At 42.0% G+C, this 72,089-nt stretch overlaps 1 pseudogene across 1 annotated transcript; it reads right to left on the reverse strand.

The window, feature by feature from the left end:
- Positions 1–10,793: 10,793 nt before the first annotated feature.
- LOC309415133 (growth hormone receptor-like) lies at positions 10,794–58,291 on the reverse strand (annotated as a pseudogene). Its single transcript has 4 exons — positions 58,268–58,291; positions 55,888–56,021; positions 12,010–12,079; positions 10,794–11,748 (listed from the first exon to the last, which is right to left on the reverse strand). The product of its transcript is annotated as a growth hormone receptor-like (transcript).
- Between the last annotated feature and the right edge of the window lie 13,798 nt (positions 58,292–72,089).

The raw sequence follows: 72,089 nt of genomic DNA on the forward strand, positions 1-72,089 counted from the left end.
TGGGGATTGGTTGGGTGGTGTCGACTTTGGATTTTGCATTACGGACTTTATGTAAAACCATTATACGAAGCTTTAAAGGAATCCAAGGATCGATATTTGACTTGGACGCCTGAATGTCAGAAATCATTCAAAGAACTGAAAAAGGCATTAATGATGGCTCCTGCTCTGGGACTGCCTGATGTGACCAAACCTTTCAAGCTGTTTGCACATGAGAGACAACATCTGGCCCTTGGAGTGCTGACGCAGCGTTTGGGACCCTGGAAACGACCAGTGGGGTACTTCTCCAAACAACTTGACAACGTGAGTAAGGGACGGCCAGGATGTTTACGTGCTGTAGCGGCAACAGTATTGCTGATCCAAGAAGCTCTAAAATTGACCATGGGCCAAAAGATGGTGGTATACGTACCGCATATGGTAATAACTGTTCTAGAGCAAAAGGGGGGTCACTGGTTATCCCCTAGCAGAATGCTGAAATATCAGGTTGTTTTACTAGAACAAGATGATGTGGAATTAAAAACCACACCAATTGTTAGTCCAGCAATGTTTTTATCAACAGAAAATTCAACAGAAAATTTAGAGCGTGACTGTTTGTTAACCATTGAACAAGTTTATTCCAGCAGACCAGACTTGAGAGATGAACCCCTGGAAAACCCTGATCTAGAGCTATATACAGATGGAAGCAGTTTCGTACGAGAAGGAAAACGAATGGCTGGGTATGCTGTTGTCACCACCTCTGAAGTAGTAGAATCAAGGACACTACCTGTAAGTACCTCAGCACAGAAAGCAGAATTAGTGGCATTAAGACGGGCTCTACAAATAGCTGAAGGAAGAAGGGTGAATATTTGGACTGATTCTAAATATGCATTTGGTGTGATCCATGCTCATGGAGCCATCTGGAAAGAAAGAGGACTGCTGTCAGCCCAAGGAACATCAATCAAATATAAGGAGGAAATTCTCCAACTCCTGGAAGATGTGCAGAAACCAAAAGAAGTGGCGGTAATGCATTGTAAAGCTCATCAGTTTGGTCAGACGGCTGTAAATGTAGGTAATCGATTGGCAGACAAAGCTGCAAAAGAGGCCGCAGAATGAGGTATCCTTGCATTAGTACCAGTAAAACAAATAAAATTTTCAGATTCAAAGCCAAAATATAATAAATTGGATGAACAGTTAGCAGAACAATTAAAAGCATCCCAAAATGCAGAAGGATGGTGGGTGACATCAGAAAAACAGGTGATAGTAACCCCGCAAGTTATGACAGAACTCGCAAAAGAAAAGCATGAACAAACACACTGGGGAGTAGATGCTATGGTAGCAAGTTTAAAAACATTTGTAGTATGTGTAGGAATGACAGGAATAGTTAAATCAATAATAGCTAAATGTCCAATCTGCCTTAAAAATAACCCCATGAACCAAAAGAGGCCAACCCTAGGTATGATAAAACAAGGAAATTCTCCAGGAGATTATTGGCAAATTGATTTTTCTGAATTACCCAGACAAAATGGATACAGGTATTTATTAGTACAAATTGATACATTTTCTGGATGGCCGGAAGCTTTCCCTTGCCGCACCAACAAAGCTAGGGAGGTAGTTAAAGTGTTGCTGAAAGAAATAATACCAAGATTTGGAGTGTCAATAGGAATATCCTCTGATAGAGGACCACATTTTGTGGCAGAGATAGTTCAACAAATTAGTAAAATTTTGGGTATAAAATGGGACTTACATACCCCTGAGAGGCCACAATCGAGTGGAAAAATTGAGAGAATGAATCAAACATTAAAAAGACAAATAAGTAAGATTTGCCAGGAAACATCTTTAAAATGGCCACAGGCTTTACCGTTAGCTCTCTTGAGAATCAGGATCCAACCAAGATCAAGAGACAGTATAAGTCCATATGAAGTCCTGTATGGTAAACCATACCAGACTCCTCTAATCCCAGGGGATATGAAGGTAGCTGGGGAAACTGATTTGAAAGTGTATCTAATTTCTTTAGGAAAAGTCCTTGGAGCACTTTGGAGATATATTGTGCTGACTAGGTCACTTGCCTTGGATATGCCTGTACATCAGTATCAGCCAGGTGATCTTGTATATATCAAGACTTGGAACTCTGAACCACTGCAAGAAAAGTGGAAGGGACCATTCCAGGTACTGTTGACAACTTATACTGCAATCAAGGTAGGAGGAGTGGAACCGTGGATACACTACACCCAAGTGAAGAAAGCCCCGTCATGGAAGGTCATTAACAGGGATTCAGAGACTGCAAAGCTGACTTTAAAACGTGTTTAAGAAATTATCATTGTAAATATGGAAAAACAGGTTTTGATTTGGAAATTGATGATGTTAGGAGCATTTTTTGGGGTAATAATAGACCAATTGGAAGGGAAAGTTGAAGACGTAGGACAACTAATACACGTCCCAAAAAGAACCCGAGGAGAACTTAATGATAGGATTGATAAAGGAATTTGCTAATCTGCAAAATGTGACCCAAATAACCGCATGTCTTCCAATTCCAACAGCAGTAGGTGAATCAATTCCATGGGGAATCTTAACAACAAATTTGAGTGCAGTAAGCACAAGGGATGAACAATTATGCAAAGAAATATGTAGAGGCCTCCCCGTATATGATCCTGAGGAAGCTGGACGTGTAGTTCGTAATTGTAAAAATCAAACCGAGCGAGAGACAAAGGTTACATGGGATTCAGTGTGGTCTATGGCTATTCTATCTCCATTTCAATATATGGCTAATACTTCATGGTGTTTTGCCTGGGACGGAACAGTCTTTACAGTTTTTCCATCAGTTAATGACAGGGGAACCACATCCAGGGAAAAGGTGGATATAGTACCCTGGTGGAATTGTAAAAAGATATATAATTGCAGCACAGTTGACAGAGCAGTTCAAGAAATCCCTCCCTTAGCAGCTGCATTGAAATATGGGTGTTGGTGTAGAGGACTCAAGAATGATTTAGATTTGACTGAAATATATAAAATTAGAAGGGAATCAATATTTAATTGTAGATGGTCTACAGTTCAGAGTCCAGGACATTTAGTTTGGGCAATGAGTGACGGAACTTGGACTACCCATTTACCGGTGGATGGAAAAATGAAACAAATTACTTTAGGAATGCCGACATTATGTCCAATCTGGAAGAAAGCTCCCTTTAGGGGAGATTCTGAAAATTTAAAGTTAATATGGACAAAAAGATCACGAATTGATGATGATGATTGGAATGAACCTTCGGCAGGAGTGAAACTTGGATGGGCCTTAGAATCCTTATTGACTCCTTTGTCAACCTATAGGAATAGAGCTTGGGTGAATAAGCTGACAGGACAGGTGGAGAAATTGGCTAATGTGACCAAAAAAGGGTTCAAACAGTTAAATTTACAACTACAAGCAACTTCAAAAATGGTTTTACAGAACAGAATGGCCTTGGATATGCTCCTAATAAAAGAACATGGAGTTTGCGGATACCTGAGGGATAGGATAGATCATTGTTGCATACATATCCCAAATGTTACCCAAGATGTTGAACATGACCTGGATCTATTGGAACAGATAGAAAAAGATACCCAGAGAATACAACAGGATATGCAGATAGATTGGTTTGATAAGATTTTCAGTGGATTAGGATGGAATTTGAGTACTTGGGTAAAGTCCTTGATTAGCACTATGTTATTGTTGCTATTAATATTCTTAGGAGTGTTATTCATTTATCATTGCTTAAAAAGAGAATTCTATAGAACAGCAATTGACCGTAAAATTATGCTTGCCATGACTACAGGGGGACACCAAAATTGAAATGGACTAACTGATAATGCTCCTACCATCAAACAATAAATTGATTGAATGTTAATAAGAAAATGGAAGTATTGAAAAGAGATTATTTCAAAACTTCCAAAGGGGGGAAATGTAACCAAGGTGATGGGGAAATCAAACGATAATTAGAAAATAGGATAGTAATAAAAATGTAACTATAGGAATAGGTTACGCATTAGTGTTATGCACCAGCAATGCTGCTCAAGAGCCCATTTAACCCTTCCCATCTTGATTTAATTATCAAGGAATCAAGGTGTAACATTGTGATCACAGTACTATTTTGTTTTAATAATGAGCAGATAGGAAGAAGGAACAACTTGGTCAGTTCTGCCTAGTTAATGGTTCGATGAAATGTAATTTTGCTGTACTTATATCCATCCATATTTTAAAGAAAGATACAACACTGAAGAAGCATCCAGAGTGTAGTGCGGCTGGTATGCAAGGAATCCAGTCCACGGGAGTTCCCTAGGCCTCTAACTTTAGATGTTGCCACACCAGGAGAGCTCGGTGTGCTGATTCTAGGAGAAACTGTACGGAGGGGGGGAGCGGAGTGGAGACACCGCGGCCAGGCTCTGTGAGATATAGAGAACTCGAAGGTACAATGGAGCCAATAAGCTGCATATTCACTACCCTGAGCCAACAGTCTGTCATGTTTTTGACAAAGCGCTATACTTGGAGTGAACTTTGTAGGAAAGGTAATTCCGGCAGGGGGAGATCGCGACCACCGACTCAGAGACCACCCACTCAAGAAACCCTCCGACTCAAAAGATTAAGGAAGAAAAATCCCAAGAAATTATAGTGAGCATGCATGGTCATTTACATGGTAAGCGAGGAATACTTAACCAATCATTGTATGGATACTTGATGAATATGTATTAATTTTGTAATCATATGCCTATAAATGTTTAACTTTTGAACTGATCGGGGAACACGATTTAGGAGGAGCTATCCCCCGTGTTCCCAGCGCCGTGAATAAAGAATGCCTGCCTTTTAACACTACATTGGTGTTACGAGGTTTATTCCCGATTTCGGTGACAAAGGCACGGACTCTGGCGGGGATTCAAGCCAAAGACCTTTATTGTTAGCAAAGCTTGCTTTTTATACAAATACAGCCCGTTCACACGCCTAAAAGTGCTACCCGGTTGGCTATTGCTTTAAGTCCACGCCACTCTCACAGAGGCAGGATTGGTTGCCTCTGTATGTCCACGCGCTCCTTTGCTTCCTCTTAGTTGTTTACCACAGCTCCTTCTCCTCAAGGTGATTGGTATAGTCAAGAGGCTCCCAACCACCAAACTCTTTGTTGAAAGGCCAAGGCTTGCCAGGCAACTGAATTCCTCAGGTTGCAGAGCAGCCCAGGAGTAAGGGGGCGGGGGGGGGGGCGGGGGGCACGGGAAATGCACCACCACACCTGGTCATTGCAGGGGGGTTGGACTAGGTGACCTTTAAAGGTCCCTTCCAACCCAAACTATTCTATGATTCTGTGATTAATCAGCTAAATTTCATATATTAGGATAAAGAAGCTCATATTCTGCAAAAGAAATACCAAAGCCTGTAGGGAAAAAAAATTAAGCCTGTCAAACATTTGTGCCAATTTACTAGGTACGTCGATTTTAATAGCTGCATCTGCTTTTCAGTACAACTACTGACTACAGTTGTTGTCATCCATACCACTACTACAGCGCCACCTACAGCTAATTACCGTGTACATTGCTGACTCGTGGCAGGTGCTCCACTGCGCCTGGTTCTTTAACACCACTGTTACTGTTTCTCTTCTCTTCCATCTGTTTCTGAATGTCGCCTGCTCTCTCTAATAGCCCTGATTAGAGAAGGTGAGGAAATGCTTGCTCAATATACTTATGCCAGAGTGTTTAAGTAATATGCAAATCATGGAAATGGATTTGGGCTACATCTTGCTTCTGTTTGACCTGAGGGCATGGTTTCTATGGCAGTTAAAGCACTGACTGTGTGTGCAAATAATGATGATTAGTCAGAAAACAGAATTTGTACTGTGAAATTAGATTTAAACAGAGGGAGTTCCAACAGAGAAATATATCCAGTGGTATCTCCCCAAAGTCAGTTGGCTATAAAAGCTGGTTAAGTGCTTACCAATTCCACCATCTTAGTGAACTAGGATATTCTGAATTAGAACTGAAAAATGTGTAATGAAAAAGTAATCTTCTGTAGTATTTACCTCTTCTCCCCCAAAACCAAGTTTGCATTTCTTCTTCAATAAAAACAACATGCTTTAAACTTTTTTTCACTTTTGCTCTCAAATCAGTCAATCTGGCACCCTGAGTCAGGCACTCCTTTTTACAGGGTGTATGGTAATGAACCCCTGAGATAGCACATCTCAGTGCAGGAAAAAAAGGTTGCCTGTGGCTACATTTCATATGGTTTTAAGTTTCTCTTTGAACCAGAGCATTACTCCCCTTTCTTACAACTGCGCTAATGCATATATAGTTGTATATATTAAGCTGTGAATGACAGTAGAGTGCTCCCAGTGTACATTGCCATCATAAACAGGGCAAGTCTGTAGAACACCTCCCACCACTTTTTTAATACTCTTACTATTTTGAAATACAAAACATTCCTTTGATAATGTTAATTTTCATTCAGAAAGAGTGAACAGCTCTCATAATCTGCTGATTTTACCTCCTGTATCATAAGTCAGGAAAAATATTTCAACTCAAGTAGTAAAGAATAGAAGTGTAAGTCATTATATTTCACAAAATTATTTCTTATCTCAGTGGAAACTGGTTTAGATGGTGCTGTTTCAGTCTCTTGTAACAGTAACTTGAAGCCTTGGAAATGCACATTGTCCTTGATGGAGAAAAGAGGCTCAAAATCACACTCCCACACTGAGATGTGCTTCTTGATGACACCAAAAGGCAGCCAGTACAGCAACTTGAATTGTCCTTGCTTTTGAGAATGAACATGGTTTCAGAATACAGATATTCATATAGACTAGACTCTGCCAGGAAATATATGAGTAAAATGTCATTCCAAGAATGACTGTTCTTTTCACCCTGAACATTTTAGCCATTGATTAAACTTAGAAAGTACAATTTTAGTAGGCATTTCTAAAAGAATGAATTCTGTCGCTTTTACATTAACTCGTATGTCCAGCATTGGGACAATATGTAGCACTATTTCTCAATATGAGTAAGAGATAAGATTAAAAACTGATGGTCCAGAGGCTCTTTCTGTAAAGCACAGATATCTTTTCCCCCCACTTCAAAGAAAAGGTGAAAGTAAATAAACAGGTTGCTTTGCAACAGTGTAATATAAGCTTTTCTGTATCTGGCAAGTGCATCATATCTTGAAATAATAGGTTGCTGTGTTCTGTAGGAAAACAGCGGATTGCCAGTATAAAATGTAAAGTTCAGAGACAACCACAAGGCTGACACTTGGGTTTCTCTTCTAAACACCCACATGTGAACTGTACACATGGACTGCAGTCATTAGGCATGTTTCACAGTCCCTTTAAGCTGATCTAGGTGATAGGTACCACCAAGAGGTCATTATACTATCTCCCTGCAAACATACACCTACCTTGAGCTGTGTATTCATCCTGTCTCTTGCCTGCATGCGTGAGCTGCATGAGGGAGCTGTTTTGGCCAAAAAGGTGTTCCTGGGAAGATCGCTCTAGCTCCTCCCTCCTTTGCTCTTGGCCATGTGGCCCTGCCTTTCTTCCCTGGTGCTCATCTGGGACTTTGCTCAATCAGTTTAACTCATTGATCAACAGAAGGTAACTTCTGATATTTTGCATCCATTATTTTCTCAAGTTTAGAAAGTTGGATCAGCTCATGGAAGAGCACTGGCAGAGAGCACTGGAACTAGCACAGGTGAGAGTAGTGGGAGCTGGAGTTCCCCATATGGCAGTGGTGAACCACTGTCTTCATTGCCATTTCGTACTTTAAGTCCAGCTGTGAATCCTGACTCCCACTGGAGCTCAAGGTATTTTTAGAGCCTTATAAAAGGCATAAGCCTTCTGAAGCTTAATTCTTCAAGCAGGAGGTATAAGCAAGCATATTTATTTATCATGATAGTTCATTTGCACTGAGTTCTACAGACAAAGTTGTTTTTATAGAGGGCATAAACCATAAGAGAGCACCAATGCCCCTCTCTGGCTTAGATTGTCCAAGGGTTCAGCTAAGGTGAAATTCAGCTCAACATTAAGACACCTTAATAAATACATTTTGGTGTCTGAACATGAGCAAGACATCCATGCTCCCATTCTAGTCTGAAGAGTGGAGAGCCCTAATCAGCTCACCTAAGGCATATACCTATACGTGGTCAGCTAAGTATCTCTTTAGAATATTAACTATAATGGTAACTTAGACCTAACTGAAACAAAACCATTTACATTCCCTGAGCTGTTTTCTTCCACTGGGGATCAATTCAACTGCCAAAATGTGGACATCTACCATCATTAAAGCTTTTAGATAAGACAGAATCTACACAAGACCTGTGCTGTTCTGGACCAGCACCTGGAAGCCTGATTACATACCTTAAATGGTACTGGACTTCTGTGTAGAGGAATTGAATCACACTCTGATTCCCTTGGGAGGAAAGGGTTTACCCTTGTCTAGTTGGATTCCTCCAACAGCTCCCTCTCTACCCCTAGAGAGAGAAGAGAGGCAGTAGTACATTACTAAGTTACACACCAGGAGACATTCAAAATATAGCATTTTTCATAGAGACAGACTATCTGACATTTCCGACATTTCAGAGTTCATATACTGCTAGGTTTTAACTATCACAACAAGTAACTATTGAGGTTTGTCAAAATATATGATTTGTGGATTCAACTGTAGATGTAAATCTTGAACTAGTGCAGCTTATTTATTTGCAACCACAGGCTGTTCCAGCCAAAGGTAAACTGGTCTGCTAAATTAGTAACACATGTCTTGGCCAGTTCTGGGTACAGCATGTCCTATCTCCATCTATAAATTTAAGTCTGTGCTTCTATTTTTAACTATATACATATCAATCAGTGAAAACACTGATCCCAGTAGGCATTGCTTCTATACTAAAGAAAGCTGCATTCTACTTTATTCAATGAGAAATACTTGATTTCTCCTGATAAAGTCTCTATTTTCCATAAAAATTTAATTATCTGCAATAAAACACATTGTGTGAGGACAGATCAAAGACAATACATTTATTAAACTTTGAGAAAAACAAAAAAACCACTGACATAAGGAAAGTTAAATAGAAACTGAAAGTCACATCTTCTGACTGGTGTATAATAGCTTGTGTGACCAGTAAAGTACCAAAATGATATTCTGAGTTTGACTGAGATATTTAACTATTTTTGGCACTAAGAACAGAGTAAGAAACTTCTTCCAAATGCACACATAGACATTACTTGCATTAGTGTCTATCATCTATGAAATCTCATATGAAACTAAATAATGTAGCTGTTGTTAGAAAAATATAGCAGAAAATTTAATACACATTTACCATAAAGTATGTGCTAAACTTAAAAATACCACCCAATTGTTGGGCCCAGTCCTGTAGCCCTTGGTCACAAAGAGAACATCAGTGAGTTCAGTGGGAGACATCATGAGCAAGACCTGCATTCACTGCACTTCATACATTTCTGTTCAGGTCAGAGAAAGGAAATAAATGTCCTTATTTGCTTTCTAAGAAGAACCCTGCTATGATGGAACTATGGCCTAGGAAGATAACTTCTGAAGCAATAACAGTTCATTGCAAAGCTCCATCAAGTTCTTAATATATGTAAGAACAAAGAGAGCTTTCCCACCAAGTTTCGGTTTTCTCTCCTTATGAAAGTTTGCCTAACATGGTCAGAGAAGATGCTGTTAGGCTGCAAAAATGATAAACACTTTTGAACAATACTGTATTCAGTTCCCTTGTTCCACTTAAGTCTTTTAATCCTGTTAGAGCTTTAAAAATGAACTGTTGGCCAAATCCTGAAGTCCTTATTTTATTTTTTAATCAAGACTTTATGTAGCGCAAATAACTGTAGCAATACCTTTGGCTGTAGGAGGACTTCAGAAGTTGATCAAATGTGAAAAGATAATGCTGCTAAGCTACCAGAGCTTATTCATGTGTTTTCAAAATTTTTCAATGAAAGTGTAGTTGCACACTGTTTAATACTGTGGTCAACAAAATCTTGCTTATAAAATAGTATATTATTAGCATTAAAGAATCTGATGAAAAACAGAATAATTTGCCCAAATATTTTTTATATTTTAAATTTTTCTACAAAACTTTAAATTTAATGTATATGTCTATATTAGTTACCATAAGAAAGTAATAATTACTGTAAGTTTCTACAATATTTGAAAATTTCTCTACAGGTTTCTTTGGAGGTATAAAATGACTCTGTAAAAAATCTATTTTCTTTTTGCTGCAAACAAAACTTTTATAAACCAGAAAACTTCTTTTTAAGATTGCAGCAATTACATTCCTTAGATCGGTCATCATAATTAACCTACAGTGTGTAGTGTAATAGAAAACATTTATGTTTTTATTACTAAAATATTAAAACATATTTTATTAACTTGTATAAATCAAAATATATGAGTGAGTTTGTTATTCAAACTACCTTTGTTTTTTCACCTATATGTTCAGTTCCCAATTATTGATATAGAGATCTCTGCCAACAGCATGATTTTTACTAAATTCTTAGACTTTAAACTACCTGATTTTTAGCTTTATCAAAAAGCGTGATTTACTGTACATTAAACATAGTAATTTCAATGTTTACTATCACAAAAATCAACACCCACAAGAACAAGACAGTCACTGCTAGTAAAACAATCTCAAGACAAATTCAGAGATAATATCTACAGAACACAATAGGAATATTTTGATGAATACTTTATGTTTCAACATTTCAGGTAAAATTATAAGAACCATGAGAAACTTTTAGACTTCATTTTGGTTTCAGCATAGAAGTCCGAGCTGACTCTCTGCTGTGAAATACTGCACACACCTAGTCAAAGAAGAGCTACGGCATGATTTTGTTCAGCTGGTCTGTGCTCACATAGGCACAAGACATGTTAAATTCCTTGTCTGGCACAGGCAGTGCAGTTGCATTGAGCACAAGGCCTTGTGGAGAGTGAACTATATGAATAGACGTATAGTCTGGGACAGGCATCTCTGAACTTGGGGTTTCTGCTGTTGAATCTCCAAGATTGACACCAGTAGTGGTAAGGCTCTCTATGGTGAAGTAAGCATCCTCGTTACAGCTTCACTCCTGAATATGCGGCTCATCCTCTTTGTGGGAAGTCACAGCAATACATTTTTTCACATCTGCCTCACAGAAGTAGGCATTGTCCATGGTGAAGTTTTGTTCTGTGCAGCCTTCACACTGTGCTCTCCCCACCTTAGATTTCTGCCCTGGTGAAAATACAACACTGCCTGCTGGAGTAATATCATTCACTTGCATGTAAAAGTCAGTATTTGTCAATGAATTCTGGTTACTTAGCTGGGTATGGATTGATGGTCTAAACTGAGTCAATGCTGTCTGTGGAAGGTGGCCATAGCTGGCTACTTTTGGACTGAGTATTAGTATGCGGCTTTTGGGTGTCTCAGCAAGACTTGGAAGTGACTCATCATTATCTTTCCTATCAAGGCCCAAGAGATCCTCTTCTTTTTCAGTTACCTTTTTGAACTGATCAATATCAGAGATGGTATCACATGTGTCGCTTGCACTGAAGTCTGTCTCTGTAATATCTGGTTCACAACAACTGGCCCGTCCAGAGTCATCATCCTTTGCTCCCAAGCAACTGTGTGATTTCAGATGGTCTTCACTCAGGAGCCTGTCGGTATCTGAGACTCTGTTCTTTGAGGTCTTCTATGTCCAACTCCATAAACTCAACCCACAAGTCGTCACTATATAGATGTGTCTTGTAGCTGTCATGGCTGGCTAAGATGGAGTTCACTTCATCTAGCTTTCCTTTCTATAAAGCAAGAAAAAAATAATGTTATAAAGGAAAGAATTAAAATTCTTGTGCTTTTTGTGATGTTAACTTAGGGAAAGGTAACTGTAGCCCACATAATAAGTGCAAAGTGGGGTTTTTTTTGTATTTTATGAAAAATAATTCTGTGGCAACTCCCCCATGTCATAATTTTTTCCTACAAAATTGTTCTGCCTGGGACAACAATTGTCACCTGCTACTACTACAATGATTCCCACTGTAGATTTTAGAGTACAATATTACCTTTAAGAGAACTGGGTCAACCCCTTTAATCTTTGGAACTGGCACAGGAGGAAAAATCAGCATTTTTAACCTGGAAAAAATAAATGATGGCTTTTAATTGACAGTGGTCCTTTATGAGGAGTTTAGAAAGAAGAGCGCTTTACATTGCATTTATACCTATTTACTTCAAAACTGAAATGTTTGCAGATTCAATTTCAGATAGTGCTAAGGAAAATAATGATTGTTTTCTCTCATTCCAAATAAAAACCAAGTTTTCTGCAGCCTTCCTTGTTGAAAACACATACATTTATGTGTGAATCCATTTTGGACTCCAGTCGTTGATAATTTAATGCTCTATAGAAAGACAGTAAATTCCTAGAGCACTGTCAATAGTTTCCCTTTTTACAGAATTTTCAAAGGAACCTGATATAATTTTTTTTTTAAGGGACAAAGTAGTCTTGCATAAGCCAAATAAATTTAAATAGGGGAACAGAAAAAAAGGAGTTGGTGAAAAGAGTGAAGTACTTTAGAACTAATAAATAAAACAGAAACACAACTTCAAAAATTTAGGCTAGTATTTTGCCATCTCTATGACACTTCTGTTTTCTGAATTATTAATGTAACAAGTAATATATAATAATAACAGGGTTTTTCCCTTGTAGAGAAAGAACTAGTAACTTGCCTATGCATGTACATACTGTGGAAATAGATATTATTCTAGTTCTTCATAAAGTGAATTTCTAATTCTTTGAGAAAAAAACCCACAACCAAATAACAAGAAAGAAAATCCAAATAGAAAGGTGATTTTTCCATTAATAATAATCCAACAATAGTGAGTCATGCTGATCTCCTACATTTTACCTCCTTGCTTCTTTTGCAAACAGATAAACTGTAGTTCCCAAAAGGAAAATTCAGCATTCACTTTATACTGGGTTACTTGCCTATTTTAGAAAGTAAGCTGTGGGAATGGTAGATCCAAAACCAAATATTAGTTTTGCTGCATTGTTAGTGACCTTGGTGAGGTCCAGGGAGGATCAGAGGGGTCTTAAGAAGTGCTAGAGAGAAATCTAGGCAACTTCTGCTTAACTATGGCAGGCCCAAATTCCCCAGCCAGAAAGAGATTACAGAAATCCAGAAAGCCAGAAATCCAGTAATTTTCCACCTAATCCCTGGAGGGGCTGTGTTAGCTGTGCACTGTCTGGGCTCTCAGAGTACTACTTTAAGATTTGCACTTACAGTTGAATCCACAAAACAGCTATTCTGACAGGATTGGGCACTGCTTCTAACAAAACAAAGGATCTTACCGCTCACTGCCTGGAGAAATCATTCAGGAGGGAGAACTACGCTCTGCTCCTTTCTTAGCCTTGCATAATTCAAGCCTACATCTCTCAAATCTAAAAGAGTATGGCCTAACCCTATGGCATTGCCATCACATAAACATGGTGGGATAACTCACAGGACTGGAGTGCTGCAAAATCACTCCTTTGCAGAGGGCTCTGGACAGGCTGGATCGATGGGCCGAGGTCAATTGCATGAGGTTTAATAAGGCCAAGTGCCAGGTCCTGCACTTGGGTCTTAACAACCCCATGCAACGCTACAGGCTTGGGGAGGAGAGGCTGGAGACCTGCCTGGTGGAAAAGGACCTGGGGGTCCTAGTTGATAGCTGGCTGAACATGAGCCAGCAGTGTGCCCAGGTGGCCAAGGCGGCCAACAGCGTCCTGGCCTGTATCAGGAATAGTGTGGCCAGCAGGAGTAGGGAAGTGATCGTGCCCTGGTGAGGCCGCACCTCGAGTACTGTGTTCACTTTTGGGCCCCTCACTACAAGAAGGACACTGAGTTGCTGGAGGGTGTCCAGAGAAGGGCAATGAAGCTGGTGAGGGGGCTGGAGTACAAGTCTTATGAGGAGCAGCTGAGGGAAGTGGGACTGTTCAGTCTGGAGAAGAGGAGGCTGAGGGGAGACCTTATCGCTCTCTACAACTACCTGAAAGGGGGTTGTAGTGAGGTGGATGTTGGTCTCTTCTCCCCAGTAAGTAGCGATAGGACGAGAGGAAATGGCCGCAAGTTGCGCCAGGGGAGGTTTAGATTGGATATTAGGAAAAAATTCTTTACTGAGAGAGTGTTCAAGCATTGGAACAGGCTGCCCAGGGAGGTGGTGGAGTCACCATCACTGGAGGTGTTAAATAAACATGTAGACGTGGCACTTGGGGACATGGTTTAGGGGACACGGTGGCACTGGATTAATGGTTGGACTTGATGATCTTGAAGGTCCTTTCCAACCTTAGTGATTCTGTGATTCTGTGAAATAGGACTTTAAATACTCATGCCTGAAAATATGCTCAGTCAAAATGTAAGCTGAGAGCAGAGGGCTAAAACTGATGCCTGATTTTTTTTTTTTGTCCAAAAGGCTGTATATTATGTTCATGTATAGAATTCTAAAGCTTCCTGCCCAGTATTTCTTAACCCAAAAACTGAGTGAAGTTTGTATGGAAAACTTAAAATTAGGAACAAATGAGAAGAATGTAAGGCTACAGCCAGAATAAATTTCTCTATACTTTGTATTCTACAGTGTCAGCTTAAGTATGATGGAATTGCCAGTATTTAAAAGATAAAACATTTCATTTATCAGCATTGTTATTCATTCCTACCAAATCACATTTCTCAAATTTCTCTCTTTGTAGCAACCTGCAAGGTAAATAAAAGGAAGAATTATTTTTTCTTTTTCTTTCTTTCTTTTTGCAGTCAGCAGTTCACAACATAATTAATGTTCTGCCTTTAGAAAGAGTAGTATTATGCTTTTTGACACCACCATATTTTACTTTCTGTGAGAGATGACTAGTTTGTCTATGATTTAGCATGCTATTAATAATGTTCTCTCAGCTTGGGATAACAAGCAGTAACATGGTCTGCAGCATTACATGCCGTCAGGACTACTGGTAGCATGTTCCAAGCAGGCAGAATGTTACTCATGGCTTGTTTTGCTACATATATTGTCTGTACTAAGATCTTGTTTATATTAAAAACTCAGTCTGTCTTTGCAAGGAGTCTCAGTGGACTCACAAATGCAATATAGAAACTGTTGAGTCCAAAAGGGTATTTTTATTTCTGCTTAACACAGAACTTTCACGTTTAAGTAACCAAGATTTCTCCTATCAGTTTTTTTATGACTTTGGAGTCCTCAGGCAGCAGAAGAGAAGGTTGAAATTAAAGATGGAACAGAGATGCAGATTCCTGCTAACATGTTTTTGTTCTGTTGTTTCAGAAATTGAGTTTCTGTGGTTCTTAGTTGTTATCTTTGGAGCATGTGGGATGGCTGTAACAGTGATCTTAATCCTGTTGTCCAAACAACCAAGGTAGAGAGTTTTTATTTGTCAAATTTTATGTACTTGTAGCTTAAAAAATAGAGTGCTTCAATTTTTTTTCAAATCTGGGGGACTAGAAACTATTTTGAGAATTCTTGTCCATCCTCTTAAGCTACATAGATGCTGGCATATGTATGTACTGGGCCTTCAGCAGTAAGAATCTGATTATGTTGACAGCACCTGTTCCTTTTATATTGCAGAACATTTTATACTGCAGTATTTACTCAGCTAATTTACTTAGGCTTTGAAGGGGATTGCTTTTTAGTGCATTCAAATTTTGTAAATACTACTTTCACCCACTTACTGTTCAAAAGTTTCACACAAACATATGTCTATATATTTGTTTCTATTCTTAGACTATTCCACTAATCTCTGACTATTTCTTCATCAAGCCAAGGGAAAGAGCTTGAGTCATAGGGTAGTATTTGGTCTCTGTGGATAGACTGCAGCTCCTATAAGTAACAGAAATAAAATAAAACAAAGCTCAGGACTGTGTCATTTATAAAAATGACACAATGACACATAGATAAAAATGACAAAATGGTCTCAAAGTGAATTCATCCCCTAAAATGTGTGTTCAGGGATGGGTTTTGACAGAATAATACAGCTTGGATGTCATACCAGTACTGTCCTAGACTATGGAACAACACCGTGGTCAAGTCCCAGTGAGCACACGCATGTTGTCAGTGGTCTTGTATATACACTTCCAAAATGAACACTGAGGTGTTTTGCACATACCAGCATAAGGACAAGTCACTGAAATGAAAACAAGATGGTACGGTTGGAGCAGCTCTAAAAAAATAATTTAGGCAAGCAGCACTATGCTTTGGCAGTGCTTAATCTAAGGAAGCCACTCCCCACAATAGCATCCCAATCCCAGAGTTAAGAGTTAAGAGCAAGGCTCCTGATACAATGCATGACAAAAGCTAGATGTGTCAGAGTGGGGAAAGAACAACTCGCACGTGGGACCAGGTGCTCACTAAGTTCAGCACACAGAGCAAGGAGCGGCTTGGTCACAGAAGATCCTGAAGCCTGAAGTTAGAATATTACATTTGAATTGAAATACTTAACTTTTAACATAGAAAATGTCAATTTTAATTCTGTGTTCCTAAGGGTAAAATACAAAGCAAGAATAAATTTTGTCAGACCATCTTATGGTTTCTTAATTTTCCTTTGCGAATTTCCAACTTATGTCCCAATTCAGCAATGCAGTACACGGTGGAGAACTGATCCATCAAATCAGATCACTGCTGCTGTGTGAGATGTATAGATATGGATCAACTTGCAGAATCTGGGTTGTAGTGACTGAAGAAAACTGTGCTCATATGATGGCCTTAGATTTTCATAGTATTTTAATTTTGTTCATATAAAACCTTGACAACTTAATGCAGTTCATAAGAAAACCTTGACAAAATAATGCCATGTGGACAGAACATTAGCTGTTCGTATAAATTAGGAATGAAAACTAGTAATACAAAGAGTTTAAAAGGCCAATCTAGAAAGATTTTGAAAGATAAGAGTTATGGGTGGTTTTATTTAACACCTCCACTACTACTCTGGAAAATTAAGTGAAGCAGCTTGTTAAAATAACTTGCTGAAGAGCTCATATTTTGAAGAGTTAATTTAGTAGCTCAGACCTGAGAATGCTTTAGGAAAAGGCACTGTCTCATTCTTTTAATAGAAAGAAATGTGGTGCTCAATGGCTGTTTCTTCTTCTGTCTTTAATAGCACTTTAAAAACAAGTACAAGACAGAAGCAAGAATCAGAAAAACGCTGTCCTTGATAGTATCAGACAGATCAGAAAAGCACATCATTTTGGTAACAAACTTAGCGGTATAACACTTTAATAGAAGTGACAATTCTCTTCACTACTGGAGTGCTCAGTTTACACAAAGTATGAGTTTTAACTGTATTTTAGACTCTATAGGATATGCAACAGCAGTTATTATTTCTGATTCTTAAAGCTATCTGTATTTTTGCTCTCTGATGAGCTGGGAAAGTCTTGCTGAGTTTACTTCTGAACTTGTATATGGTATTTGTACATTCTCAATCTCACCAATCTCACCATCTCAGTAGTAGGCTGAATTATCAATCCATTCAAGCATACAACATCAAAGGTAAGGAGACTCCCCCCCAAACCCAACACTCAGAAGACAAAAAGACAGCAATAGTTGTAAAAACACTTTGCTGCACTTTGCTTATTTACCTTCAGCACAATAAACAAATTCAACGCCTGTTTTTTGAAAAAGATACATAAAGGTTTTCACTGAACTACCCAAATTTTTCAGAGGTACATTGTCTTGATCGGACTCGTATCTCATAATCTCTTCCCATCTTCAGAGTACAGTGGAACCATTGTTGAGAGCCTGGGCTCTAACTGTAAAGACAGAAGGACTGTGGTTTATTTGAGTTGTACTGGCAATTTTACACTGCTTCTTGATTTCATAAATAAACAAACATTTCTATGATTCTATGATTCTATGATTCTATGATTCTATGATTTGAAGGCCTTTTTACTACTTGGAACTGTAAGGATACCATGAGAAGAGTTCAGAGAAAATTCACACCATTTACTTTTGACGTACTAGCCATCAGGCTTTGCTGTGATTCAGGGGACCAAAAGCGGAGAATCCAAGCTCTCTGTAAATATAGTCAGTGAAGAAAGGCAGCTGCTCCCAGTTACATGCCATAAATAGGTAGTGTGAATATCTCCCACTGATTTTATAAAGTTGTAAATCTCTTTTACTGTTATAGCACATTACTGACTTCACAATGCCAAAAACCTTGTTGAAATAACACAGAAGTCTTAAAACTAGTGCAATATTCATTACAGAATTCATTTTAAGAAGAAAAATTATTTAAAGGCCTTCTAATCTGTATTGCATCTTACAGATGTATTTATTTGGGGAAGACTGCATAGCTCCCAAAATCATCAACCGATAGTGGAGACTCTGGGAGAGCTGGCATTAGATTGTTGGTCTTCAGACTTCTATATTAAGTATTAACTGCAACATACTTAGATACTGCTGCATATCAAACTATGTAGAAAGTCACACTGGAGGTCTTAATATGTGAAATCTCTCTTTTCTTTTATTCCTCCTCTAAGAATATGTATTTTTCTATTCTATTTTAGCTCCAACAGCCCAACACAAGTATATAAAAATAAGGAAAATGCACAAAATAGAAATGCACGTGGCAGATGTTATATTCTACTTCAGAATCAAGTAAGATACTGGCAAAACACAGCATGGGCTAAGAATTAAAATACCTGGAAAACAACAGTCATTGGGGATTTGAAAGAAGCTTGAACAATATGATCCTATCATCACTGTAGCTGCATAATCTAAACTTGAGAACATTCTGTTGGTAGCTACAATCTGTGGAGTGCTCTGATCCCTGATGACTCCAGACTCAAGTGTTCTGAGAACCAATCAGTCAGATTTTGGAGGAGGCAGTGATCCCAGACATATTGCTTTTCTCTGCTAGTGGTTGAGCACAAGATCCTGGAGAACCATCGCTTTACATCACAGAGGTTTTTAACACGTGAAGATAATCCAGTTGGAAAGTGTTGGGAAGGGAATACAATCTATACTAGTACAGTTTACTTATTTTGTGCTATGAAGCCACAAAGAAATAGTACACTAAAGCTTTACAGTATATAATTTTTTTTTTCTGAAACAAGCAGTGCAAATTCTGAGGAGAGGGATGCTGGACCACACAAAATTTTATGTACCCCAAATAACGGTGGCACCTGGAAAAGGCAGTATGCAGGTCAAAATAAAGCCCTGAAAAATATTGTCCTGGTTTCAGCCAGGATAGAGTTAATTTTCTTCATAGAAGCTAGTGTGAGGCTATGTTTTGGATTTGGGATGAGAAAATGTTGATAACGTGCTGATGTTTTGAGTTGTTGCTAAGCAGTCAAGGACAGTCCAGTTTCTCATGCTGGCCTGCTAGCAAGAAGGCTGGAGGTGCAACGGGAAGCTGGGAGGGGACACAGCCAGGACAGCTGACTCTTGGCCAAAGGGATATTCCATATCATATGACATCATGCTTGGTATATAAAGCTGGGACGAAGAAGAAGGAAGGGGTGGAGGGACGTTCTGAGTTATGGCGTCTGTCTTCCCAAGAAACCATTACGCGTGATGGAGCCCTGCTTTCCTGGAGATGGCTGAACACCTGCCTGCCCATGGGGAGTGGTGAATGAATTCCTTGTTTTGCTCTGCTTGTGTGCGTGGCTTTTGCTTTCCCTATTAAACTGTCTTTATCTCAAACCATGAGTTTTCTCACTTTTACTCTTCCAATTCTCTCCCCTGTCCCACTGTGGGGGAGTGAGCGAGCGGCTGCGTGGTGCTTAGTTGCCAGCTGGGGTTAAACCACAACAAATATGAAGTAGAATTACTGCACCTGTACACCTGAAATTGCAAGAGTTGCTAAAGAGCAGATAATTGATTAATGGGCAGGATGTCTCTAGTCCATCAATGGACTAACAAAACTTTATGTAAGACATCTGGATGGAGCATGATGTATAGACTGAGGAAGGTACAGCATGAACTGAATAGATGAATAGCATTTGTGATATGAATTAAAACAATTAAAAACCATATGAGAGAGACATGATAAAAGATAACTAATAAAAATGCATGACAGGATATAGAAAACTCATTTAAAGTATATGAAGGGGAGCTTGGAACTAGACCACTGGGTTGCTGGACTTACTGCAGGCTGTTCAGTCAGTGAACACAGAGTGATGCTTGTGATTGCCATACTAAAGAAAGGTGTGACAAACCTGCTGTCACGCTGAGATGTATGACTGCGCTGCCTGCGTGAGTCTGGCCCTATAAGAGGGGGTTAAAACAGACGGTGGAGCAACTTTGTCACTAATCAGCTGGAGCCCCCAAGATGCTGAGAGTGCTCTCTGGGATGGGAGCACCAGAGACAGAGGCTGGCCCAGGCATGACAGGCAACACAGCAACCAAGGTGATGGCTTTCACCAACCTTAACAGAAAAATAGTGAAAACTGGGAGATGGGCAGTACCAGGGAAAGGTTCAGAGGTACCCTGGTTAGGCATAGCACAGGGTTGGGCACCCACACAACGCAGTATACCACATGGAGATATTAGACTGTATATCTAATGCAGTGTAGGGAGATGAGTTTCTCTCCCCCAAACTAGTAAGCCCTGTGTCTCAGCTACAGTGCTGTATGGACACAATGGTGTTCAGCTCTGGAGTTGGTACTCCATGCTTCCTTGCCCTAAGTGCACTTCACTGCAGTGTGAAATAGACCTTTTCCAGCAGAAATTCAACAAGATAACGAGAGCCAGTAGAGTCCTTCCTGGTCCAGCCCTCTTCACTGAGGACCGAGCTGTGATCACCAATTTCATCCCATGTAAGGTGGTTCTGGGCCTGTTGTTTTTTTTTTCAAGTCAGATCAGCCCAATTTAAAATACAATAAATAACTAAAGGAAAATTAGACTTACAAGATTCCCTATCACACATACATTTTTAGGCACTTCATAGTTAGGCACTTCACTACTAAGTCATCATTCTTCACTACTGCTCAGATGGTGTGTGTTTTCACACCTTGTTTGAAAAACACAGCAGCCTCACAAGGTCTGTATAGCTATTGCTAGGCACAACTAGTAAACTTGGATAGACATAAGAGGGGACAGAATTTTAGTCTAGTGAATGTAATGGACAACACTACAAGGTAAGAGTAGAATTGTAAAAAGATACCCAGCAAGGAGCTCCTAACAACGATGAAAGTTTTTCAGACTGTGAGCCAAATTTGGCTCTGTCTCATGAACAGCCACTATATGATGGTGGGGATTTTATTGTTTTTATTAAGTTTCTCAGAAAATAATTTTGATCCTCTTATCACTATGACTTATTGTTATAACACTTTACTAATTAATGTTTTAGTCCTCTTAAGTTATCTATTTTCAATTAGTAAATTAATTGAAAAAAATGAATGTTATACAGGAAGAAATCAAAGAAGTTCATCCCAAAACTTCTAAAAAAATTACAAAACAAGTTTCAGTAAGGGGGAAACATTACAATTTAAGTACTATAAATTCATTTTTGTATCAGTTTTTGTATCAGCTATATGTACAAAGTATTATAATATATTTAAGCAAAGATTATCCTTTGTCTATAAAACTAGTAATAACAGTATAACTGGACATCTCTCTACTGCTTCAACACTCATTACAGAAGATATTTGTAGCAAAGAATGCAAAGAGTGAAATTGTTGCTCCAATGCTGTTATTAGGAGTTTTGCAATTGTCTCAGCCCAGACCAAGATTTTGTTCAAAAAATTCTTTTGTGCTCTAATGGACAGTGTCTCAGGGAATTATGCCATGTTTGTGCTTTTAAGCTGAAAGGCACAATAATATACAATATATACAGCTGCAGTACAACATAATCTATAGTACTATTTTTCTTGAGGAAAGTATAGAGTTCAGCAATTCCTTATCTGTTTTCTGAAAGAAGAAACACTGAACTTCAAACCTTTGCTCTCCTGAGAAGAACTATTCTCAAGGCATGCTGGAATTATTGATGGTACTGGAGCAAGAACAAAGCTTTATTAGGGTATTTATATGATTGATACCTAAAGGCTTATAAAAAATCAAAACTGCATTTTTAAAGAGGTATCTGTATTGCCACCTGCTTTTGTAAATCCCATAAATACTCTGCATATTTTCAAGTTCTTAAGGAGTATTGATTTACTGCCTAAACTTTAACTCATTTCATAGGCTTTAAAATATAGAGGCTATACAGTAAGTGTAGCTTAAACCAACATAGAAAGAAATTCAGACAAGTATTAGGAATTAGACATTAGACATTATAGGCCTGTTTGGCTGTAGACTTACTAATAAGGAGTAGGATAAACAGAAAATGCTAACATTGAGAAGGATCAGAGGTGAGGAGGGATCCAAGGTCTTTCACAGATGAAGGCCAACCAACCAACTTGACTGTTTCAGTTGGTAAATTTGCCTTTTGTAGATTAAGACAAATTCATAACAGTATTATCTGCCTTCTTTCTGTCAGTTAACTCCATATTAATAAGAAAGTAAAGGAAGTGTTCTGCTCTGAAATGATGTTCTTCCTGCATTGAACTGGTATTCAGGAAGAAGTCTCCATATGCAAATATTTGTGTAAGAAACCTATAACTTTAGGACTATAGATTAGATTATGGTTTAAGAGATATCAGATTGATATTAGATTTTAGTTATCTTGACCAAATACTATCAGAGCTGCTTCAACAGGCCCAGAGTATGCTCTCAGCCTGCTCCTTGTACAGCCCCAACCCAGGGCTGGTTTAAAACCCGGTCAAGCTAATCAAGTAGAGACAGTTTAAACAAAAGATGATTAATTAATAAAATGCAGGTACTTTATTAGATAAAGAGATTGTAGAAATGGAAACTGTTTGTTTTAACTAAGTTTTTAATAGAACATCTTGAGGTCTTTCTCAGAATTATCCGAGGCGAAGATTAGTGGAAGAAGCAATAAAGAAGATGATGACCCAAGGATGACCCTGAAACTGAAATAAGAATTGGAACTAGAGGAGAAGAATTCAGCTGAGACAGGGGATTGTGGTGGACTGTAATAAATGATGAAGTTTGGAGAACTGAAAGGTTGAGTGCAAATTTACAAAGACTTTGGACTTTAGGTAATGGGTTAGGAAAGGTATATAAGCTGTATATAAAGCTATATAAGCTTTGATTATTTGCCATTCACTGCGGTGGTGGCCCAAGTCTGAGTTACTAATAAAGCAAACCTAGAGATACCCACATCTGGTAAATTTGTTTCCTTGTACATATTCCATGCCACAGTGGCACTTAGCTTATGCATTCAGGTAAGCTGGGTACAATTTTTTTTCCCTATAACAAGAAAACTAACTACATAAGAAGTTAGTGATTTTCAAAAGAAAATTTGAACTATTTGGTTTATAAACATTTTATATTTTCATTGACTATCCATATAGTCACAAATTTATCATTGCTGTCTGGTATGAAATCTGTATGTCTTATCTATGTTGCATTGTTTTTACTTGTTTATTGTATCAAATTTTAAATTATAACTCAAAGCTTTTCTTTCTTTTTTTTAATCTATTGAAATGATATTTATAAATATTAGAACTTTACAGCTACCCTGAAAAATCTGGATGTGACATAGTGACATTTTCCAACCATAATATTACTGTTCCAACTACTAAAAATACCATGCACTATTTCAAATAGCTGAGGTTTAGGAAAACAATAGAGAAATATTTCATCCTTGAAAAAAACATGTATATATGTGACTACTGCTATACTTCCTAATCTAACACAGGGATTTCAGGGTCTCTTATTATTATCTTGTGTGACAACTGTCTTAACACAAAGTTACAATGTTTGCTAAAAAACTTCAGAAGAATATGGGCATACTGTATAACACTTAAGGTATCATCTAGTTAGCAATTACAAACCTGTTGCTTTTCATAACAGTACAAAAGTGTTAGGAAAAGAACAAGCCTGCACTGTACTATGACTATTATATAATAAATATTTGCTTCATACCTCCTTCCATTTTGTCTCATTAACTTCTTTGTACTGCAATTCATACTCCAGAGTAATCCATCCCTTTTGAACATCTGCTGTTGGTGGTGGATCCCATCTTACTTGGATATCCCCATGGATCCCAGTCTGACTAGTATTTAACAGAGTCCAGTTAAGGTGGACAGGGGGATCAGGTAGTACTGTTTAAACAGAGTATTTGGAATAAACCAGACAGTTTTCAATGCGAAATGACCATTCTTACTACACACTGTTAAATGATTTCAGGACTAAAAAAGCATATTAACCACACATTTGCTGATTAAAATCTAAACCTATGAAACAATGACAAAGTCACTACAAGTTTGGTAACAATAAGGCACCCTGCCATTGACAGTAGACATGGTCTGCATAAATCTTACCTGAATGACTAATAAAGAAGACTAAGAATGTATTACCTATTACATTACATTTTCCAATAGCAGCTTATAAAACACTGAGACATAAACAGTCCTCCATCAAAACTTAAATTTAGAGTTCTCACTATAAATAAAAACAATAATTTGAGTAACACAGAAAGATAAATTAAATATTTAATTTCAGGAATAAACTGTTAATTGCATATGCATACACCACTGCTCTGTACAAGCAATAATGTCTGGAAAATCCCAGAAAGTCACAATTCATACTGCAAGAAATATAAATTCTAGCTTAGAAATGCTAAACGTCCTGATTCTGCAGATTAGTGTTGATTCAGGAACAAAACCCAAAATTTTCCAGATTCAAGATTTTAATGCCATCTTTGCTCACACTGAACAAGGGGATGTAGCAGCGATTAGAAAGGGCTCAGAGTGACAGCAAAGGCAAACTCATCTGCAGACATTTGAGAGACCACTGGTATTCATAAAGACAAACCACCTATTAGCTTTTATCCTTTTAGCTTTCTTCCAACCTGGGCAATATTTTCTGCTGTGGATCACATTACATATGTTGCAAAACCAAATCCCTTCCTACATATCTACAGATGATATCTACCTGGACTATGGACTATATATCCTAAGCTATGTCATCAATCTGTACTTCTGTAAGGCCTTTGACATGGTCCTCCACAAAATCCTTCTCTCTCAACTGAAGAGATATGGATTTGATTGTATAGAACTCAACAATTGTGAACACCAAGTCGAGTGCTTATGGGTAAGGATGAGGGGGAAGGCCAACAAGGCAGATATCCTGCTGGGTGTCTGTTATAGACCACCCAACCAGGACAAAGAGGCAGATGAAGCGTTTTACAAGTAACTGGCAGAAGTCTCATAATCACTAGCCCTTGTTCTTGTAGGGGACTTCAACTTACCGGACATCAGCTGGAAGTATGACACAGCAGAGAGGAAACAGTCTAGGAGGTTGCTGGAGTGTGTGGAAGATAACGCCCTGACACAGCTGGTGAGTGAGCCTACCAAGGGAGGTGCCTCGCTTGACCTGCTGTTTACAAACAGAGAAGGACTGGTGTGAGATGTGGTGGTCAGAGGCCGTCTTGGGCTTAGCGACCATGACATGATAGAATTCTCTATTCTTAGTGAAGTAAGGAGGGGGGTCAGCAAAACCACTCCCATGGACTTTGGGAGGGCAGACTTTGGCCTGTTCAGGTCACTGGTTGAGAGAGCCCTTGGGAGACAGTCCTGAAGGACAAAAGGGTCCAGGAAGGCTGGACATTCTTCAAGAAGGAAGTCTTAAAGGCACAGGAGCCAGCAGTCCCCATGTGCCGTAAGACGAGATGGTGGGAAGGACGACCGGCCTGGCTGAACAGGGAGCTTTTGCTGGGACTCAGGAAAAAAAGGAGAGTTTATGACCTTTGAAAGAAGGGGCAGGCAACTCAAGAAGAGTACAAGGATCTCGTTAGGTCAAGCAGAGACAAAATTAGAAAGGCAGAGACAAAATTAGAAAGGCAAAAGCCCAGCTCGAACTCAATCTGGCCACGGTCATAAAGGATAACAAAAAATGTTTTTACAAATATATTAACAACAAAAAGAGAGGCAAGAAGAATCTCCATCCCTTATTGGATGCAGGGAGGAACATTGTCACCAAGGATGAGGAAAAGGCTGAGGTACTTAATGCCACCTTTGCCTCAGTCTTTAATAGCCAGTCCAGGTATCCTCAGGGTATTCAGCCCCCTGAGCTGGAAGATGGGGATGGAGAGCACAATGTACTCCTCATAATCCAGGAGGAAGCAGTTAAGGACCTGTTAAGCCACCTGGACACCCACAAGTCTATGGGGCCTGATGGGATCCACCTGAGAGTACTGAGAGAGCTGGCAGAAGAGCTTGCCAAGCCACTCTCCATCATTTATCAGCAGTCCTGGTTAACAGGGGAGGTCCCACACGACTGGAGGCTTGCCAGTGTGACGCCCATCATTAGCTGTAATAATGTATTAATGTCCCGTTAAAGGGCCATTTTTCTCCATCATCTAATTTATAGAGAGGCCACCAGTGATTACAATACTTAATTAAAATTTTTCTATTGACACTTCCCAGCACTCCTCCCAGATCTCTCCAATGCTTTAAAACACATCCCAATGGACTTTTCTTTAGAATTCCACCACTCTTTGACTCTCCCATATCTGATGCAAATTTTACTGTTAATAACCAAAATCTGATAAAGGACAAACCAATAATCAATACCCGAAATGCATTAGCCAAAAGTCAGATAACAGTTAACCAGACCTCCAAACGGGGACGCAGCCCCTCCAAATGGGGAATTTAATCCCCTACCAAATGGGGACGCAGCCTCTCCAAATGGGGAATTTAATCCCCTACCAAATGGGACGGAAGTCCCCCAAGTGTATACCTGTAAGGTTGCTAGCCACCCGGTATATGCCATCCTGCGTGAATCGCTTCACGTCTTATGGATGGTCCCCAATGCGATCGATCGTCTTACCAAGTTCAAGGTTTAAAGATGTCTTCTTACCAGAGGGTCTTTGTCTGTTCCCGCAGTGATCCGACTGAGAACGGGAGTCTCTCCGGAAAAGATCTCCGGGGGTACCCAAGAGTGTCCCAGACTCATCGGGTCCCGCAGCCGAACAGAGGAGATCCCATCTGGGTTGCCAAATGATTCAAAGAAATCCAAACTTAAGAAATTCAAACTTAATAGCATCAAAGAGTTAATTAGAAAATAAAGAATGCAATAAAGAATGCCTGCCTTCTAAAACTTCAAACTAAGTGTTAGAGGGTTTTCTTGCCGACTTTTTTGGTAACAAAAGTGTGGGGGTAATTTGCATAGCTCCTCAACTGAGTCAGTGGTCGTGATCTCCCGCTGCCACCTTTGCCTTTACCCTAGTTATTGCAAAATTTTGCTGACTTCATGCTGGTAGCCTTCTCCTATTCTTGTTATCCTTGTGGCAAGATGTTTCTTTTATCATTGCCTGAAGCCCCCTTTTCGGTTCCTCCTCTGGAGATTGACGATTAGTAAGGCATGCAAGTTTACACAATCTTGCTAAATTCACACAATACAGCTGCTCAGCTTAATGGTTAAGATTTATCTTCAGCTTATCACTGTGAATGAGGAAGGGCTAAATTCCTTGGGATACAGAACTTCTAAAACACAGGCTCAGAACTACTGGCAAGGAATCCCTTACGTTGATCTGACTTTGTTCAAAAATTCATAAATGTTCTTTGTAAATAAAAGAATTGCAGCAGGAAATATCACATTCATATATTTAATTTAATCTCTTAAAAAAGACAAGCCAACAGTTATAAAGAGTGGCATGAATTCTCAGACTGAGAAACACTGCTACTTGTGTAGGGTCATTTTCATATGGTCAAGCTGAAACTATGCAGCAGGTCCAAAACCAAAGAAGTCTTCAGTAAATCAAAATGGGAACAACCAGATTATTAGAAATATTCTACAGGAAAAGTGACAGACATTTATTCAGTATTTGTGAAGTCACTTTAGAAAAAAAAATCTGCTGTTCTTTATCCCAATACTCTCTCTCAGCCCAAATATAGAGCAAATAGGGATCTTTTAAAAAATTACAGCTTGCTTTGTTAAAAATATACTGTAAATGCCTTTTCTTACTAAGAGCCATTCAAGCTGTACAGAAAGAGGATTAAGCTAAACCAGTTATGCCAAGTGCAGCCTTCAATACTGGAGTGGTTGCTTAAGAAGTAAAAAGGCAGATGCTACATAAATTGAGTAAGAAGCATTCCTGCCACTAAGCACCAGTTTTGTGCTTAGCTGATGAGACCAGACACTTTTCTAAAGGAAATGCTATTGTTTTATTATTGTGATAATAAAAATCGCAGAGGGAGAAGAGCAGGAGGATGTGCAATTGTTAGTCCCAACGGCCCCACCTTCCGCCTTTATAAGTGGTGGGACTGGAAGGATTGCCGGGTTTTGTACATGTTCCCTTCACTATCTCTGACCTGTTAAATTGGAAACAATCTGTTGGTTTGTACAGAGAAAATCCTGAAGGAATGCACTGGCTTTTAGAGACTATCATGCTGACTCACAGTCCTAGTTGGGGAGATGGGAGATGTACAAGCATTATTAAATACTTTCTTTACAGCAAAAGGAAAAAAAAAGATAATAAAAAAAAGACAGGGAAGAAGGTGAGAAAAGAAATAAACAGGAAGACCCTGAGAACTATTTGCCTACTAGAAAAGATCCAGAGTGGGATCCTAACAGGGGGGAGTAAAGGCCCAGCTGAAGCAATACCAACAATTAATATTATATGGGGTCCAGCACAGAGCATCGAAATCGAAAAATATGTCCCCTCCCAGCTTCCCATGCACCCTGCCCCCCACCTTGCTGGCAGGCCAGCATGAGAAGCTGGACAGTCCTTGACTGCTTAGCAACAGCTAAAAACATCAGTGTGTTATCAACATTCTTTTCATCTCAAATCCAAAACACAGCACTCTGCTGGCTACTAAGAAGAAAATTAACTCTATCCTGGCCAAAACCAGGACAGAGTTGGGACAGGGCTCCAATGAAAGTCCATCAGCCTTTTACGAGAGGTTATGTGAAGTAGCTAGAAAATGGATGGACTTGGATCCAGACAATGAGGCAAATCAGAAGATGTTCAATATGCTGTGCACTGGGCAGCAACTAAGGATACAAGGAGAAAGTTGGGGGGGCTGGGAATGTTGATTTGACAGTTGATAGAAATAGCATATAAAGTGTATAACAATCGGGACAAGAGAGAAAGAAAAAGAAAAAGAGAGCAGAATGAGGTTACAAGCATCTTTGCAGGCAGCAGCAATAAATAGAAACAATGCCAAGGGAAAAGTAGAGGAAGAGGCCCACAAAACTGAACCTCTCTAGGACAAAATCAGCGTGCGGCCCATAGACAGGAAGGGCACTGGAAGAACGAATGCCCAAACTGAAAGGGGCCACAGGAACAAGATCATGCAGGAAACGCTAATCTTATTATTTTAGAAGGTTCAGACAATGAATGAAGAGGTTTGGGGAAAACATTAAAGTCTCCCCAGCATATGCCCTGGTTCCAGTTAAGCTGGGGAACGAGATCATAGATTTTTTTAATAGATAGTGGAGCCACTCGTTCGGTAGTCACTAGTTGTAAAGGGCCCCTAAGCAAAACTACTATACAGATTGTTGGGACAACGGGAAAGAGAACATTAAGGTCATTTTTACCACCTATGGAATGTACAATCGGAAATACTAAACTAACTCACAAGTTTCTATATATGCCAGAATGCCCTCTTCCACTGCTAGGATGGGACTTGTTATGTAAACTGAATGCACAAGTAACCTTTTCTGAAAACTCTGCACAGCTTCACATCCCACCCAAAATGGCATGGAAGGCACAAATCTGCCAACTGACAGATAAAACCCTGGAAAAGCCTGGAAACAACATCCCAGACACGGTATTGGATGCGGTAATTCCTTCACCATGGGCCTCAAAGAGACCAGGTAAAGCGAAAAATGTAACTCGGATTACAATAGAACTAAAGCTGGGGGCAAAGCTGGTAAGGGTAAATCAGTATCCTATTAGATTGGAAGCACACAAGGGTCTGAAGCCCTTGACAAATACTTTTATGCAATACAGACTGCTTAGAGAATGTCAATCTGAATTTAATACTCCTATTTTACCAGTAAAGGAGCCTCGTACTGAAGAATATAGACGAGTACAAGACTGGACATACACCCCACTGTATTGAAACCTTACACCGTACAACTTCGGTACCTGAAACAAATGCCTATTTTACTGTTTTGGACTTAAAAGATGCTTTCTTTTGTATCCCAGTGGATGAACAAAGCCAAATAATCTTTGCCTTCAAATGGGAAAACCCCACGATGGGAAAAAAGGTGCTGTTGTGTTGGACTGTGCTCTCCCAAGGATTTAAAAAAAACCCCAAACAAACAGCCCTACTCTGTTTGGTAACATATTGACAAAAGACTTAGAACAATGGTGGGGTGAGAATGATGATGCAACTCTGTTACAATGCATAGCAGGAAAGGGAGAATCAATTGGTGGAAATACCGAAATGTTCAAGAGATACGGAAGGATGGTGGGTAACCCTGAATCAGCAAGTTCTTACTACAGCCAAAATGATGGAAGCTCTCCTCAAGAAACTACATGAAGAAACTCAGCTGGGAGCTGATGCTATGATCAGCAGTGTTAAGAGATACGCTATAGAGCCAAAAATGCAATCAAGTGCGGACCTAATAGTAAGAAGATGTCAGACCTGCTGCACAAACAACCCTAAGATTTAAAGGAAGCTACCGATGGGTGAAGCAAAAAGGGGAGCACTGGCAAATAGATTTCTCTGAGTTACCAAAGAGTGAGCAGTATAAATATCTACTTGCTTTAGTAGACACATTCTCTGGGTGGTCTGAAGCTTTCCCTTGCCATAACAGTCAAGATAGGGAAGTCATTAAAATTTTATTAGAAGAAATAATTCCTCAATTCAGAATCCCGGAGGGTTTATTCTCCGATAATGGACCTCATTTTATTTTAGAAATAATCCAAGGGGTGTCGAGATTCCTCCAGTTGAAATGGGATCTACATACCCCTTGGAGACCACAGTCTAGTGGGAAGATAGAAAGAATCAATCAGACCCTTAAAATGCAAATTTCCAAAGTATGTCAAGAAACCCAGCTTAAATGGGTAGATATCCTATCAATTGCCCTGATGAGAATTAGGATCACTCCATGAGTGATAGAAGGGATAAGCCCCTTTGAAATACTATGTGGAAAACTCTATCCCATCAATGAGGTGGGTAGCTGGAGTGATCAGATACACATTAAAGGTGAAGGAGTTTTGAAAGATTATTTGTTACCTCTCTTGTGGGTATTATCCTATTTACACAGGTATCTCAACCAGCGGGCTCCACTTCCTTTGGACTCTTCGGTATATAACTTCACACCTGAAGATTTGGTTTACATCTGGACCTGGAAAGATGAACCACTAAAAGAAAAGTAGAAGGGTTCAGCTCCTGGATCCACGTCATGAGAGTGAAGGGAGCTCCACCAGAGGAACAGTGGACATCTGTACCAACAGGAGTGCTAAAGCTAAGACTTTCTAAAAACTCTATGGGCTAAGGAACTGCTTATAGTTATAATATGGTTTATGGTAACACTGACCTTTTCGAGCAAAATCACAATGACAATAAGACTATTAATGAAGGTACTCTTGCTTTCACTGCTAATCGGACACTCTATACCATATGTGATCAGAGTTGATGGAAACAGGGGGAAACAGGTCCCTGCTCGAGATGGCAGGCGAATCCCCTCCTGGCTTCCCTCACCATCCCAGCTGCCCTTACACAACAGATATGGGGCTCTGGAACTCGAGGGCCAGGAACATGAGGCCCCTGGTGAAAGTTCATCCAGAGGGTTGCCTAGGGTGAGTCAGGCAGCCCCACGCATCAAGATATCCTCTCTTAAGAAAAAAAGGAGGGCAATTGTCATAGGCGACTCCCTTCTGAGGGGTACAGAGGGCCCAATATGCTGACCAGACCCAACCCACAGGGAAGTCTGCTGCCTCCCTGGGGCCTGGGTGAGAGATGACACCAGGAAACTCCCTGGTCTGGTTCAGCCCACTGATTACTACCCACTGTTGGTCCTACAGGTTGGCAACGATGAGGTTGCGCTAAGAAGCCCAAAGGCAATTAAAAGGGACTTCAGAGCCCTGGGGCGACTGATCGATGGAGCAGGAGCGCAGTTAGTGTTTTCGTCAATCCCTTCAGTGGCAGGGAGGAATGCGGAAAGGAATAGGAAAGCACACCTGGTTAACATGGGGCTCAGGGGCTGGAGCTGTTGACAGAATTTTGGGGTTTTTGACCATGGGGCAGTTTACACGGCACCGGGCCTCCTGGCAGCAGATGGAGTGCAACTGTCTCCAAGGGGCAAAAGGATTCCAGTTTACGAGTTGGTAGGTCTCATCGAGAGGGCTTTAAACTAAATTTGAAGGGGGGAGGGGACAAAACTAGGCTCACTAGAGATGAGCCTAGGGGTGGCATGCTGGACTTGGGGGTGAAATCGATAGCTCAGCTCAGGTGCATCTACACCAATGCACACAGCATGGGCACCAAACAGGAGGAGCTGGAAGTCATTGTGCAGCGGGACAGCTATGACTTAGTCGCCACCACAGAAACATGGTGGGATGACTCACATGACTGGAGTGCTGCAATAGACGGCTATAAGCTCTTCAGAAGGAAGGAGAGGCGATAGGGTGGCTCTGTATGTGAGGGAGTGTTTTGATTGTATAGAGCTCAACGATTGTGATTGACACGGTCAAGTGCTTATGGGTAAGGATGAGGGGGAAGGCCAATGAGGCAGATATCTTCCTGGGAGTCTGTTATAGACTACCCAACCAGGACAAAGAGGCAGATGAAGCATTCTATGAGCGACTGGCAGAAGTCCCACAATCGCGAGCCCTTGTTCTCGTGGGGGACTTCAACTTACCGGACGTCTGCTGGAAGTACAACACAGCAGAGAGGAAACAGTCTAGGAGGTTCCTGGAGTGTGTGGAAGATGACTTCCTGACACAGTTGGTGAGTGAGCCTACCAGGGGAGGTGCCTCGCTTGACCTGCTGTTTGCAAACAGAGAAGGACTGGTGTGAGATGTGGTGGTCCGAGGCCGTCTTGGGCTTAGCGACCATGACATGATAGAATTCTCTATTCTTAGTGAAGTAAGGAGGGGGGTCAGCAAAACCACTCCCATGGACTTTGGGAGGGCAGACTTTGGCCTGTTCAGGTCACTGGTTGAGAGAGCCCTTGGGAGACAGTCCTGAAGGACAAAAGGGTCCAGGAAGGCTGGACAGCCTTCAAGAAGGAAATCTTAAAGGCGCAGGAGCAGGCAGTCCCCATGTGCCATAAGACAAGCTGGCGGGGAAGGCAACCGGCCTGGCTGAACAGGGAGATTTTGCTGGGACTCAGGAAAAAAAGGAGAGTTTATGACCTTTGGAAGAAGGGGCAGGCAACTCAAGAAGAGTACAAGGATCTTGTTAGGTCAAGCAGAGACAAAATTAGACAGGCAAAAGCCCAGCTAGAGCTCAATCTGGCCACGGTCATAAAGGATAACAAAAAATGTTTTTACAAATATATTAACAACAAAAAGAAAGGCAAGAAGAATCTCCATCCCTTATTGGATTTGGGGGGGAACATTGTCACCAAGGACGAAGGCAAGGCTGAGGTACTTAATGCTGCCTTTGCCTCAGTCTTTAATAGCCAGTCCAGGTATCCTCAGGGTATTCAGCTCCCTGAACTGGAAGGCAGGGATGTAGACCCCAATAAACTCCTCATAATCCAGGAGGAAGCAGTTAAGGACCTGTTAAGCCACCTGGACACCCACAAGTCTCTGGAGCGTGATGGGATCCACCCAAGAGTACTGAGAGAGCTGGCGAAGGAGTTTGCCAAGCCACTCTCCATCATTTATCAGCAGTCCTGGTTAACAGGGGAGGTCCCAGAAGTCTGGAGGCTTGCCAATGTGACGCCCATCTACAAGAAAGGCCAGAAGGGGGATCCCAGGAACTACAGGCCTGTCAGCCTGGCCTCCATATCGGGGAAGATTATGGAGTGGTTTATCTTAGAGGGCACTCACAGGGCATGTGCAGGTCAACCAAGGGATCAGGCCCAGCCAGCAGGGGTTCATGAAAGGTAGGTCCTGCTTGACCAACCTGATCTCCTTCTATGACCAGGTGACCCGCCTAGTGGATGAGGGAAAGGCTGTGGATGTTGCCTACCTGGACTTTAGTAAAGCCTTTGACAGCGTCTCCCACAGCATTCTCCTGGAGGAACTGGCGGCTCATGGCTTAGACAGGTGTACTCTTTTCTGGGTAAAGAACTGGCTGGATGGCCGAACTCAGAGAGTCATGGTGAATGGTGTTAAATCCAGCTGTCGGCCAGTCACAAGCGGTGTTCCCCAGGGCTCGGTTCTGGGGCCGGTCTTGTTCAATATCTTTATAGATGATCTGGATGAGGGGATCAAGTGCTCCTGAGAGTAAGTGTGCAGATGACACCAAGTTGGGTGGGAGTGTTGATCTGCTCGAGGGTAGGAAGGCTCTGCAGAGGGGTCCGGACTGGCTCAATTGATGGACGGAGGTCAATTATATGAGGTTTAATAAGGCCAAGTGCCGGTTCCTGCACTTGGGTCACAACAACCCCATGCAATGCTACAGGCTTGGGGAGGAGAGGCTGGAGAGCTCCTCAGTAGAAAAGGACCTGGGGGTGCTGGTTGACAGCTGGCTGAACATGAGCCAGCAGTGTGCCCAGGTGGCCAAGAAGGCCAACAGCATTCTGGCCCTGTATCAGAAATAGTGTGGCCAGCAGGAGTAGGGAAGTGATTGTGCCCCTGTACTCGGCCCTGGTGAGGCTGCACCTCGCATTCTGTGTTCACTTTTGGGCCCCTCACTACAAGAAGTACGTTGAGGTGCTAGAGTGTGTCCAAAGAAGGGCAATGAAGCTGGTGGGGGGTCTGGAGAACAAGGCTTATGAGGAGCGGCTGAGGGAACTGGGATTGTTCTGCCTGGAGAAGAGGAGGCTGAGGGGAGACCTTATGGCTCTCTACAACTACCTGAAAGGGGGTTGTGGCGACTTGGGTGTTGGTCTCTTCTCCCAAGTAACCAGCGATAGGACGAGAGGAAATGGCCTCAAGTTGCACCAGGGGAGGTTTAGACTAGATATCAGGAAAAATTTCGTTATGGAGAGAGTGGTCAAACATTGGAACAGGCTGCCCAGGGAGGTGGTGGAGTCACCATCACTGGAAGTGTTCAAAAATCACGTGGACGTGGCACTGCAGGATGTGGTTTAGTGGGCGTGGTGGTGTTGGGTTGATGGTTGGACTTGATGATCTTAAAGGTCTTTTCCAACCTTAATGATTCTGTGATTCTGTGGTTCTGTGAAACACAGGAACAATGGGAAAGCCAGTGTAGAATCTTACATTGACAATCACTAGTAATTGTATAGCGACAAAAACCTATAGGTACCTTATTTCTGTTATACCAGCCAGGTGATAGAATCTCTACTGAATGTAATGTGACAAACTATCTAGAGGGACATGCCTCTGTAGTCACCAAAATCATGAATCAAACTCAATCAAAGGAAAGGGAAAGCTGCTTTTCACGCCCCTACTGTAACATTAGCTTCTTCAATGACACAACTCTGGCAGTAGTATGCTTATGGGTAGATACAGGGAAAGATAATGGAAACAGACTGTCCTTAGAGATCCTGCTAACACCTACCCCTCAATCTCATACTACTACTTATACAACCACACAAACTATATGCCCATTGATCTCTGAAATTGGATTATATGGAAACAGATATGTAGGATGACAGCAAGTGATGTTTAACTAATCATGGTCCCTCAAATGAATAGACCTATTAATGCAAATTAATCTCTCTGCAGTTAAACCAACCTGTTCATCATTTGTAAATATGTCTTATGCAGGGTGGTTAGCATGGTTATGTGAGCCTTACCCTTCAAAATGAGCAAAGACAGATATAACTGGTACCTTAGGGACAGGATTGGGAGTCTTAAACAGCATAAATGCTGAAATACTTGCAAACAAACTTAGTACAGCCATACATGATCTAAACAAACTAGAACATCCATTATGGTCCTCCCTATCAGCTTTAGGAACTCATCAGTGGCTTTTATCTAAAATATTACCTCAATGGGAACGTGTTACTGAAAAGGACCACCAAATAATCCTAGATGCACTTGGTGTAGCTCAGAGTAATATTTCTCTAGCTCTCAGTGGCATCCAAGCTCAACTGTGGATGCAATCTACAATAGCAGCAATTGTAAGAGAAGGAGAAGATGGCACCTTACCCACTGAAATTTGAAAAATAATCTGGGAAAACGCAGACAAATTTGAAAGAAAATTCCAGTCATGGTGGTATCTATGTAGTTAATTTCACTCATGACCCTATTAATAATAAAGCCACGGCTTTTGTTTTTACCATACAGAATGCATCGGTAAAAACTGATTTTTGCAATCAATGCAATCATTGCATTAGGATTAAATCACAATGGTACTATACTCTATCCCTTAGAGTATAGAGTATAGGCCCAAAGAGATAATAACAAATGGCAGACTGTTGAACTTGATGCATGTGTAGTATGGGAACAACAGGGAAGTAACACCATTAAAGCTCAGGACATTTGCCTTGACACTGAGCAAAATGTTTGTCACTTTGAGATACATCCAGAAGAGACCCCTGGAACTGTACTTATATATATTCGGAAGGGATGTGTATGTGTAAGAATTCTTTCTAATATTTTAGTCATAGATAATATCACTGTTGGTATAAGTAATCACTCAAATACTTGTGCTTGTAACTTTATTAACATTATAGGATGTGAGTTTAACTATGCAGCTTCTATTACGTCTTATCAGCTGTTACAATTCAATTATACATTAGTTAAAAATCTATTGCCTACTCCCATTGATGCTGAATCTCATGCTGTTAAAAAAATTTTTACAACATAAGGATCTATGCCAGTTGCTGGGATGTGCCTGAGATGATGGACAAAGGACTTTAATCACCGTTCACCATGAGGCAGAAGAGATGTCACCGAAATCGGGAATAAACCTCGTAACACCAATGCAGTGTTAAAAGGCAGGCATTCTTTATTCACGGCGCTGGGAACACGGGGGATAGTTCCTCCTAAATCGTGTTCATCGATCAGTTCAAAAATCAAACATTTATAGGCAAGATTAATACATATTCATCAAGTGTCCATACAATGATTGGTTAAGTATTCCTCGCCTACCATGTAAATGACCACGCATGCTCACTATAATTTCTTGAGATTTTACTTCCTTAATCTTTTGAGTCGGAGGGTTTCTTGAGTGGGTGGTCTCTGAGTCGGTGGTTGCGATCTCCCCCTGCCGGAATTACCTTTCCCTCTAAGTTCATTTAAACTTGGCAACACTAAATAGATCTTCACGGGCTGTCGGTCCAATATGCAATCATTCACCCCACAGTCCTTTGTTTTAAGACAAGACTATAGAATGAATAATTACCTACCCACCGGACCGTAGAACTGACCAAGGTGTTCCTTCTTTCTGACTACTCGTTATTAGAACAAAACATAATACCATGATCACAATGTTACACTTAACTCCTTGATAATTAAATCAAGATGGGAAGGGTTAGGTGGGTTTGTCACCGAAATTGGGAATAAACCTCGTAACACCAATGTAGTGTTAAAAGGCAGGCTATTCTTTATTCACGGCGCCGGGAACACGGGGGATAGCTCCTCCTAAATCGTGTTCGCTCGATCAGTTCAAAAATCAAACATTTATAGGCAAGATTAATACATATTCATCAAGTTTGCATACAATGATTGGTTAAGTATTCCTCGCCTACCATGTAAATGACCACGCATGCTCACTATAATTTCTTGGGATTTTACTTCCTTAATCTTTTGAGTCGGAGGGTTTCTTGAGTGGGTGGTCTCTGAGTCGGTGGTCGCGATCTCCCCCTGCCGGAATTACCTTTCCTACAAAGTTCACTTAAGCTTGGCAACACTAAATAGATCTTCACGGGCTATCGGTCCAGTATGCAATCATTCACCCCACAGTCCTTTGTTTTAAGACAAGACTATAGAATGAATAATTACCTACCCACCGGACCGTAGAACTGACCAAGGTGTTCCTTCTTTCTGACTACTTGTTATTAGAACAAAACATAATACCATGATCACAATGTTACACTTAACTCCTTGATAATTAAATCAAGATGAGAAGGGTTAGGTGGGTTCTCGAGCAGCATTGCTGGTGCATAATGTTCTTAGAGTTACAACTTTCTACAAATTCACAAACCTATTTTCTAACCCTATTTTATTTTAATTCCCTACCACCTTGGTTACATTTCCCCCCTTTGGAAGTTTTGAAATAATTTCTTTTCAATACTTCCATTACAAATTAATTTCCTTATTAACATTCAGTCACTTTATTGTATGATGGTAGGAGCATTATTAGTTAGTCCATTTAAATTTTGGTGTTTTGTAGTCAATGCAAGTGTAATTCTGCTATCAATGGTAGCTCTTTTTGTAAATTTTTTTTTCAAACAATGATAAATGAATAATATTCTCAAAGATATTATTAATAACAATAACACAGTATCAATTAAAGGACTTCACCCAAGAACTCAAGTTTTATCCCTATCCACTGAAAATTTTATCAAACCAATTTTCTTGCATGTCTTGTTGCATTTCCTGAGTATCCTTTTCTATTTTTCTCAATAAGTCCAAATCATATTCAACATCCTGGGTAACATTTGGGATATCTATGCAACAATGATCTATCCTATCCCTCAGGTATCCACAAACTCCATGTTCTTTTAGTAAGAGCATATCTAGAGCCATCCTATTTTGTAGGGTCATCTTCAAAGTGGCTTGTAACTGTAAATTTAGTTGTTTAAATCCTTTCCTCATTATTTTGGCTAATCTTTTCACTTGACCTGTCAACTTATATAACCAATCCCTATTCCTGTAAGTTGCCAAGGGAGTCAATAAGGATTCTAAGGCTCATCCAAGTTTCACTCCTGTCGAGGGTTCATTCCAATCATCATCATCATCAATTTGTGATCTTTTTGTCCATAAAGTTAAAATTTTCAGAATCTCCCCTAAAGGGAGCTTGCTTTCAGATTGGACATAATGTTGGCATTCCTAAAGTAATTTGTTTTACTTTCCCATCCACTGGTAAATGGGTGGTCCAAGTTCCATCACTCATTGCCCAAACTAAATGTCCTGGGTTCTGAACTATAGATCTTCTACAACTAAATATTGATCCCTTTCTAATTTTATATACACTAGTCAAATTTTAATCGTTCTTGAGTCCTCTGCACTAACACCCATATTTCAATGCAGCTGCTAAGGGAGGAACTTGGACTGCTCTATCAACTGCACTGCAATTACATATCTTTTTACAATTCCACCAGGGTACTATGTCTTCCTTTTCCCTGGATGTGGTTCCCCTGTCATTAACAGATGGGAAAACTGTAAAGATTGTTCCGTCCCAGGCAAAACACCATGAAGTATTAGCCATATATTGAAATTGAGATAGAATAGTCATAGACCACACTGAATCCCATGCAGCCTCTGCCTCTAGCTTAGTCTGATTTTCACAATTATGGACTACACGTCCAGCTTCCTCGGGATCATGTACAGGGAGGCCTCTACTTATTTCTTTGCATAATTGTTCATCCCTTGTGCTTACTGCGCTCAAATTTGTTGTTAAGATTCCCCATGGAATTGATTCACCTACTGCTCTTGGAATTGGAAGACATGCGGTTATTTGGGTTACATTTTGTAAATTTGCAAATTCTTTTATCAATCCTACCATTAAATTTTCTTCTGGAGTTCTCCTTGGAAAGTATATTAGCTGCTCTGCTTCACTCTCCCTTCCAATTGATCTATTATCATCTCAAATAATGCTCCCAACATCATCAGTTTCCAAATCAAAACCCATTTTTCCATATTTTCCAATGATAATTTCTTAAACATGTTTTAAAGTCAACTTTGCAGTCTCTGAATCCCTATTGATGACCTTCCATGACGGGGCTTTCTTCACTCGGGTGTCGTGTATCCCCGGTTCCACTCCTCCAACCTTGATTGCAGTATAAGTTGTTAACAGTACCTAGAATGGTCCCCTCCACTTTTCCTGCAGTGGTTCAGAGTTCCAAGTTTAAAGATCACCTGGCTGATACTGATGTACAGGCAAGTGACCTACTCAGCACAATATATCTCCAAAGTGCTCCAAGGACTTTTCCTAAAGAAATTAGATACACTTTCAAATCAGTTTCCCCAGCTACCTTCATATCCCCTGGGATTAAAGGAGTCTGGTACAGTTTACCATACAGGACTTCATATGGACTTATACCGTCTCTTGATCTTGGTTGGATCCTGATTCTCAAGAGAGCTAGTGGTAAAGCCTGTGGCCACTTCAAAGATGTTTCCTGACAAATTTTACTTATTTGTCTTTCCAACATTTGATTCATTCTCTCAATTTTTCCACTCGATTGTGGCATCCAAGGGGTATATAAGTCCCATTTTATACCCAAAACTTTACTGAACTATTGAACTACATCTGCCACAAAGTGTGGTCCCCTATCAGAAGACATTCCCAATGGCATTCCAAATCTTGGTATTATTTCCTTCAACAACACTTTAACTCCCTCTCTAGCTTTGTTGGTGCGGTAAGGGAAGGCCTCCGGCCATCCAGAAAATGTATCCATTAGTACTAATAAATACCTGTACCCATTCTGACTGGGTAACTCAGAGAAATCAATTTGCCAATAATCTCCTGAAGAATTTCCTTGTTTTATCATTCCTAGAGGTGGCCTCTTTTGGTTCATGGCGTTATTTTTAAGGCAGATTGGACATTTAGCTATTATTGATTTAACTATTCCTGTCATTCCTACACATACTACAGACGTTTTTAAACTTGAAACCATAGCATCTACTCCCCAGTGTGTTTGTTCATGATTTTCCTCTGTGAATTATGTCATAATTTGCAGGGTTACTATCACCTGTTTTTTTGCTTTACTGGTACTAGTGCAAGGATACCTCATTCTGCGGCCTCTTTTGCAGCTTTGTCTGCCAATCGATTACCTATATTTACAGCCGTCTGACCAAATTGATGAGCTTTACAATGCATTACCGCCACTTCTTTCGGCCTCTGCACATCTTCCAGGAGTTGGAGAATTTCTTCTTTATACTTTATTGATGTTCCTTGGGCTGACAGCAGTCCCCTTTCTTGCCAGAGGGCTCCATGAGCATGGATCACACCAAATGCATATTTAGAATCAGTCCAAATATTCACCCTTCTTCCTTCAGCTATTTGCAGAGCCCGCCTCAATGCCACCAATTCTGCTTTCTGTGCTGAGGTACTTACAGATAGTGTCCTTGATTCCAATACCTCAGAGGTGGTGATGACAGCATATCCAGCCATTCGTTTTCCTTCTCGTACGAAACTGCTTCCATCTGTATATAGCTCCAGATCAGGGTTTTCTAGGGGTTCATCTCTCAGGTCTGGTCTGCTGGAATAAACTTGTTCAATAGTTAACAAACAATCATGTTCCAAATTTCCTGTTGGATTCTCTGTTGACAAAAATATTGGATTGCTGGATTAACAATCGGTGTGGTTTTCAATTCCACATCATCTTGTTCCAATAGGACAACCTGATACTTCAGCATTCTGCTGGGGGATAGCCAGTGACCCCCCTTTTGCTCTAGAACAGTTATTACCATATGCGGTACGTACACCACCGTCTTTTGACCCATGGTCAATTTTCGAGCTTCTTGGATCAGCAATACTGTTGCTGCCACACCGCGTAAACATCCTGGCCATCCTTTACTCACGTTGTCAATTTGTTTAGAGAAGTACCTCACTGGTCGTCTCCAGGGTCCCAGCTGTTGCGTCAGCACTCCAAGAGCCAGATGTTGCCTTTCATGTGCAAACAACTCAAAAGGTTTGGTCACATCAGGTAATCCCAGAGCAGGTGCCATCATTAATGCCTTTTTCAGTTCTTTGAATGATTTCTAACATTGTGGTGTCCAAGTCAGATACTGATCCTTGGATTCCTTTAAAGCCTCATACGGTGGCTTTACATACAAACCATAATCCAAAATCCAAAGTCAGCACGACCCAATCATTCCCAGAAAAGTTCTCAATTCTTTCAGGCTACTTGGTTCAGGAATTTGACGGATAACTTCTTTTCTTTCATTTCCCAATTGTCTCTGTCCTTGGGATATTTCAAATCCCAAATAAATCACTGTTTCTTTTCCTATTTGGGCCTTATTTCTGGAGACTCTATATCCTCCTTGGCCTAGGAAATTTAGTAAACTGATAGCAGAACACTTCCCTTTTGGTCCTGTCTCTTCCATATCTCTAATTCCTTTGCCAATTGATTCCCAAATATCGTAGGGCTATTTTTGAATCCTTGTGGAAGTACAGTCCATGTCAATTGGGTCTTTCGTCCTGTGGCCAGACTTTCCCACTCAAAAGCAAATATGTTTTGGCTGCCTATATCTAGAGGTATGCAGAAGAAGGCATCCTTTAAATCTAGTACAGTAAACCATTTATGTTCCTCTTTTAAGGAAGTCAGTAAAATATATGGATTAGCCACTACTGGGTGTATATCTTGGGCTATCTGATTTATACCTCTTAAATCCTGAATCAATGGGTATTCCTTACCTCCGGATTTCCTTACTGCTAATATGGGAGTGTTATATTCTGATTCACACTCTACCAATAGTCCATATTCTAAAAATTTTGTAATCAACCCCTCTAATCTTTTTAGAGCTTCCCACTTAATAGGATATTGTTTTTGTCTTACCGGTTTGGCTCCAGGTTTTAAAATCACCTTTACCAGCTCTGCCAATTTAGATCGTCCCAGAATTCCACTTGCCCAGACCAAAGGAATAACTGCATTTTCCACTTCTTCTGGAATCTGTTCTTCCCTGTAGGAATCCTGTAACATAAACACTCTTGCCTCTATGGCTTTTGATTCTGGCATTAACAACTTGATTTCTCCATCTTTGAAAGTTCTTTGTGCATCTAATTTACTCAATAGATCTCGTCCCAACAAAGACAGTGGACATTCAGGCATATACAGAAACTGGTGAGTTACCCATTGTTTTCCCAATTTAAACTTTAATGGCTCTAAAAATGGCCAATTTTCCTTCCGCCCTGTCGCACCAACAACATCTACTGATTTGTGACTAAATTTCCCTTTACATGTATACAATACTGAGTAAGTAGCTCCAGAAACTCTATTTCTTCATTCCCTAGCTTCAATGTAACCAGACGTTCAGATAGGGTTGATTCCCCCAGTCCCCTTCATAGTTCTTCATCCAGAGTCATTAATTTAATTGCCTGGAGAGCCGGATCTAATTCTCCTGCCTTAGGACATTCTCTTTTCCAGTGCCCACACTTCTTGCAAACAGCACATTGATCTTCTGCCAATCGGGGCTTATTTTCCTTCTCTCTCTGATATTCATTCCTTGTCCTCTCCCTCTGCCTATCCTGTTATTCCCTGCCAAAACTGCTAGTAGCTTTCCACCCCTTCGGGTTTGCCTCACCTATTTTTCTTTTACTCTATTGTTATATACAGCCTAAGCAATTTCAAGCATTTTACCTTAGCCACCCTTTCGGGATCCTCCTGATAGGTACCTGCAGTCTCTTTCCATGATCTTAAATCAGTAATTGAAAATTAATTTCACCACCACTGTTTCGAGTTCTCATCACATTTTCCCTTTTTCATAATCTTTACCATGGGATCATACAGATATATGCCATACTGTCTCTGCCATTCTGGATGATTTTGTAGTGTAAAGAACAAATCAATATAAGCCATTTCTTCCCATTTACCCTCCTTTTTACAAAACAACATTAATTGCAAGATGGTGTTATATTGCAATGTCCCATTTTCTGACCATTTCTCCCCACTGTCCAACCTTGGACATACATTGGCCACCAATGATTGCAATATTCAATTAATTGCTTCCGAGTCAGAGGATCACCTCCCAGATCTTTCCAATGCCTCAAAATACAACCCAAAGGTGTTTTTTGTGGGATAGATCTTTTACTCGGAAATGTTCCCATCTTCCCAAGACTAGTGGGTGTGATTGTGCACTATCACAGGCACTAGTCGGAGGGACCCCTACTCTCCTCAAGGGTCCCTCTGGATCTTCTAGCCCCCTGTTAGAAATCCCCCAACCTCCTTACCTGGGCCCCTAGCCCAACCTTGCGAGGCTTTCGCCGCGTCTTATAGGCAGGCATTCCTTGTGAGGGTCTCGTACCCTCACCCTTTCCAGAGGTACCTTTCAGCCCTACTCTGCGTAGCTTTCGCCGCGCCTTACGAGCGAGCTAGTGGGACTCGAACCCACGTTACTTCAATCCTTTAAAGAATGCCTTATTACCTTTCCAGGGGACTTGCTCAGAATTCTTCGGTCCGGGGATCAGAGGTTCTCCCCGAGAATCCCTCGGTGCCGGCTGGAGGTCCTGTGATCCCACGGATCCGTCGAGATTCACAAGCAGGGTCCCATCTGGGTCGCCAAAACTGTCACCGAAATTGGGAATAAACCTCGTAACACCAATGTAGTGTTAAAAGGCAGGCATTCTTTATTCACGGCGCCGGGAACACGGGGGATAGCTCCTCCTAAATCGTGTTCGCTCGATCAGTTCAAAAATCAAACATTTATAGGCAAGATTAATACATATTCATCAAGTGTCCATACAATGATTGGTTAAGTATTCCTCGCCTACCATGTAAATGACCACGCATGCTCACTATAATTTCTTGGGATTTTACTTCCTTAATCTTTTGAGTCGGAGGGTTTCTTGAGTGGGTGGTCTCTGAGTCGGTGGTCGCGACCTCCCCCTGCCGGAATTACCTTTCCTACAAAGTTCACTTAAGCTTGGCAACACTAAATAGACCTTCACGGGCTGTCGGTCCAATATGCAATCATTCACCCCACAGCCCTTTGTTTTAAGACAAGACTATAGAATGAATAATTACCTACCCACCGGACCATAGAACTGACCAAGGTGTTCCTTCTTTCTGACTACTTGTTATTAGAACAAAACATAATACCATGATCACAATGTTACACTTAACTCCTTGATAACTAAATCAAGATGAGAAGGGTTAGGTGGGTTCTCGAGCAGCATTGCTGGTGCATAATGTTCTTATAGTTACAACTTTCTACAAATTCACAAACCTATTTTCTAACCCTATTTTATTTTAATTCTCTACCACCTTGGTTACAGGTTCTTGAGCAGCATTGCTGGTGCATAATGTTCTTATAGTTACAACTTGCTACAAATTCACAAACCTATGTGGAGTAATCGCTGAGGGGTACTTTGGAAATTTACCCTCTAAGAACAGCCTTGAAACCAGGTGGAACATAGCACTCATGTACAACGGGTCTGTGCCATGGAGACTCCCTGAACGGCCTTGGATGTTGGCAACATCAGGGGCGCCTGGTGTGCTGACTCTGGGAGAGATTACATGGAGGGTGGAGCGGAGTGGAGACCTCGCGGCTACGCTCTGTGAACAGGGGAGTTTAGGGATGCATAGGATGTACATTGATAAGCTGCGCTTACAATGTCCTGGGCCAAAGACCTGTCAACTTTGATGAAGTGCTGTACTTAGAGTGAACTTTGCTAATTATAATATCATTATAATACTAAAACGCACACCCCTCTCAAAAGCTACCACCCCCCCAAGGTGCGACCCCTCCTCAATGAGTGTGCGCACTGAATTTTTCCTAGTCTGTACCTTTAAACGCGAAGCGAGAGAATTCTGCACCAATCCTGATAAAGGTATGTATGACTAGAGTCACTCAAGCTCCACCTGCAAAGTAAAACACTATAAAATAATGTTTTAAGAGCTGGATGTTAGGGAAGATACCATCGTCATGTACCACTCTAACTTCTGGGATCAGTCGACGGGCTGAGCCTCTCTTCCCCCCCATCGGGACGCCGTTGGGTAAGATTCGAACCCTTGGTCATACCAAGTGCCTTCCCGGGAAACTTAGAAATCTCTATATAGAGTCACTTTACATCTTTTAACGCGTTTATAGCCAAGTAGTGTCCCTCGTAGTTTTAGCATTTGCACGTGCTTTATAGGTAGTGAATTTATCACTGGCAATCCAAAGAACCTGTATATCTGTTGCTTCAATAAATCGCACTATTGATTGACTCAGCCGTGTGTTCAATAAATCGCACTATTGATTGACTCAGCCGTGTGTGGTCCCTGAATGCGACCGTACCTCTGAGTGCGGCCGTGTTAGTTCAGGAGGTGTCTGGCTGAGCAGGTAGTGTGATGTTAGTAGTGCATCCGGACCCGTGATAGTCCAACAAAGGTGTTGGGCGCGACCGGACTACTAACGCTGACTTTGGGCATCACTCAGAACCTAAGCTCAGCCGCCCCCAGTCCCTCTGATATCTGAGGATCGACTGGAAAGCAAGGGGGTTTAGTTTCTGCCAAATTGCTCTGCCTCTTAACGCAACAGAAAAAAATTGGCATCACGGACAGGATTGCCATGGATAAATTGCTGCAAAACCACAAATGTGCCCCTTCCCAGGCTGGGAAGGAGTGGGCTCAAAAGTTTTGGAAAGATGAAAAGAAAGTGGTAGAACGTATTGAGCAGTGTCAGGCTGCGCAAAAGACTGGAGCAAAAATGGGTAAAGATGTGATTTGTGCGGTGTTGGGAACCTGTTTGTCTTGTGCTCAGCAAGAAGCTAAAGAAACTCCTGCTCCCAAACTAGTTTCCGATGCAGAATATACTGCCTTAAAATCGGAAGATGAGGTGTTAAAGTCATCATTAGCCTTTGAGAGGGAGACAGGAAAAAAACTGGGAATCAGAGTTGATAAACTTGTAAGTGAGAACGATCATCTAAAACAAATGCTAGAAATTAGAGAACAATTGCTGGAAAGGGTTAATCATCTGTTAGATAAAATGCAACCTTCTGCTCCAGTTAGGCAGGTTCGTAGATTAATGTGCAGTACAAACCCTGAAAATTGGGATGGCGATATTAGGTTTGATAGTGATGATGACGAGGAGGAAGAGACCTCCGATTCTGAATCTCAGTTGATTTCTTTGAGACCTTTGGTTAAAACTGAGACTGTTGTTGATGACAGTGACGAAGTCCGCACTACTGTGCGAACGATCCCGTGGTCACCAGCAGAGCTTATAAAAATACAAGAGAAATTCTCGAGGCGGTCAGGAGAATCAGAAGTCGAGTATGTGTGGCGAGTTTCTCTTGAAGGAGGAGACTGAATTATGTTAAGTGAGGAAGAAGCAGGAGGCTTTTGGGGACCAGGAGTATTTTTAACTGTTAGGCCAGGAGACCATAGTTACTCCTTAACTGCACAAGCTGCATACTGGGCAGGTGGCATAGATCCCCAGGAGAGAGGAGAACCACTGGAAATTAAAACCACCAGCTATTCCGATCCGGCTGTAGCAGTACAGAAAGCAGCCTGCATTCAGGCAATATATGAGAGAGATGAATTAAGGAAATCCCCGATGCTAGCCCCTATTGATCCAGCCCGATTAACCTCTCTTATTTGTGGCCTCCCTGATTGTCTCAAAATGTTTGTAGCAAATACCCAGGATCGCATACAAGCTGCTAGTATAAAGGCTAATCGCGGTCGTGGATGAAATCAGCACACCCCCATACCCACCTGGAGTGAATTTGTACAAGACATAGACAGGTACGGACGCCGAATGGGCTGGGTCGGTTCGTCCAGTACAAAGTCCTCAGATCATGCCCGGCGAGTTCGCCAAGTCCACATTCAAAACCCCAAATACCCTAAATTCAATGAGAGATTTAAATCTAGTAAAGAACGGGGTGAATTGTGGCGTAAAGCCATAGATTTGGGTGTACCCCGACAAATCTTGCGGGGCGCCTCTATAGAGGATCTCCGTACATTAGTCCAATCCCTGGGTAAGAGGAATAACCCAACAGGGGAGAAATGGCTCGCTGGGAAACCCCCAAACCATAAAGAAAGTGTACCTTCTGCACCAGTATGTAATCCAACTGACAGGGCAGAAGTCCAGCAAAAAAAACTTCTATCCCCGGGGAGGGCAGTGAGCCACCCTGCTCGGCGGGTCTTAGCAATTCAATGGCTCTCTAATGAACACTCTGACCCTATAATTGCCATTCCTGTTGGACCCCGGAAAATATTGGTAAACTTTCTCATTGACACCGGGGCCCAAACGTCAGTAATCACACATGAAACAGCACAAACCCTGGGCATAAAACCTGGACGACGCAGGGTTAAATTCACCGGAATCGATGGTGTGGAAAAGGAGGGCCCCACTGCGAGAATCTCACTCTGGCTGCCAGAGGAACGTAAATTAACTCGGGCAGAAGTACTAGTTGGTGCTGCATACACTAATATTTTAGGATTTGACATATTGCGTGGGCGGATGTGGAAACTCCCAGATGGGACTGTGTGGAGTTTTGCAAGAAATAAAAAGGATCCCGGCACTGTGAAACTGAGCCTGTTACAAACATCTATACCCTTACCCCCCTCTAAAATCACTAATGTTCGGCAATATCCTTTGCCAGCAGCAGCACTTATGGGAATTGACGGGGTGGTAACAGAATTAGAAGAAAGAGGCATTATTAAAAGAACTAATTCGCCATACAATTCACCGGTGTGGCCAGTAAAGAAACCGACCGGGCAGTGGCGTTTTACGGTAGATTACCGCCAGTTAAATGCTAATACGGCACCTTTGACTGCTGCAGTTCCTAACATGGCAGAAATAGTGACATTGATACAAGGCGCTGCCCATCCTTGGATGGCGGCCTTGGATGTCAAAGATATGTTTTTCATGATCCCTCTCCTTGAACAGGACAAAGCACAGTTTGCTTTCACGTGGAAAGGGATCCAATACACTTTTAACAGGCTTCCACAAGGATACAAACATTCCCCCACAATTGCCCACAATTCTTTGGCTAAAATCTTAGCAGAAATTCCTGTTTCATCTGATAGCACAGTATATCAGTACATCGATGACATTCTGATAGGGGGAAAAAGTCAAGAGAGTGTAAGAGACACCATGGAAATCATTCGGAAAACACTGCTTGATTTAGGATTAGAAATTCCAGACGCAAAGTGTCAGGGACCTGCACAGGAAGTTAAATTCCTGGGAGTCTGGTGGGTTAATGGAGCTGCTTCTATTCCTCAGGATTCCCTGGAAAAAATAGAGCATGGACAAAGGCCATCTAGCATAAAGGAATTACAACAAGTTTTGGGAACCCTAAGTTATTGGCGCAAACACATTCCAGGTTTTGCTATTATTGCGCGTCCTTTATATAGTTTGCTCAAAAAAGGAAAATCATGGGAATGGACTGAACAACATACGAGTGCATTAGAGTTGCTAATTAAGGAGCTGAGGTTATTCCAACAACTTGGTCCCATACATCCAACTGACCCTATTTATGTGGAATGGGGGTCCAGTGAACATGGCTCTCATTGTAACCTATGGCAAAAGGGGCCAGAAGGACCGGAAAGGCCACTAGAATTTACATCTCACTCTTTCAGCGATACTGAAAGGAGATATTCAGATCTGGAGAAGGGTTTACTGTCGCTAGTGCGAGCAGTGAAACAAACAGAACAAATAAGGAGAGAACAAAGCGTGATTATTCGAGGACCCTTCCGCCTCCTGGACATAGTACGTAAAGGGACAATACCACCTGCTGGTATTGCTCAGAAACCCAGAGTTCGTAAATGGTATGCATACCTAGAGGACATTAATGAAATTATGCCAATTACTGAAGGTAATATTAAAAAATCTAAACTACAAAAAGACATAGATAGTACCCTGTTGTTCCAGGCTCCGCCAAACAAACCATCCCCAATTCAGGAAGCCAAAGATTGCTCAGGAAAAGTACACCGGATTAGTACCCGGTGGATCTCACCCTCTTTCTAACCTTGCCGGTTGAATACAACCGAGCACGTTTATTTCTTTTTGTGTTCACAGGAATCCAGGAAAAGAAGGCTCTGAATTGAAGCAGATGTCTGTGGTTGCAAAGTGAACCACTTTGGTGAAAAATGTGGTGCTTAGTTCTGACTTTAATACAACTCCCTTTGATGTATAGCTGGAAAGATCCAGGATGGCCGTGGTCCCAAGCCTATATCGGACACACTGGAGTCATAGGAACACGTGCCGTCAAAGAAAAATTAAACTTAGCTACTGTGGTTATGCATGGGGCCGAGGTGTTTTCAAGACATGAGTGGAGCTGGGATAACGGATGGCTTCCAATCCTGAAGGGAAAAGCAGGAGAAGGAATCCAGATAGGGTGTAGGATGATTAACGGATCAACCCATGAGAAAGCCACATTAATGGCAATATATGGAAACCCAGTAGCCTCAAAGTTTTGTGTCGCTGACAAATGGGATTGTTGGTATAACTTTACCCTGGTGGAACCCCCTATTGTGACTTGTAAGTGGCAACAACACTGTACAGGTTTAGGGCCATCACAACCACATTGTACAGGGTTGTTGTTTCGGTTCAAAATAGACATAATTGAACCTAACCCAGATACACCACCAGGCCTAACTCCATACATCCTATTTGACACCCTGAAATACGGAGCTAGGAACATACCCATTGTCACTATGACATCTCGTAATGACCCTTGGGACCATGCATTGTCACGATATAGTGGAAGTGTTGGAACACTACAAAACAAAAGGAACTTAAATCTCTCTACTCTAGTTATACATGGAGATGAAGTGTTTTTGAAGGATGAATGGAGTTGGAATGACTCTCTTCAGATGGCTGAACTTCAAGCCATTTCAGGACAGGCAATACAAATCAGCTGCCGAGTAACTAACGGACCTAATTACCATAGGCCAACCGAAATCAAAGCATATCATACTGACTCTACCAGACCAAAGAACTACACCACTGAGTGTTACAAAATAACCGAACCAAATTCGGATTGTTGGTACAATTTTACTCTGACCAAACCCATAATTGTATACTGCCTTTGGGGTTCCGAAGGCACGGAATTAATATTTGAATTTATGATTGATACAGCAACATCAAAGGATAAGAAACCTTTACCCCCGCAAACATCTAAAAATGTACCAACTCGGCCTCCCGTTGGTCTAACTCCCTTCATCTTCAACACAGGCCCTTACGTAATCAAATATACAGGTCAGCAACAAGTGCTGTTTAATCCGTCATACTCCCTCAAACAGGTGGAGATGTTGATGCAAATTAACATCTCTACGATTAAACCAACCTGTTCACCATTCCTAAATATATCCCATGCAGGGTGGTTAGCCTGGTTACGTGGGCGAACCCTCGTCTCTTCAAGACAGACAAGGAGAGACGCAACTGGTATTATAGGGACAGGATTGGGAGTCTTAAACAGTATAGATGCTGAAGTACTCATAAATAAACTGAGCACAACAACAAGTGATTTAAGCAAATTAGGACACCCATTGCGGTCTTCTCTAGTAGCACTGGGAACTAACCAATGGCTTGTGTCAGATTTGTTCCCTCAGTGGGGAGAAACAAACGAAAAGGATCACCAATTGATTGTGGATGCACTTGGTGCAGCCCAAAATAATATTTCTCTAGCTCTCAGTTGCATCCAAGCTCAACTATGGATGCAATCTGTGGTAGCAGCAATTATAAGAGAAGGTGAAGAGGGCATCTTACCCTCTGAAATTCGAAAGGTAGTTTGGGATAATGCAACTACATTTGAGAGAAAATTCCAATCATGGTGGTATTTGGTCAATTTTACCTACAACCCTACTGATGGCAAAGCCACTGCTTTTGTCTTAACAATATGCAATGCTTTGGTATATACCATATATCCAATCATTGCGTTAGGATTAAATCACAACGGAACTATACTCTATCCTATAGAGCATAGAGTATGGGCCCAACGAAATGAAAACAGATGGCAAACTATTGACGTTGCTGCATGTGTGGTACGGGAACAACAGGGATTCATTTGTGAAAGTAACATCATCAAAGGCCAAGACATTTGTCTTGACACTGAACGAAACATTTGTCATTTTGAAATACATCCCAATGAAACCCTTGAAACTGTGCTTGTATATATTGGAAAAGGGTGTGCTTGTATGAGAACCCCTTGTGATTTTGTGTTTGTAGATAATGTTACTGTGGATACTAACAATTGCTCAAATATTTGCGTTTGTAACTTTACTAAAATTGTAGGATGTGACTTTATCTATTCAGCTCCTGTTACATCTTACCAACTAGTACAATCAAATTATATTCTATTTCGAGATCTGCTACCTGTCCCTGTGGGAATGAATCTTACCCTGGTGAGAAAACTATTACAACATGAAGACCTGAAGCGGTTGTTGAAACAGGTTCGGGAAAATGGACAAAAGACTCTGATTACTGTCCATCATGATGTTGAGAGAATACATCAAGTGTTGGAAAGAGTAAGAAGGGATGGAGGACACCACTGGTGGAACACTTTGTTTGGATGGTCACCTACCACAACAGGAATCTTCAACGGGATGCTTCACCCTGTTGTTGTCTTACCGCATCATGTTTTATTTTAACAATTGTTTTGCATTTTAGACTTTGGATTATGTTGAAACGTTTGTCCATATCCCCAGAAAATATCTATGCGCTCGATGATCCTCATAGCAAGAGTGTATGTGACACTTCCCATCTATTCTAAAAGAAAAGAATCGTGAAGCTTGAGTGACTATAGTCACGGGGTGGATAATGTGGAGTAATCGCTGAGGGGTACTTTGGAAATTTACCCTCTAAGAACAGCCTTGAAACCAGGTGGAACGTAGCACTCATGTACAACGGGTCTGTGCCATGGAGACTCCCTGAACGGCCTTGGATGTTGGCAACATCAGGGGCGCCTGGTGTGCTGACTCTGGGAGAGATTACATGGAGGGTGGAGCGGAGTGGAGACCTCGCGGCCACACTCTGTGAACAGGGGAGTTTAGGGATGCATAGGATGTACATTGATAAGCTGCGCTTACAATGTCCTGGGCCAAAGACCTGTCAACTTTGATGAAGTGCTGTACTTAGAGTGAACTTTGCTAATTATAATATCATTATAATACTAAAACGCACACCCCTCTCAAAAGCTACCACCCCCCCAAGGTGCGACCCCTCCTCAATGAGTGTGCGCACTGAATTTTTCCTAGTCTGTACCTTTAAACGCGAAGCGAGAGAATTCTGCACCAATCCTGATAAAGGTATGTATGACTAGAGTCACTCAAGCTCCACCTGCAAAGTAAAACACTATAAAATAATGTTTTAAGAGCTGGATGTTAGGGAAGATACCATCGTCATGTACCACTCTAACTTCTGGGATCAGTCGACGGGCTGAGCCTCTCTTCCCCCCCATCGGGACGCCGTTGGGTAAGATTCGAACCCTTGGTCATACCAAGTGCCTTCCCGGGAAACTTAGAAATCTCTATATAGAGTCACTTTACATCTTTTAACGCGTTTATAGCCAAGTAGTGTCCCTCGTAGTTTTAGCATTTGCACGTGCTTTATAGGTAGTGAATTTATCACTGGCAATCCAAAGAACCTGTATATCTGTTGCTTCAATAAATCGCACTATTGATTGACTCAGCCGTGTGTTCAATAAATCGCACTATTGATTGACTCAGCCGTGTGTGGTCCCTGAATGTGACCGTACCTCTGAGTGCGGCCGTGTGAATTCAGGAGGTGTCTGGCTGAGCAGGTAGTGTGATGTTAGTAGTGCATCCGGACCCGTGATAGTCCAACAAAGGTGTTGGGCGTGACCGGACTACTAACGCTGACTTTGGGCATCACTCAGAACCTAAGCTCAGCCGCCCCCAGTCCCTCTGATATCTGAGGATCGACTGGAAAGCAAGGGGGTTTAGTTTCTGCCAAATTGCTCTGCCTCTTAACGCAACAACCTATTTTCTAACCCTATTTTATTTTAATTCTCTACCACCTTGGTTACAGAGAGACATCGTGTTTCGGACCGAATGAAGAAAGATGGAGAACATAGATAGTGGGAAGCCCTCCTCCGATGGTCACCCACAGCAACCGGCATTCTTAATCTCATTCGACATCCCATTGTGATCTTATTGTCACTAACAAACTTATGTGTATTGCTTATAATCATATTGTACTTTAAGGTTTGGCTCATAATGAAGCAAATAGCTCTAATGCAAGGTAGGCATGCTCACCACAGAGGAAAGTAAACTCGTCAGACGTAAAAGCTTTCCTATAAAGGATAGAAAAATTTCCAAGAAGACATATGGCAATGAGAAGAAACCATAGAGCAGTTTTTGAAAATTCTGAAGCCTCCCAAGGATGAGGACTTTAAAATTAAAAGATCTAAGTGAGACTTATTTGAGATATTGAATATTTCTCTAAGTCTCAAAGGGAGGAATCTGCTGAAGGTATGGGAAGAATGAAGCTGGGGGTATTGTTTAGTCTCTGTGAGCAGTTAACAAGATGCAACCTTGAGGGAAGGAACAAGATAATCACAAAAGAAACACAACTACTGAATCCTGAGTGAACTATCCTAATTAACACCTAATGAACATATAATTGGCATAATAGAAACCTGCCCCTGGGCGGGGAAAGCCCCATCCTCACAAAAGCCCCATCCTCACAAAAGCCCCTTCCTCACTGAGCATGCCTAGGAAAAAAGAAGGATGCTGTGACTTTAAGTGGAGACGAGGCTTATGAGAAGTAATGGGAACAAGTGTAACGGAGCCAACTTTTAAAAAATACTGATAACTGTTGCTCAAAGTGTATAAATATTTTCTGTGTGTTAACTGAGGTGTGCTATGTGATAAACTGTGAACTGTTTTGTTCATCAAACTTTGTGTCAGACGCAATTAAGTCCTGTGACACGTGTTAAGATGGAACGGCGTGATAAGAAATCGTCGCTTAACACCTTGAATACCCCTGGAAACAAGACAGAACCTGCCTGACAACAAGAGAGGAGGAAAACGAAGAAGATTGCAATGGGGAGATTCGAAAGAAAACGGGAAGTGAAACAGATTATGATTAGAGAAACTGACCACTGACGAGGAGATGAGAAGTATAAAGAGAGGACTGAAAGACTGTTAAGTGATCGGCCGTTGGTGGAGCAGGAGACTCCCCGGCTGCCCCAGTGCTGTTTTGCTTACTTGTCACTTGCTTTAATAAATCAAAAATTTCTAATTGACTAGTCTCTGTCACTCAATTGGACAGGTAAATTATAACAATTTTGGTGCCGTGACTCAGATAAAGGCAATCTGGCCTGAGGCCCTTGGCAGGGGAGGCGCCCTGCTGAATAAGCAGCCCTTGTCAGGGTGCTTCTACGCCAAATCCTTTACCGACGAACCTAAATTTGACAGTAAGCAAATAAAACCGGTAACCCCATAATCTTTGTGCAGGAAGCCCGAACAAAGACGCAGGACGCGTGAGTATAGGCCGGTTAGCCGTTCGGTTGGGGTTGGGTATCCTGAAGTGTGCTTGTGTGAGACGTCCACCGGGCTCAGTAGTCCACCGGGCGAAGTGAGTGCGGACCCTCAGTAGTGCGGTTCCCACACCCCGCGAGGGGCTGGGCCACGAACCAGGGGAAGCGAGTGTGTGAGTGAAAGAAGGCGCTTTGGAAGATGGGACAGAGGAAAAGCAAGCCCTCTGATCCCATGGGTGGTTTTGGGGTTCAGATTAGGCTCCCACAGATACCACCGGATAGTCCGTTAGGCTTAATGATTAAAAATTGGGATGATTACCCCTCTAGGCGGGGTAAGGATAAAGTAAAAATGATTCACTATTGCATGGAAGTTTGGGGTGGTAAACAAATTAGAGGAGACCATCTATATTGGCCTGTATTTGGGTCCTTTGAAGATTGGATTTGCCAAGCCCTAAACATCTATGTACACTCAAAGGAACCTTTTAGTTTGGAAGAAAGTGAATATGCCCATTTATGGATTAGGTCAGAGACCAGAGTGAATCTATATCCTTTAAATAAAAAGAAGGAAGGGGCTAGGACAAAGAAACCGAGGGACGAGGAAGGGGTTCCTACCTCGCCTCCCCCTTATATTCCACCACCCTCTCCTCCGCAGCCTTTGGCACCCCCCCCATCGGTGACGCCAGGGTATGAGAATGACTCAGCTCCAAGTTCCCCTGAGGAAAATAGGGTAGTAACCCGTAGCCAAACTAGACAGAGAAAGGAACAGGCAGAGTTACACCCCCTTAAAGAAATTGCAATGGGGGGACCTCAACCTGGCGTGGGGTATGTATCCGTCCCACTTAACGCAGGGGATGTGAGAGAATTTAAAAAAGAAATGGGGAGTTTGTTGGAGGACCCCCTAGGGGTCTCGGAAAAATTAGACCAGTTCCTAGGTCCAAATGTAACCAAGGTGGTAGAGAATTAAAACAAAATAGGGTTAGAAAATAGGTTTGTGAATTTGTAGCAAGTTGTAACTATAAGAACATTATGCACCAGCAATGCTGCTCGAGAACCCACCTAACCCTTCCCATCTTGATTTAATCATCAAGGAGTTAAGTGTAACATTGTGATCATGGTATTATGTTTTGTTCTAATAACAAGTAGTCAGAAAGAAGGAACACCTTGGTCAGTTCTACGGTCCGGTGGGTAGGTAATTATTCATTCTATAGTCTTGTCTTAAAACAAAGGACTGTGGGGTGAATGATTGCATATTGGACCGACAGCCCGTGAAGGTCTATTTAGTGTTGCCAAGCTTAAGTGAACTTTGTAGGAAAGGTAATTCCGGCAGGGGGAGATCGCGACCACCGACTCGGAGACCATCCACTCAAGAAACCCTCCGACTCAAAAGATTAAGGAAGTAAAATCTCACGAGATTATAGTGAGCATGCGTGGTCATTTACATGTGAGGCGAGGGATATTTAACCAATCATTGTATGGAAACTTGATGAATATGTATTAACCTTGCCTATAAATGTTTGATTTTTGAACTGATCGAGCGAACACGATTTAGGAGGAGCTATCCCCCATGTTCCCGGCGCCGTGAATAAAGAATGCCTGCCTTTTAACACTACATTGGTGCTACGAGGTTTATTCCCGATTTTGGTGACACTAATATATATACCTGGGATGAGCTACAAGCGATTTTGAATATTTTATTTACGTCTGAAGAGAGAGATATGATCAGACGAGCTGGAATGAGGATATGGGACCATCAACATCAAAGAGGTCCGGCAGCAGATATAAAGTGGCCAACCCAAAAACCTAATTGGAATAATCAGAACGAAGTTGATAGAGGCCACATGTCCGATTTACGGATAATAATTATACAGGGAATTAAAGAAGCTGTTCCTCGAGGACAGAACATTAACAAAGCATTCAATGAACAGCAAAAGAAAGATGAAACCCCTACAGAATTGTTAGAAAGACTAAGGAAAAGTTTACAATTGTACTCTGGGTTAGATCCAACCACTGATTTAGGGCAAGCGTTATTAAAAACTCAGTTTGTGGCTAAATCATGGATCGATATCCGGAAGAAATTAGAAAAGATGGAGGACTTGGCAGCAAAGGGGATTAGATGAGTTACTCCGGGAGGCGCAGAAGGTTTATGTCCGGAGAGAGGAAGAAACTCAGAAGAAACAAGCTAGGCTTTTGGTTGCAGCAGTAAGGGAAGGACAGAGAGGTACTCCGCCCAGATGGAATAACCCATCGGGACCCTCTGGAGAGGGAAGTGGGGACCAGGGAAGGAAAAAGGAAACAAGAACCTGCCTTTATTGTGGGAAGACGGGACATATTAAGAAGGATTGTAGAAAAAGGATGATGGATGAGAGAATGTTTAAAGAAGATTAGGGGGGTCAGGGGCTTTATTTGCTGGGGACCCGTGAGAAAACTGAGCCCTTGATAAAATTAAAAGTGGGTCCCCAGCAACAAGAGATAGAGTTCCTAGTGGACTCTGGAGCAGAAAGATCTACTGTTCAAAAATTGCCCCGGGGATGTAAGATATCCTCGGAAAAAGTGGAAGTTATTGGAGCGAAAGGGGAACCTTTTAAAGTTACCGTAATAAAAAATGTGGTTCTTGAAAGTGATTCTAAATTAGGGGTGGGGTCCTTGCTGTTAATGCCTGAGGCGGACTATAACTTATTAGGCAGGGATTTAATGATAGAATTAGAGATTGGTTTAGAAGTCATAAGAAATGAACTAAGAATTAAATTGTGTCCTTTACGGGCAGTTGATGAGGGAAGAATAAACCCTGAGGTATGGTATACTCCGGAGACCATTGGAAAATTAGATATCAAACCTTTTTCGGTGACAATAAGAAATCCAGAAATACCAGTGAGAATAAAACAATACCCCTTACCGATGGAGGGGAGACAGGGATTGAAACCTGAAATTCAAAGGTTAATTGAAAAAGGAATATTAGAACCTTGCATGTCCCCTTTTAATACCCCCATCTTACCTGTAAAGAAACCTGATGGACCATATCGATTAGTGCATGATTTGCGAGAAATTAACAAACGAACCGTGACCAGATTCCCTGTAGTGGCAAACCCTCATACACTTTTAAGCCACTTAGGCCCAGATGATCAATGGTATAGTGTAATAGATTTAAAGGATGCCTTCTGGGCATGCCCCTTAAAGGAAGATTGCAGGGATTATTTTGCCTTTGAATGGGAAGACCCGGACACTCACAGAAAACAACAATTACGGTGGACAGTCTTACCTCAGGGGTTCACCGAGTCTCCAAAATTGTTTGGACAGGCATTAGAACAAATATTGCGGGGGTACGAACTAGAAGGTGGGGTGACCCTTGTCCAGTATGTGGATGATTTACTGTTGGCCGGTGGCGACGAGGAGGCAGTTAGGAAGGAGAGTATCAGGTTACTAAATTTTTTAAGCTTACAGGGATTAAAGGTGTCGAAATCAAAACTGCAGTTTGTTGAAGAGGAAGTGAAATATTTAGGACACAGGCTGAGCAAAGGAACTAAGAAACTAGACCCAGAAAGGGTACGGGGCATATTATCATTGCCGGCTCCAAAAACTAAGAGACAGATCAGACAATTGTTGGGCCTTTTGGGATATTGCAGACAATGGATTGAAGGCTACAGTAGAAAAGTAAAATTTTTATATGCTAAGATACCTAAGGATGGCCTATTAAAATGGTCTAAGGATGATGATGAACAATTAGAAGTTTTAAAACCGGATTTGGTAAACGCTCCTGTTTTGAGCTTACCGGATGTCAAGAAACCATTTTATTTATTTATTAATGTTGATGAAGGAACGGCATATGGGGTGTTAGCGCAAGAATGGGCAGGGAAGAAAAAGCCTGTAGGATACCTTTCTAAATTGTTAGACCCTGTAAGCAGAGGATGGCCTATCTGCATACAAGCTATAGTGGCTGCGGCTCTGCTAGTGGAAGAGGCTCACAAAATTACCTTTGGGGGAGAACTGAAAGTATTATCACCCCACAATATCAGAGGAATCCTACAACAGAAAGCTGAAAAGTGGATTACTGATGCCAGGCTCCTAAAGTATGAAGGTATCCTGATATCTTCGCCTAAACTTGAACTTGAAGTTACCAGATTTAGAGGAAGAAGAACTGGAAGATGGGGAAAAAACTTTTTGTAGATGGATCTTCCCGGGTGGTGGAAGGGAAAAGAAAATCAGGATATGCGATAATTAATGGAAAAACATTCAAGGTCATGGAATCAGGGCCCCTAAGTCCCAGCTGGTCGGCCCAAGCATGTGAGTTATATGTGGTTTTAAGAGCTTTACAATTATTAAAAGGAAAAATCGGTACAATTTATACAGATTCCAGATATGCCTTTGGAATAGTGCATACATTTGGAAAAATTTGGGAAGAAAGATGCTTAATAAATTCCCAGGGAAAGGGGTTGATTCATCAGGAATTAATAGTTGAAATTTTGCAGGCTTTACGGGGACCAGTAGGAATAGCAGTGGTTCATTTAAAAGGACATCAACAGGGATTGACTCCACTGACAAGGGGAAACAACTTAGCAGATCAAGAAGCAAAAAGAGCTGCTCTGATGATTTTTAAGGAGAAGAAAGTTAGAAATCACGGGAATGAAACCCGTCAAAGGTGTATCAATTGTGGGGATGATTTGCTTGAGCCTCCCTGTTATGATTGTTGGAAGGATTTTGGGAGCGATGCGCTCCATTGTAGTTGTGATAATCCCAAGTATAAATTTTGTAGTGTGCATGGGAAAAAGTTTTACCTGTACAGCTTTACTGTACAGGAAAAAGACAAGTTAACTCGGATGGGAGCAAAGGAGATCGAATCAGGAAAGTGGGAACTTCCTGATGGGCGAGAAGTCATCTCAAAGACTATGGCTATAAGCAAAGATCATAAAGGAAGTTTTTACTGCCTTGGGGACTAAATGGGAATATCATACACCTTGGCACCCACAGAGTTCGGGAAAAGTGGAACGGGTAAACGGTGAGATAAAGAAACAACTGACCAAATTGATGATGGAGACCAAAATGTCTTGGGTGAAATGCCTTCCCCTAGCCTTATTAAATATTAGGACTCAACCCCGTACTGATGTGGGAATCTCCCCTTTTGAGATGTTATATGGAATGCCTTATGATTTGGAGGTTCCCCGAGATCATCCCCAGGTTGAAAGTTTACAACTGAAGTCATACATAATTCAATTTATGTCTATGAGAAAACAATTGCGAGATAAAAGCTTAGCAGTACAAAGGCCTCCATTGGACATTGCAATACACAATGTACAACCTGGAGATAAAGTTCTTATCAGGTCATGGAAGGAGTCCTCATTAACTCCCCGCTGGGAAGGGCCTTATCTTGTTTTACTTACTACAGAAACCGCCATTCGGACTGCTGAAAGAGGGTGGACTCATGCCAGCCGAGTGAAAGGACCCATCTCTGAGGAGCAGTGGGAGAGCTCTGGAGATCCAGAAACTCTAAAATTAAAGCTGCGTAAGAAAAGCTAATGAACTGAATTGTAACTAACACTATAAAATGCAATTTATGTAAAGAGAATTGGTGGGATCACTGTAGCGAGGATTTTCTCTTATGGGATCACTGCGAACAGTGTTATAAAAAGGAAAGAAAAGTCCACTGGACGAATAATTAAGGGGACCCAAGCCTGGTGGGAAATTTTGGCACTCAGTATTAACCCAGAAAAGGGGTGTAAGCACCCGACACCCAGAGATTATACAAGTAATTTGTAGAACTATAGTGCCTAACATTCCTTGTATACAACCTCAAGTTAAAGCAAAAAAATTGGGAGGCCTATAAAAAGCGAAAAGAGAAACAAGAGCATTCTCCTGAAGAATACGTTTGCTGCGGAGAAGATGGTACACCTCGCTGCACTAGGCAAAAGTGTAGGCGAAGGAGGCAGAGACGTAAAGAAGTGGAGGCTGGAAAAGAAACACTCCAGGGGGATGTAACTCACCCCCGAGGCCTCAGACCTTTTTGCTTGAGGAAAAAGGAAAAGGCACAAGGGACACAACCAAATTTTACAGGCTAAAAAGGGAAGTTTCGATTAGAAATAAGAACTCACCAGTTCTTCTTAACATTGGGTACTTGTTTGCTTTAATCTGTGTAAACTTAATACAAGCTCAAAAAGTGTTAAAGACTACTGTTACCACAGGACCACCCAGTTTTTCTTTCTTCCTTTGTGATGTAATTCAAATGACCCTGTATATTCAATAGAGTAGTTCATTTTAAGCCAGCAGGAGCTTAAGCGATTTGATGAACAAAATGGTGAAAAGAAAAAGGGGGGATTGTGATAAACTGTGAACTGTTTTGTTCATCAAACTTTGTGTCAGACGCAATTAAGTCCTGTGACACGTGTTAAGATGGAACGGCGTGATAAGAAATCGTCGCTTAACACCTTGAATACCCCTGGAAACAGGACAGAACCTGCCTGACAACAAGAGAGGAGGAAAACGAAGAAGATTGCAATTGGGAGATTCGAAAGAAAACGGGAAGTGAAACAGATTATGATTAGAGAAACTGACCACTGACGAGGAGATGAGAAGTATAAAGAGAGGACTGAAAGACTGTTAAGTGATCGGCCGTTGGTGGAGCAGGAGACTCCCCGGCTGCCCCAGCGCTGTTTTGCTTACTTGTCACTTGCTTTAATAAATCAAAAATTTCTAATTGACTAGTCTCTGTCACTCAATTGGACAGGTAAATTATAACATGCTAGCTTTGTGGAGCTACCACCTAGCACCCAGCTCTGCGCAGATTTGGCATAAAAACAAATATCTCGGCTCTCTGTGTTTTTCAGCTCTCTGCACACCTGGTGAAAGAATCTATATTTGGGGCAACACTATAGGTCTGCCAGAGTCAGGACTTGATAAAGGTGTACACAGTTAGACACTATGGTTTGTGTTCAGCAGGAGACTGGGTTAGGTGATATATTTCAGTCCTGAGCCTTATATGTTGTTGCACATTAAAACAGAAATATTTTTAATGTGGATGTTCGATTCACATCTTTTATTGCAGTATACTAATTTCTGGGGCAAAGATGAAATGTGATCTGTTCAACATATGTGATACTGCTTTATTGCAGAGTTTAATTAGTTTTTAAAATTTGTACTCTCTTGATGCATGCCACTGGCAACTGTCAAGTAAACATTTACACTTAAATAGTGGTTTTAACTTGGACCCCTATATTTCTGAAAGGTTCAGAAAAGTAAGAAATCAAGCTTTGCCATTAAGCTTAAGTTTGCTAAGCAAATGTATCATCACCAGTAGAAAATGTCTGTAGATCAAAAAGGTTGAAACATTAGATGGAACAGAAACTCACATCCTCCTATTCCAGTGAACAAAAGGCCTATTTTCCTTAACAGCCATTACTGGTAATGTCTATGTCCTCTTTCAGGCTAATCAGTGTAACATCCTGAAAATCGCAAGAGCTTCAGTGGAATGTGAATCAGAATTGAACAATGAAACATAATCCCCAGTCTTAGAGCAGCCTTTTCACCTGGACCTGCACATTCAGACTTTAGTCTAGCAACTGATCAATGTAAGTTCTAGAAAACTTTAATAAAAAGTTGATAGGGGCTTGTATCCAAACTCCACATCTGAGCACAGATATAAGGAATCTCACGGTTGCATGTTAGATTGATAAGGAATAAACTGAAGTTCCCTATTAAAAACTCCTTTCCCAAGCTGTACATTGTTCAGTTTTAGATTCTGCAACCTGGACCTAAATTTAATAAGAATATGTTCTTAATTATCTGCCAAGTAATGCTTGATAATTGAAAACAAATTTTGTCATTGAAAAATACATACTTAAACCACAGTTTTATGCCCTTAAAAACAGTATGGTTTGCATCATAGCAAAAAATTAACAGCAATGAGCTAACAGGCACATCAAAGTATATGACTTTTCTCTCTTTTCTTCTTTCTTTCGTTGTTTCCATATTATTACCTTTTCATGTACAATAGTTGTATTGTTCCTGGAGCAGTGAGGTTATAAAATTTTCCATCAGTCCAATAACATGAAAATGTCTCCAGTTCAGGTGATCTGCACTTGCTGATTTGTGGCCACTGCAAAAGGTCTGTCAGGAAAAATGGCAGTGGCCATGTAACCAAGGTGATGGGGGAAATCAAACGATAATTAGAAAATAGGTTAGTAATAAGTTGTAAAAGATGTAACTATAGGAACAGGTTATGCACCAGTGTTATGCACCAGCAATGCTGCTCGAGAACCCACTCAACCCTTCCCATCTTGATTTAATTATCAAGGAATTAAGTGTATCATTGTGATCAGGGTATTATGTTTTGTTCTAATAACGAGTAGCTAGAAAGAAGGAACACCTTGGTCAGTTCTACGGTCCAGTGGGTAGGTAATTATTCATTCTATAGTCTTGTCTTAAAACAAAGGACTGTGGGGTGAATGATTGCATGTTGGACCGACAGCCCGTGAAGGTCTATTTAGTGTTGCCAAATTTAAGTGAATTTTGTAGGAAAGGTAATTCCGGCAGGAGGAGATCGCGACCACCGACTCAGAGACCACCCACTCAAAAAACCCTCCGACTCAAAATATTAAGGAAGTAAAATCTCAAGAAATTATAGTGAGCATGTGTGGTCATTTACATGAGAGGCGAGGAATATTTAACCAATCATTGTATGGAAACCTGATGAATATGTATTAATCTTGTAATCATAGGCCTATAAATGTTTGATTTTTGAACTGATCGACGAACACGATTTAGGAGCTATCCCCCGTGTTCCCAGCGCTGAAAATAAAGAATGCCTACCTTCTAACACTACACTGGTGTTACGAGGTTGTCCTGGTTTCAGCCAGGATAGAGCTGGTTTTCCTCACAGAAGCTAGTGTGAGACTGTGTTTTGGATTTGGGATGAGAAACTGTTGATAATGTGCTGATGTTTTGGGTTGTTGCTGAGCCGTCAAGGACAGTCCAGCTTCTTGTGCTGGCCTGCCAGCGAGCAGGCTGGGGGTGCACGGGGAGCTGGGAGGGGACACAGCCGGGACAGCTGACCCAGACTGGCCAAAGAGATATTCCCTACCATACGACGTCATGCCCAGTACATAAACTGGAGTTGGCCGGGGGGGCGGAAATCGCTGCTCGGGGACGGGCTGTCGATCACGGGGTGGTGAGCAATTTCTGTATTGGGCATCACTTGTTCTTATACATTCCTTTGTTGGTATTATCATTATTGTTCCCTTCTTTCTTTCTGTCCTATTAAACCGTGTTTATCTCAACCCACGAGGTTTTTCCTAATTCTCTCCCCCGTCCCGCTGTGGGAGGGAGAGTGAGCGAGCGGCTGCGTGGTGCTTAGTTGCCGGCTGGGGCTAAACCACGACAGTCCTTTTTGGCGCCCAACGTGGGGCCCAAGGCTTGAGATAATAACGGTTGCAGGTCACAATATCAGTTTGATTTGCATCATGCTCTCGTCTTTGCTGTACATGTTAAGGATCGGTGTTGGTTTCTGCGGGCTGCTGTACTCTGCAATGATTAGTAATGTCTCGCCTGTGAATTTTGTTTTTAGAGCACTGACCTTGAGCTTAATGTGGTATCATCTGAGCTCTGTACTAAAGCCGTTACTGTATTTTGGCTACAGTCTTGTGGAGACGATTAGCAATTATACTTCTGCCTCTGAAAGGTTTTTTATGGAGGAAATGCAGAATGGTACCTTTGATACCCTCTATCATAACATTTCCTCCTTCATCACAATAATTTTTCAGTATTTTGAACACCCTTGGCTGGTTAAAATACCTCTATTGCTACTTCTGGGGAACATGGTTTCAGTTTTGTCTAAGGTTGGCAAGCAATTTAAGAATATCACCCGGAGATCTGCCCCAAGGCTGGATAGTTATGAATGGCAGGGTGTGTGGAACAGCATGGGCAAATGCCTGGGGCGGTGGGCACCTCCGGTGTTTTGGAACTTCACTCCCGAACAAGTGCAGAATCCTGATAAACTAGCAGAATATCTGGAAGAAGTATGCTGTCAGCCTGGCAGCTCCAAGGAGACACAAATCATTGCCATGTGCTGGGGCCTGGCCCATGCCTACCGAACCCTATTTAACATTATGCAAAGGGGAGAGGGGCTCTCTGGGTCTGATGGCAATGTGGCAGGCACTGTGACTACTCCAACGTCTGTAGCAGGCACTGTCACTACTCCAACCCCCACGGTGGGCACTGCCACTACTCCAACCCCCACGGCGGGCACTGTAGCTACTCAGACTGTTGCAGCTGAACCAGAGAACCAGCCCATCCCGGTATCAGTTGCCCCTGTACAAAAGAAGAAATCTTGGAAGCGGAAGTCAGCTCGTTTAGTAAGGGAGGAGGAAGATCCTGCTAAGAAGGAGCCAGAGGAAGAGAGTGAGGAGGCAGAGTGCTCTGAAGCAGGGCCATCACAAGCACGGAAGAGGGAAGAGAGCGAGTCATCGCTTGAAGAGGAGGAAGAGGAAGAACTTATAAAAGAGACGGTAACTACCCGATCTCTATCCCTGAGTGAATTGCGAGATATGCGAAAGGATTTCAGCCGTCGTCCAGGTGAGCACATTGTCACCTGGCTGCTCCGATGCTGGGATAATGGGGCCAGTAGCCTGGAATTAGAGGGTAGGGAAGCCAAGCAGCTGGGATCCCTTTCTAGGGAAGGGGGCATTGACAAAGCAATTGGAAAAGGTGCACAAGTCCTCAGCCTCTGGAGACGACTCCTATCGGGTGTGAAGGAAAGGTATCCCTTCAAGGAAGATGTTCTATGTCACCCAGGCAAGTGGACCACCATGGAGAAAGGTATCCAGTACCTGAGGGAGCTAGCGGTGCTGGAAGTGATTTATGGTGACTTGGACAATGGACAATCATCCAAAGATCCAGATGAAGTCAATTGCACATGACCTATGTGGCGGAAGTTTGTACGGAGTGCACCATCATCATATGCCAACTCATTAGCAGTAATGGCCTGGAAGGACGGAGAGAGACCAACGGTGGATGAATTGGCTGGCCAACTCCGGCAATACGAAGAAAGTCTCTCTTCCTCCCTACGGGCCTGCGTCTCTGCTATAGAGAAACTGTCCCGAGAGTTCCGGCAATTCAAAGAGGATATGCCCTACCCTCCACCCATACGGACCAGTGTCTCAGCCATTAGGAGTAAGCGCTCTTCTGTTCAAGAGAGAAGATATAGAGGATACACACCACGAGCCACCCTGTGGTTTCAATTGCGTGACTACGGAGAGGACATGAGGAGGTGGGATGGAAAACCTACCTCGACCCTAGAGGCACGAGTACGCGAGCTGCAAGGAAAAACAATTACAAAAGGGGGTTCAGGTTCCTCGAGGAAAATCGTCGCTCCACTTTCCAGTGGGCAGCTTCCCAGAAAGAATAGAAGAGCTGATCTCACCTCTGATCCTCTTGAAGGGACTTCTGATTCCTATTTACAAGAAGTGGGTAACGAGTACTATGACCAGGATTAGAGGGGCCCTGCCTCCAGCCAGGCGGAGGAGAGGGACAACCGAGTTTATTGGACTGTGTGGATTAGATGGCCTGGCACGTCAGACCCACAGGAATATAAGGCTTTAGTAGACACCGGTGCACAATGTACCCTGATGCCATCAAGCCATATAGGGGCAGAACCCATCTGTATTTCTGGAGTGACAGGGGGATCCCAACAGCTGACTGTACTGGAGGCTGAAGTGAGCCTAACTGGGAATGAGTGGCAGAAGCACCCCATTGTGACTGGCCCGGAGGCTCCGTGCATCCTGGGCATAGACTACCTCAGCAGAGGGTATTTCAAGGACCCAAAAGGGTACCGGTGGGCTTTTGGTATAGCTGCCTTGGAGACGGAAGAAATTAAACAGCTGTCCACCTTGCCTGGTCTCTCAGAGGACCCTTCTGTGGTGGGGTTGCTCAGGGTCAAAGAACAACAGGTGCCGATCGCTACCACAACAGTGCACCGGCGGCAATATCGCACCAACAGAGACTCCCTGATCCCCATCCATGAGCTGATTCGTCGGCTGGAGAGCCAAGGAGTGATCAGCAAGACTCACTCACCCTTCAACAGCCCCATATGGCCAGTGCGAAAGTCTAATGGAGAGTGGAGACTGACAGTAGACTATCGTGGCCTGAATGAAGTCACGCCGCCACTGAGCGCTGCTGTGCCGGACATGCTAGAACTTCAATATGAACTGGAGTCAAAGGCAGCCAAGTGGTACGCCACCATTGATATTGCTAACGCGTTTTTCTCGATCCCTTTGGCGGCAGAGTGCAGGCCACAGTTTGCTTTCACTTGGAGGGGTGTCCAATACACCTGGAATCGACTTCCCATGGGGTGGAAACACAGCCCTACCATTTGCCATGGGCTGATACAAACTGCACTGGAACAGGGTGAAGCTCCAGAGCATCTGCAATACATTGATGACATCATCGTATGGGGCAACACAGCAGAAGAAGTTTTCGAGAAAGGGAAGAAAATAATTCAAGTCCTTCTGAAAGCTGGTTTTGCTATAAAGCAAAGTAAAGTCAAGGGACCTGCACAAGAGATCCAGTTTTTAGGAATAAAATGGCAAGATGGACGTCGACAGATCCCAACGGATGTGATCAACAAAATAACAGCTATGTCTCCACCAACTAGCAAAAAAGAAACACAAGCATTTCTGGGTGTTGTGGGTTTCTGGAGAATGCATATTCCAAATTACAGTCTGATTGTAAGCCCTCTTTATCAAGTGACCCGGAAGAAGAACGATTTTAAATGGGGCCCTGAGCAACGACAAGCCTTCGAACAAATCAAACAGGAGATAGTTCATGCCGTAGCCCTCGGGCCAGTACGGGCAGGACAAGATGTTAAAAATGTGCTCTACACGGCAGCCGGGGAGAATGGCCCTACCTGGAGTCTCTGGCAGAAGGCACCAGGAGAGACTCGAGGTCGACCTCTAGGGTTTTGGAGTCGAGGATATAGGGGATCTGAGTCCCGCTATACTCCAACTGAAAAGGAGATATTGGCGGCATATGAAGGAGTTCGAGCTGCCTCAGAAGTGGTTGGTACTGAAGCACAGCTCCTCCTGGCACCCTGACTGCCGGTGCTGGGCTGGATGTTCAAAGGGAGGGTCCCCTCTACGCATCATGCGACTGATGCTACGTGGAGTAAGTGGGTCGCGCTTATTACACAGCGGGCTCGAATAGGAAATCTTAATCGCCCGGGAATCTTGGAAGTGATCATGGACTGGCCAGAAGGCAAAGATTTTGGAATATCACCGGAAGAGGAGGTGGCGCGTGCTGAAGAGGCTCCACCATATAATGAACTGCCAGAGAACGAAAGGCAATATGCCCTGTTTACTGATGGGTCCTGTCGTATTGTAGGCAAACATCGAAGGTGGAAAGCTGCTGTATGGAGCCCTATATGACGAGTTGCAGAAGTGGCTGAAGGACAAGGTGAATCAAGTCAGTTTGCAGAGGTGAAAGCCATCCAGCTGGCTTTAGATATTGCTGAACGAGAAAAATGGCCAGTACTCTATCTTTATACTGACTCATGGATGGTGGCAAATGCTCTATGGGGGTGGCTGCAGCAATGGAAGCAGAGCAACTGGCAATGCAGAGGCAAGCCCATCTGGGCTGCTGAATTGTGGCAAGATATTGCTGCCCGACTAGAGAATCTCGTCATAAAAGTACGTCACGTAGATGCTCACGTACCCAAGAGTCGGGCCACCGAAGAACATCAAAACAACCATCAGGTGGATCAGGCTGCTAAGATTGAAGTGGCTCAGGTGGATCTGGACTGGCAACATAAGGGTGAATTATTTATAGCTCGGTGGGCCCATGACACCTCAGGCCATCAGGGAAGAGATGCAACATATAGATGGGCTCGGGATCGAGGGGTGGACCTGACTATGGATGCTATTGCACAGGTTATCCATGAATGTGCAATGTGTGCTGCGATCAAACAAGCCAAGCGGTTAAAGCCTCTCTGGTATGAAGGACGATGGTTGAAATATAAATATGGGGAGGCCTGGCAGATTGACTATATCACACTTCCACAAACTCGCCAAGGCAAGCGCTATGTGCTTACCATGGTGGAAGCAACCACCGGATGGCTGGAAACACACCCTGTGCCCCATGCCACCGCCCGGAACACTATCCTGGGCCTTGAAAAGCAAGTCTTATGGCGACATGGCACCCCCGAAAGAATTGAGTCAGACAATGGGACTCATTTCCGAAACAACCTCATAGACACCTGGGCCAAAGAGCACGGCATTGAGTGGGTGTATCATATCCCCTATCATGCACCAGCTTCCGGAAAAATTGAACGATACAACGGACTGTTAAAGACTACCCTGAGAGCAATGGGTGACGGGACATTCAAAAATTGGGATAAACATTTAGCCAAAGCCACCTGGTTAGTCAACACTAGGGGATCTACTAATAGAGCCGGCCCTGCCCAATCAAAACTTCTACGTACTGTAGAAGGGGATAAAGTCCCTGTGGTGCATGTGAGAAACATGCTGGGGAAGACAGTCTGGGTTACTCCTGCATTAGGAAAAGGCAAACCCATTCGTGGGATTGCCTTTGCCCAGGGACCTGGGTGCACTTGGTGGGTAATGCGGAAGGATGGGGAAGTCCAATGTGTACCTCAAGGAGACTTGATTTTGGGTGAAAACAGTCAATGATTTGAATTGTATTATGTTAATTGTTCAGAATGACATTACTACTATGGTTGCTATCTACCATATCAATGGTATTATAGTAAGAATCACCCAGACTGATGAAGAATGAGCTTCACTGAAACCAAGCAACGTGCAGCAGTGATGAAACCAGAACTGGCTTCAGCAGCTTGCGCCCAACAAATCCCTCGAGATCGACATCTTCGACCTGCAGATCATGGACATGGACCGTGCCAGATGACAATCCAACACCACATACCATCTCCCCTGCCCTGAGAGACTGCTATGATGGATGAAGCCCAGAGTCATGGACTGACTGAACTCCATAGACATTTTAAGTGATGGCCCATGGACTAAGAGAGTGATATCTGTGTGTATATATTAAAGGACAGGAAGAGTAATAATGAATAATTGGAATGTATTGAAAAGTATAGGACCTGGGCATGACGTAAATGGTATGGAATAAGGGGTGGATACTGTCCTGGTTTCAGCCAGGATAGAGCTGGTTTTCCTCACAGAAGCTAGTGTGAGACTGTGTTTTGGATTTGGGATGAGGAACTGTTGATAATGTGCTGATGTTTTGGGTTGTTGCTGAGCCGTCAAGGACAGTCCAGCTTCTTGTGCTGGCCTGCCAGCGAGCAGGCTGGGGGTGCATGGGGAGCTGGGAGGGGACACAGCCGGGACAGCTGACCCAGACTGGCCAAAGAGATATTCCCTACCATACGACGTCATGCCCAGTACATAAACTGGAGTTGGCCGGGGGGGCGGAAATCGCTGCTCGGGGACGGGCTGTCGATCACGGGGTGGTGAGCAATTTCTGTATTGGGCATCACTTGTTCTTATACATTCCTTTGTTGGTATTATCATTATTGTTCCCTTCTTTCTTTCTGTCCTATTAAACCGTGTTTATCTCAACCCACGAGGTTTTTCCTAATTCTCTCCCCCGTCCCGCTGTGGGAGGGAGAGTGAGCGAGCGGCTGCGTGGTGCTTAGTTGCCGGCTGGGGCTAAACCACGACAGAGGTTTATTCCCGATTTCGGTGACAGCCAGAATGAGACACATTAAACAAATCCATAAGGCAGACTAACATGCTGTTAAAATGAAACTCAGCATTTTTAATGAGTAATTAAATTTCCTTCTATAACCAAGGTGGTGGGAATTAAAATAAAATAGGGTTAGAAAATAGGTTTGTGAATTTGTAGCAAGTTGTAACTATAAGAACATTATGCACCAGCAATGCTGCTCGAGAACCCACCTAACCCTTCCCATCTTGATTTAATTATCAAGGAGTTAAGTGTAACATTGTGATCATGGTATTATGTTTTGTTCTAATAACAAGTAGTCAGAAAGAAGGAACACCTTGGTCAGTTCTACGGTCCGGTGGGTAGGTAATTATTCATTCTATAGTCTTGTCTTAAAACAAAGGACTGTGGGGTGAATGATTGCATATTGGACCGACAGCCCGTGAAGGTCTATTTAGTGTTGCCAAGCTTAAGTGAACTTTGTAGGAAAGGTAATTCCGGCAGGGGGAGATCGCGACCACCGACTCAGAGACCATCCACTCAAGAAACCCTCCGACTCAAAAGATTAAGGAAGTAAAATCCCAAGAAATTATAGTGAGCATGCGTGGTCATTTACATGTGAGGCGAGGGATATTTAACCAATCATTGTATGGAAACTTGATGAATATGTATTAATCTTGCCTATAAATGTTTGATTTTTGAACTGATCGACGAACACAATTTAGGAGGAGCTATCCCCCATGTTCCTGGCGCCGTGAATAAAGAATGCCTGCCTTTTAACACTACATTGGTGTTACGAGGTTTATTCCCGATTTCGGTGACAGTTTTGGCGACCCAGATGGGACACTGCTTGTGAATCTCAACGGATCTGCAGGATCACGGGACCTCCAGCCGGCACCGAGGGATTCTCGGGGAGAACCTCTGATCCCCGGACCGAAGACTTCTGAGCAAGTCCCCTGGAAAGGTAATAAGGCATTCTTTAAAGGATTGAAGTAACGTGGGTTCGAGTCCCACTAGCTCGCTCGTAAGGCGCGGCGAAAGCTACGCAGAGTAGGGCTGAAAGGTACCTCTGGAAAGGGTGAGGGTACGAGACCCTCACAAGGAATGCCTGCCTATAAGACGCGGCGAAAGCCTCGCAA

Source organism: Phaethon aethereus, assembly GCF_964289735.1.
Source record: "Phaethon aethereus genome assembly, chromosome: W".
NCBI classification, from domain to species: Eukaryota; Metazoa; Chordata; class Aves; order Phaethontiformes; family Phaethontidae; genus Phaethon; species Phaethon aethereus.